We start from the raw sequence: 72089 nt of genomic DNA, 5'->3' as shown, positions 1-72089 counted from the left end.
CAGTACAACCAGCACTCACTACCATAATACCATATAGCCACAAAGTACAACCACACACGACCATAACCACACAGTACAACCACCACTCTACCATATCACTACAAAGTACAACCACACGCTACCATAACCACACAGTACAACCACCACTCACTTCCATATAACCACACGGTACAACCACCACTCACTACCATATGACCACACGGTACAACCACCACTCACTACCATATATCACACAGTACAACCACTACTCACTACCATTTAACCACACAGTACAACCACTACCCACTACAATTTAACCACACAGTACAACCACTACTCACTACCATATAACCACACAGTACAACCACACACTACCATAACCACACAGTACAACCACCACTCACTTCCATATAACTACACAGTACAACCACCACTCACTACCATATAGCCACACGGTACAACCACCACTCACTACAATATATCACACAGTACAACAACCACTCACTACCATATAACCACACAGTACAACCACAACTCATTTCCATATAACCACACAGTACAACCACTACTCTACCATATAACCACACAGTACAACCACCACTCATTTCCATATAACCACACAGTACAACCACCACTCACTACCATATAACCACACAGTACAACCACTACTCATGCCACAACCACACAGCAACGTATAACAACATAAAGCACAAACATCACAAGGTTGAACACGCCACGTACCAATGAGGTCTCGCAATGATTGTCCTTTAAACACTCACCAATGTCGAATACAAGGTTCGGATCCACATTTCCTTATAAATACAACTTTATCTAGTGTTTGATGAACCTTCCCCAAGTGTTTGATGGCTTTTTGTTTGGTGTTTGATGGATCTTTATCTAGTGCTCAATGGACCCTTGTCTGGTGATTGATGGCTCTTTATCTAGTGCTCAATGGACCTGCCAGGTGTTTGATGGCTCTTTATCTAGTGTTCAATGGACCCTTGTCTGGTGATTGATGGCTCTTTATCTTGTGTTCAATGGACCCTTGTCTGGTGATTGATGGCTCTTTATCTAGTGCTCAATGGACCTGTCAGGTGTTTGATGGCTTTTTGTTTGGTGTTTGATGGCTCTTTATCTTGTGTTCAATGGACCCTTGTCTGGTGATTGATGGCTCTTTATCTAGTGCTCAATGGACCTGTCAGGTGTTTGATGGCTCTTTATCTTGTGTTCAATGGACCCTTGTCTGGTGATTGATGGCTCTTTATCTTGTGTTCAATGGACCCTTGTCTGGTGATTGATGGCTCTTTATCTTGTGTTCAATGGACCCTTGTCTGGTGATTGATGGCTCTTTATCTAGTGCTCAATGGACCTGTCAGATGTTTGATGGATCTTTATCGTGTGTTCAATGGACCCTTGTCTGGTGATTGATGGCTCTTTATCTAGTGCTCAATGGACCTGTCAGATGTTTGATGGATCTTTATCTAGTGTTCAATGGACCCTTGTCTGGTGATTGATGGCTCTTTATCTCGTGCTCAATGGACCTGTCAGATGTTTGATGGATCTTTATCTAGTGTTCAATGGACCCTTGTCTCGTGATTGATGGCTCTTTATCTTGTGTTCAATGGACCCTTGTCAGGTGATTGATGGCTCTTTATCTAGTGCTCAATGGACCGATGTCAGGTGTTTGATGGATCTTTATCTTGTGTTCAATGGACCTTTGTCTGGTGATTGAAGGCTCTTTATCTAGTGCTCAATGGACCTATGTCAGGTGTTTGATGGATCTTTATCTTGTGTTCAATGGACCCTTGTCAGGTATTTGATGGATCTTTATCTTGTGTTCAATGGACCTGTCAGATGATTGATGGCTCTTTATCTAGTGCTCAATGGACCTATGTCAGGTGTTTGAAGGCTCTTTATCTTGTGTTCAATGGACCCTTGTCTGGTGATTGATGGCTCTTTATCTAGTGCTCAATGGACCTGTCAGGTGTTTGATGGCTCTTTATCTAGTGTTCAATGGACCTGTCAGATGATTGATGGCTCTTTATCTAGTGCTCAATGGACCTATGTCAGGTGTTTGATGGCTCTTTATCTAGTGCTCAACGGACCCTTGTCTGGTGATTGATGGCTCTTTATCTTGTGTTCAATGGACCCTTGTCTGGTGATTGATGGCTCTTTATCTCATGCTCAATGGACCCTTGTCTGCTGATTGATGGCTCTTTATCTAGTGCTCAATGGACCTGTCAGGTGTTTGATGGCTCTTTATCTAGTGTTCAATGGACCTGTCAGATGATTGATGGCTCTTTATCTAGTGCTCAATGGACCTATGTCTGGTGTTTGAAGGCTCTTTATCTTGTGTTCAATGGACCTATGTCTGGTGTTTGAAGGCTCTTTATCTCGTGTTCAATGGACCTATGTCTGGTGTTTGAAGGATCTTTATCTTGTGTTCAATGGACCTGTCAGATGATTGATGGCTCTTTATCTTGTGTTCAATGGACCCTTGTCTGGTGATTGATGGCTCTTTATCGAGTGCTCAATGGACCGATGTCAGGTGTTTGATGGATCTTTATCTTGTGTTCAATGGACCTTTGTCTGGTGATTGAAGGCTCTTTATCTAGTGCTCAATGGACCTATGTCAGGTGTTTGATGGATCTTTATCTTGTGTTCAATGGACCTATGTCAGGTGATTGATGGCTCTTTATCGAGTGCTCAATGGACCCTTGTCAGGTGTTTGATGGATCGCTATCTTGTGTTCAACGGACCCTTGTCTGGTGATTGATGGCTCTATATCTAGTGTTCAATGGACCTATGTCAGGTGTTTGATGGCTCTTTATCTAGTGTTCAATGGACCTATGTCTGGTGATTGATGGCTCTTTATCTAGTGCCAAATGGACCTATGTCAGGTGATTGAAGGCTCTTTATCTTGTGTTCAATGGACCCTTGTCTGGTGATTGATGGCTCTTTATCTAGTGTTCAATGGACCTATGTCAGGTGTTTGATGGCTCTTTATCTTGTGTTCAATGGACCGATGTCAGGTGTTTGAAGGATCTTTACGGAGTGTTCAATGGACCCTTGTCTGGTGATTGATGGATCTTTATCTTGTGTTCAATGGACCCTTGTCAGGTGTTTGATGGCTCTTTGTCTAGTGTTCAATGGACCTATGTCAGGTGTTTGATGGCTCTTTATCTTGTGTTCAACGGACCCTTGTCTGGTAATTGATGGATCTTTATCTTGTGCTCAATGGACCCTTGTCTGGTGATTGATGGATCTTTATCTTGTGTTCAATGGACCCTTGTCAGGTGTTTGATGGATCTTTATCTTGTGTTCAATGGACCTATGTCAGGTGTTTGATGGATCTTTATCTTGTGTTCAATGGACCTATGTCAGGTGTTTGATGGATCTTTATCTTGTGTTCAATGGACCTATGTCTAGTGTTTGATGGATCTTTATCTTGTGTTCAATGGACCTATGTCTGGTCTTTGAAGGATCTTTATCTTGTGTTCAATGGACCTATGTCTGGTGTTTGAAGGATCTTTATCTTGTGTTCAATGGACCTATGTCTGGTGTTTGATGGATCTTTATCTTGTGTTCAATGGACCCTTGTCAGGTGTTTGATGGCTCTTTATCTCGTGTTCAATGGACCTATGTCAGGTGTTTGATGGCTCTTTATCTCGTGTTCAACGGACCCTTGTCTGGTAATTGATGGCTCTTTATCTTGTGTTCAACGGACCCTTGTCTGGTAATTGATGGATCCTTATCTTGTGCTCAATGGACCCTTGTCTGGTGATTGATGGATCTTTATCTTGTGTTCAATGGACCCTTGTCAGGTGTTTGATGGATCTTTATCTTGTGTTCAATGGACCTATGTCTGGTGTTTGATGGATCTTTATCTTGTGTTCAATGGACCTATGTCTGGTGTTTGATGGATCTTTATCTTGTGTTCAATGGACCTATGTCTGGTGTTTGAAGGATCTTTATCTTGTGTTCAATGGACCTATGTCTGGTGTTTGATGGATCTTTATCTTGTGTTCAATGGACCTATGTCAGGTGTTTGATGGCTCTTTATCTTGTGTTCAATGGACCTATGTCAGGTGTTTGATGGCTCTTTATCTTGTGTTCAATGGACCTATGTCTGGTGTTTGAAGGATCTTTATCTTGTGTTCAATGGACCTATGTCTGGTGTTTGAAGGATCTTTATCTTGTGTTCAATGGACCCTTGTCTGGTGTTTGAAGGATCTTTATCTTGTGTTCAATGGACCTATGTCTGGTGTTTGAAGGATCTTTATCTTGTGTTCAATGGACCTATGTCTGGTGTTTGAAGGATCTTTATCTTGTGTTCAATGGACCCTTGTCTGGTGTTTGAGGGATCTTTATCTTGTGTTCAATGGACCTATGTCTGGTGTTTGAAGGATCTTTATCTTGTGTTCAATGGACCTATGTTAGGTGTTTGATGGATCTTTACCGAGTGTTCAATGGACCATTGTCTAGTGTTTTATGGATCTTTATCTCGTGTTTGATGGACCATTGTCTGGTGTTTGATGGGTTTTTATCTAATGTTTAATAGACCTATGTCAGTTGTTTGATGGATCTTTATATAATGTTTAATAGACCTATGTCAGGTGTTTGATGGATCTTTACCGAGTGTTCAATGGACCCTTGTCTGGTGTTTGATGGATCTTTATCTAATGTTTAATAGACCTATGTCAGGTGTTTGATGGATCTTTACCGAGTGTTCAATGGACCCTTGTCTGGTGTTTGATGGATCTTTACCGAGTGTTCAATGGACCCTTGTCTGGTGTTTGATGGATCTTTACCGAGTGTTCAATGGACCCTTGTCTGGTGTTTGATGGACCTTTATCTCGTGTTTGATGGACCTTCGTCTGGTGTTTGATGGGTTTTTATCTAATGTTTAATAGACCTATGTCAGGTGTTTGGATTTTTGTCTAATGTTTGATGGACCTTTGTCTAGTGTTTGATGGACCCTGTCTAGTATTTGATGGAACTTTGTCAGGTGTTTAATGGAGCTTTGTTAAGTGTTTCAAAGTTCTTGTGTTTAATGAACCTTTATCTGGTGTTTGATGGATCTTTTTCTTGTGTTCAATGGACCTATGTCTGGTGTTTGATGGATCTTTATCTTGTGTTCAATGGACCTATGTCTGGTCTTTGAAGGATCTTTATCTTGTGTTCAATGGACCTATGTCTGGTGTTTGAAGGATCTTTATCTTGTGTTCAATGGACCTATGTCTGGTGTTTGATGGATCTTTATCTTGTGTTCAATGGACCCTTGTCAGGTGTTTGATGGCTCTTTATCTCGTGTTCAATGGACCTATGTCAGGTGTTTGATGGCTCTTTATCTCGTGTTCAACGGACCCTTGTCTGGTAATTGATGGCTCTTTATCTTGTGTTCAACGGACCCTTGTCTGGTAATTGATGGATCCTTATCTTGTGCTCAATGGACCCTTGTCTGGTGATTGATGGATCTTTATCTTGTGTTCAATGGACCCTTGTCAGGTGTTTGATGGATCTTTATCTTGTGTTCAATGGACCTATGTCTGGTGTTTGATGGATCTTTATCTTGTGTTCAATGGACCTATGTCTGGTGTTTGATGGATCTTTATCTTGTGTTCAATGGACCTATGTCTGGTGTTTGAAGGATCTTTATCTTGTGTTCAATGGACCTATGTCTGGTGTTTGATGGATCTTTATCTTGTGTTCAATGGACCTATGTCAGGTGTTTGATGGCTCTTTATCTTGTGTTCAATGGACCTATGTCAGGTGTTTGATGGCTCTTTATCTTGTGTTCAATGGACCTATGTCTGGTGTTTGAAGGATCTTTATCTTGTGTTCAATGGACCTATGTCTGGTGTTTGAAGGATCTTTATCTTGTGTTCAATGGACCCTTGTCTGGTGTTTGAAGGATCTTTATCTTGTGTTCAATGGACCTATGTCTGGTGTTTGAAGGATCTTTATCTTGTGTTCAATGGACCTATGTCTGGTGTTTGAAGGATCTTTATCTTGTGTTCAATGGACCCTTGTCTGGTGTTTGAGGGATCTTTATCTTGTGTTCAATGGACCTATGTCTGGTGTTTGAAGGATCTTTATCTTGTGTTCAATGGACCTATGTTAGGTGTTTGATGGATCTTTACCGAGTGTTCAATGGACCATTGTCTAGTGTTTTATGGATCTTTATCTCGTGTTTGATGGACCATTGTCTGGTGTTTGATGGGTTTTTATCTAATGTTTAATAGACCTATGTCAGTTGTTTGATGGATCTTTATATAATGTTTAATAGACCTATGTCAGGTGTTTGATGGATCTTTACCGAGTGTTCAATGGACCCTTGTCTGGTGTTTGATGGATCTTTATCTAATGTTTAATAGACCTATGTCAGGTGTTTGATGGATCTTTACCGAGTGTTCAATGGACCCTTGTCTGGTGTTTGATGGATCTTTACCGAGTGTTCAATGGACCCTTGTCTGGTGTTTGATGGATCTTTACCGAGTGTTCAATGGACCCTTGTCTGGTGTTTGATGGACCTTTATCTCGTGTTTGATGGACCTTCGTCTGGTGTTTGATGGGTTTTTATCTAATGTTTAATAGACCTATGTCAGGTGTTTGGATTTTTGTCTAATGTTTGATGGACCTTTGTCTAGTGTTTGATGGACCCTGTCTAGTATTTGATGGAACTTTGTCAGGTGTTTAATGGAGCTTTGTTAAGTGTTTCAAAGTTCTTGTGTTTAATGAACCTTTATCTGGTGTTTCATGGATCTTTTTCTGTTGTTTAATGGACGCTTAATTGGCGTTTCATGCACCTTTATCTCACATTTGATCGGTCTTTACCTGGTTAGTACGGCGGATAAGCTCTCATATTATAACAATTGTGCATTTTATGAGAAAAGCATGAAATTTCTAACATCATTAGTGCATACCATAAGGTTTATTTTCAGATGTGGAGGGAAGTCAGATGTGGCCTCTGAGGACCGTGAGAGGTCAAATCCAAAATGGCTGCCAGTCCACCGGGTCTAATGTTCAAACGCGCTTAATTTTGGAACCAAACAGTGTAGAAAAACATGATAGGTGTCATTTCCAACTAAATTGGGGATGCCCATTCATTTGGTGATACTTTTGAGATCGCCAGAACTCAAGGACATGCATTTAGGTCAAGGTCAAGGTCAAATTACGTTAAATATCTATTTTTATGATGCTGCAGTTGGAACTGCTATTGGAAAAAGTTCATTTGAACTTTTAAAACTTTATTTTTTCAGGTACAGGGATAGGTACAGAACACCCAAAGACCAGAAATGATGAAAAAAAAAGTGTTTACACTGCAAGGAATGATGCAATAACCTCTGAAAAAATAACTGTAGTTAACCAAGTATGTCCACAAAAGCTTAAGTGCAATGATGAAAATTGGTAATGATCAAAATCTAACAGTCTCCAGAACAGAAGCACAGTGCAGTGCACTTGAGTGCGGCTTTGGCACACTTGCAGCGTCCAGTGCACCCTTTCTTGCAGCCACAGTGGATCAATTCATGGCACGATTTTGATGCTTCAGGGAGAGTGGTCCAAAGAGGCTGCCACCCAGTTGTCTCCTTTGTCCAGCCCCACTCAGATGGGTCTGGCATCTCTGGATCCATGACCAATGCCTGGTTCCAACAGTTGGCCTGGTAGCAAGTGCGCTTGATGTGCTGCTTGAGTGCTGCCTGGGTTGGAGGAATGTTCTCTAGAGTTCTACACTTCTGTGTGAAGAGCTGTTTCCTGGCATCATTCACTTCTGTGCTCTCACTGGATCGGTCGTACATCAGCACCACAAATCGCTCTCGCAGTAAGATTGAGCCTTCACTGACCTCACTTGGCATGCCTAGGAGTTCATTGAAAGCATCATTCACCTCTGGGAAAGACTTCCAAGTTTCCCAGGCATCCCCAATTTAGTTGGAAATGACACCTATCATGTTTTTCTACACTATTTGGTTCCAAAATTAAGCGCGTTTGAATATTAGACTCGGTGGACTGGCGGCCATTTTGGATTTGACCTCTCACGGTCCTCAGAGGTCAAATCTGACTTCCCTCCACATCTGAAAATAAACCTTATGGTATGCACTAACTATGTTAGAAATTTCATGCTTTTCTCATAAAATGCAGAATTGTTGTTGTTATCCACTGTACTAGGTTGGTGTTTGATGGATATTTGTCTGATGCTTGATGAACCTTACTCTGCTGTCAGGTTGACCTTTGTCAAATGTTTGAACTATCTTTATCGAGTGTTTTATGAACCTTTATTTGGTGGATTTCAACATAGGCCAAAGGTCAACCACTTTTTTTCCAATTTCTAAAATCCTCAATTTTCATCCGGTTGACTTGAAATTTGAATAGGATTTTCATATCAGTTAACTGAATTCAACCACCAACTATTTTTGAGATCAACATATGTCACAAGGTTAACATAGGCCAAAGGTCAACCACTTTTCTCGAATTTCTAAAATCCTCAATTTTCATCCGATTGACTTGAAATTTGAAGAGGATTTACATATCGGCTAACTGAATTCAACCACCAACTATTTTTGAGATTAGCTTCGCCCAAAGGTCAACAACAATTTCAAATTTCTAAAATCCTAAATTTTCATCCGATTCACTTTAAATTTGAATGGAATTTACATATCAGTTAACTGAATTCAACCAACAACTATTTTTGAGATCAGCATAGGCCAAAAGGTCAACATAGGCCAAAGGTCAACCACTGTTTTTCAAATTTCTAAAATCCTCAATTTTATCCGATTGACTTGAAATTTGAAGAGGATTTACATATCAGCAAAATGAATTCAACCACCATCTATTTTTGAGATCAGCGTAGGCTAAAAGATCAACATAGGCCAAAGGTCAACCACTTTTCTCGAATTTCTAAAATCCTCAATTTTCATCCGATTGACTTGAAATTTGAAGAGGATTTACATATCAGCAAAATGAATTCAACCACCATCTATTTTTGAGATCAGCGTAGGCTAAAAGATCAACATAGGCCAAAGGTCAACCACTTTTCTCGAATTTCTAAAATCCTCAATTTTCATCCGATTGACTTGAAATTTGAAGAGGATTTACATATCGGCTAACTGAATTCAACCACCAACTATTTTTGAGATTAGCTTCGCCCAAAGGTCAACAACAATTTCAAATTTCTAAAATCCTAAATTTTCATCCGATTCACTTTAAATTTGAATGGAATTTACATATCAGTTAACTGAATTCAACCAACAACTATTTTTGAGATCAGCATAGGCCAAAAGGTCAACATAGGCCAAAGGTCAACCACTGTTTTTCAAATTTCTAAAATCCTAAATTTTAATCCGATTGACTTGAAATTTGAAGAGGATTTACATATCAGCAAAATGAATTCAACCACCATCTATTTTTGAGATCAGCATAGGCTAAAAGGTCAACATAGGCCAAAGGTCAACCACTTTTTTCAAATTTCTAAAATCCTCAATTTTCATCCGATTGACTTGAAATTTGAAGAGGATTTACATATCAGCAAAATGAATTCAACCACCATCTATTTTTGAGATCAGCGTAGGCTAAAAGATCAACATAGGCCAAAGGTCAACCACTTTTTTCAAATTTCTAAAATCCTCAATTTTCATCCGATTGACTTGAAATTTGAATAGGATTTACATATCGGCTTACTTAATTCAACCACCAACTATTTTTGAGATCACCATCGGTCAAAGGTCAACAACAATTTCAAATTTCTAAAATCCTAAATTTTCATCCGATTCACTTGAACTTTGAATGGGATTTACATATCAGTTAACTGAATTCAACCAACAACTATTTTTGAGATCAGCATAGGCCAAAAGGTCAACATAGGCCAAAGGTCAACCACTTTTTTCAAATTTCTAAAATCCTCAATTTTAATCCGATTGACTTGAAATTTGAAGAGGATTTACATATCAGCAAAATGAATTCAACCACCATCTATTTTTGAGATCAGCGTAGGCTAAAAGGTCAACATAGGCCAAAGGTCAACCACTTTTTTCAAATTTCTAAAATCCTCAATTTTCATCTGATTGACTTGAAATTTGAAGAGGATTTACATATCAGCAAAATGAATTCAACCACCATCTATTTTTGAGATCAGCGTAGGCTAAAAGATCAACATAGGCCAAAGGTCAACCACTTTTTTCAAATTTCTAAAATCCTCAATTTTCATCCGATTGACTTGAAATTTGAATAGGATTTACATATCGGCTTACTTAATTCAACCACCAACTATTTTTGAGATCACCATCGGTCAAAGGTCAACAACAATTTAAAATTTCTAAAATCCTAAATTTTCATCCGATTCACTTGAAATTTGAATGGGATTTACATATCAGTTAACTGAATTCAACCAACAACTATTTTTGAGATCAGCATAGGCCAAAAGGTCAACATAGGCCAAAGGTCAACCACTTTTTTCAAATTTCTAAAATCCTCAATTTTCATCCGATTGACTTGAAATTTGAAGAGGATTTACATATCAGCAAAATGAATTCAACCACCATCTATTTTTGAGATCAGCGTAGGCTAAAAGATCAACATAGGCCAAAGGTCAACCACTTTTTTCAAATTTCTAAAATCCTCAATTTTCATCCGATTGACTTGAAATTTGAATAGGATTTACATATCGGCTTACTTAATTCAACCACCAACTATTTTTGAGATCACCATCGGTCAAAGGTCAACAACAATTTAAAATTTCTAAAATCCTAAATTTTCATCCGATTCACTTGAAATTTGAATGGGATTTACATATCAGTTAACTGAATTCAACCAACAACTATTTTTGAGATCAGCATAGGCCAAAAGGTCAACATAGGCCAAAGGTCAACCACTTTTTTCAAATTTCTAAAATCCTCAATTTTAATCCGATTGACTTGAAATTTGAAGAGGATTTACATATCAGCAAAATGAATTCAACCACCATCTATTTTTGAGATCAGCGTAGGCTAAAAGGTCAACATAGGCCAAAGGTCAACCACTTTTTTTGAATTTCTAAAAGCCTCAATATTCATCTGATTGAATTGAAATTTGAATTGTATTTTCATATCAGCTCACTGAATTGAACCACCAATTATTTGAGGTCAAAAGGATGCCCTACTGAGTGCCATTCTGCTTTGTTCTGTTTTGCTAAGTGTCGCTCTATGAGTGATTTTTCATTTGTCTGTTTGTTTGTTTGTCTGCACAGAATAAGTATGCTTTTCTCTGCAACCGTTGGTCTGAGTGACAGGAAATTTTCACCATCGTTGCACCTCCTATTGAAATTTTAAATGACAATTATGACGTCATATGTCACGTGGTATGGGCGCCATCTTGGAAAAACAGAAAAACTTTGCACCTCTATATCTCCGAAAGTCTGCATAGAAAAAATTGAGACATGGCTCGTTGTAAAGATCTCTCCATGTGGAATAACATATGTTAATGATGTCACAGATGCCTCCATTATGACGTCATAATTCGACATGTACAATACTTCATCCGATCAAGATTAACTTTATTGAGTGTCATCTAGGGATAAATTGGTGATAATTTTGAATGACGTCATTGGTCACATGGTTCGGCCGCCATATTTGTTTTAACACAAAAGCCTTAAAATCTCCCAAAAATCCTTTTTCTCCGAAACGGCAAACAGATCGAGCAAAACATTACATGCATGATCTCATATCCATGACGAACAAAAAGTTCCACGACCATGACGTCATAGGTCACATGGTTTGGCGGCTATGATTTTTTGAAGAATAAAACTTTAAAAAGCCACTCCTCCAGAACGGCTGAACAGATCGAACAGAAACTTCACACATGTTCCTCATGTTTTTCGTATACCATGCTATCCTTGAATAATTCATGTCACATGGTTTGGCGGCCATATTAGCTTGAAAGTCAATATAAAAAACCTTCTCTGAAACCGCTTCACCGATCGATGTGAAACCTGTAACGTCTGGTAAAATGTGGTACTTGAGAACAGCTGAAGGGATTTAAATCAAACTTGTTTATTGTTAGGACAGTGAACGAGGGCATCTACCCGTTGTCATGGGCAGGGACTACGCGGTATATTGGCGACGCAGTCGCATTGGTCTAGTTTTTATGATTATTCACAGGAAACGTTTTGTGAGAATTTAATGAAACCTCAAATTAAAAGTTTATCGATAAGAACACAATCAAGGGCTTCGTTTTAATGCTTGTTAATGACAATTACAACATGGAGGTGGTGATCGATGGTATCGGGGTGCTCAAGACTAGTTATGGAAGATTAAGACCGGGGCTAATCCTGGCCAAGTCACCACTCCATCACAGGACTGCGGGGATTCCCTGTTGAATTATCGTGGGATTCGAACATACGGAGCAATGAGAAAAAATGCAACAAGGCTTTTACCCACTCGATAAACGTTTTAATTTCTGCATCACATTTGAAACAATGAAACTTGCATCAGCCCTCTGATCCAGTGTAGCTTGAAATCCATGTGTGGAGACCAGAGGTCTTTAAATCTGTCTCTGGTTCATTTTGAAGGGAGTGAAGAAGGGAATGGGCATGCGTCCGAAGAAGGGGGGTGGTGGCGTGGAGGGAGGGGCTGCGGTGGCTGGGGGGAGGATGCGGTGGAGAGGAGAGGGTGCGGGGTGGAGAGGGGAGGGTACGGGGTGGAAAGGGGTGGGTACGGGGTGGAGAGGGGAGGGTACGGGGTGGAGAGGGGAGGGTACGGGGTGGAGAGGGGAGGGTACGGGGTGGAGAGGGGAGGGTACGGTGTGGAGAGGAGAGGGTACGGGGTGGAGAGGAGAGGGTACGGGGTGGAGAGAAGAGGGTACGGGTGGAGAGGGGAGGGTACGGGGTGGAAAAGGGAGGGTGCGGGGTGGAAAAGGGAGGGTGCGGGGTGGAGAGGGGAGGATGCGGTGGAGAGGGGAGGATGCGGTGGAGAGGAGAGGGTGCGGGGTGGAAAGGGGAGGGTACGGGGTGGAAAGGGGAGGGTACGGGGCGGAGAGGGGAGGGTACGGGGCAGAGAGGGGAGGGTACGGGGCGGAGAGGGGAGGGTACGGGGTGGAGAGGGGAGGGTACGGGGTGGAGAGGGGAGGGTACGGGGTGGAGAGGGGAGAGTACGGGGTGGAGAGGAGAGGGTATGGGGTGGAGAGGAGAGGTTACGGGTGGAGAGGGGAGGGTACGGGGTGGAAAAGGGAGGGTGCGGGGTGGAAAGGGGAGGGTGCGGGGTGGAAAGGGGAGGGTACGGGGTGGAAAGGGGAGGGTACGGGGTGGAGAGGAGAGGGTACGGGGTGGAGAGGGGAGGGTTCGGGGTGGAAAAGGGAGGGTGCGGGGTGGAGAGGGGAGGGTACGGGGTGGCGAGGGGAGGGTACGGGGTGGAGAGGGGAGGGTACGGGGTGGAGAGGGGAGGGTACGGGGCGGAAAGGGGAGGGTGCGGGGCGGAGAGGGGAGGGTACGGGGTGGAGAGGGGAGGGTACGGGGTGGAGAGGGGAGGGTGCGTGGTGGAAAGGGGAGGGTACGGGGTGGAGAGGGGAGGGTACGGGGTGGAGAGGGGAGGGTACGGGGTGGAGAGGGGAGGGTAGGGGTGGAGAGGGGAGGGTGCGGGGTGGAAAGGGGAGGGTGCGGGGTGGAAAGGGGAGGGTACAGGGTGGAGAGGGGAGGGTACGGGGTGGAGAGGGGAGGGTAGGGGGTGAAGAGGGGAGGGTACGGGGTGGAGAGGGGAGGGTACGGGGTGGAGAGGGGAGGGTACGGGGTGGAGAGGGGAGGGTACGGGGTGGAAAGGGGAGGGTGCGGGGCGGAGAGGGGAGGGTACGGGGTGGAGAGGGGAGGGTACGGGGTGGAGAGGGGAGGGTGCGTGGTGGAAAGGGGAGTGTACGGGGTGGAGAGGGGAGGGTACGGGGTGGAGAGGGGAGGGTACGGGGTGGAGAGGGGAGGGTACGGGGTGGAAAGGGGAGGGTGCGTGGTGGAAAGGGGAGGGTGCGGGGTGGAAAGGGGAGGGTGCGGGGTGGAAAGGGGAGGGTGCGGGGTGGAAAGGGGAGGGTACGGGGTGGAAAGGGGAGGGTACGGGGTGGAAAGGGGAGGTAACGGGGTGGAGAGGGTACGGTGCGTTTGAGGGAGGGGCTGCGGTGGCTGGGAAAGGGTGCGGTGGAGGGAGAGGCTGCGGTGGAGAGGAGAGGATACAGGCTGGAGAGGGTAGGGTGGAGGAGGAGGAGGAGGAGGAGGAGGAGGAGGAGGAGGAGTGTGGAACAAGGGAAGACGATACAGTAAACGGGATCAGGACGCGCCATGTGTAGGGTGTGGGTTCATTTCTATTTTAAAACCAATGTAAACCCGGTTCATATTTCCTGATTTGAAACAATACGTGAAAAGCAAACCACGGTTTCCTCCACACCTCACACACCCCACTGATAGCTGAACCATGAACGAGTCATCATATTCAGCCAATAGTACAAACGAGCAATGAGCCAGGAGCTTACAGTTTGATTTGAACCAATAACTTGCTGTGTCTATCACAAACCTTTAAACAACAACAATATCACCTGTCCGGTTTACGTTCAGAGGATATAAACACAACAAATGAAAAAGGAACCAAAGAGTGGTTTTCACCAAAACCGCCCTCCACCATCGCCACAAGGGCCTTCCACTTGTGAGGAATACCGTGAGCTGGGGGCGAAGATGTAGCTCGGGGATGGTCTCATGAAGATGGTGTGCGCAACTCGTGAAGATGGTAGATGTGATGTCCAGGGCTTGTGAAGATGGCGTGTGTCATATGTGATGTCCAGGGCTCGTGAAGATGGCGTGTGTCATATGTGATGTTCAGGGCTCGTGAAGATGGCGTGTGTCATATGTGATGTCCAGGGCTCGTGAAGATGGCGTGTGTCATATGTGATGTTCAGGGCTCGTGAAGATGGCGTGTGTCATATGTGATGTCCAGGGCTCGTGAAGATGGCGTGTGTCATATGTAATGTTCAGGGCTCGTGAAGATGGCGTGTGTCATATGTGATGTTCAGGGCTCGTGAAGATGGCGTGTGTCATGTGTGATGTCGACGACTCGTGAAGATGGCATGCGTGATGTTCAGGGCTCGTGAAGATGCTGTGTGTCATGCGTGATGTCCAGGGCTCGTGAAGATGGCGTGTGTCATGTGTGATGTCCAGAGCTCGTGAAGATGGCGTGTGTCATGTGTGATGTCGACGACTCGTGAAGATGGCATGCGTGATGTTCAGGGCTCGTGAAGATGCTGTGTGTCATGCGTGATGTCCAGGGCTCGTGAAGATGGCGTGTGTCATGTGTGATGTCCAGGGCTCGTGAAGATGGCATGCGTGATGTTCAGGGCTCGTGAAGATGCTGTGTGTCATGCGTGATGTCCAGGGCTCGTGAAGATGGCGTGTGTCATGTGTGATGTCGACGACCCGTGAAGATGGCATGCGTGATGTTCAGGGCTCGTGAAGATGCTGTGTGTCATGCGTGATGTCCAGGGCTCGTGAAGATGGCGTGTGTCATGTGTGATGTCGACGACTCGTGAAGATGGCATGCGTGATGTTCAGGGCTCGTGAAGATGTTGTGTGTCATGCGTGATGTCCAGGGCTCGTGAAGATGGCGTGTGTCATGTGTGATGTCCAGGGCTCGTGAAGATTGCGTGTGTCATGTGTGATGTCGACGACTCGTGAAGATGGCATGCGTGATGTTCAGGGCTCGTGAAGATGCTGTGTGTCATGCGTGATGTCCAGGGCTCGTGAAGATGGCGTGTGTCATGTGTGATGTCCAGGGCTCGTGAAGATGGCATGCGTGATGTTCAGGGCTCGTGAAGATGCTGTGTGTCATGCGTGATGTCCAGGGCTCGTGAAGATGGCGTGTGTCATGTGTGATGTCGACGACTCGTGAAGATGGCATGCGTGATGTTCAGGGCTCGTGAAGATGCTGTGTGTCATGCGTGATGTCCAGGGCTCGTGAAGATGGCGTGTGTCATGTGTGATGTCGACGACTCGTGAAGATGGCATGCGTGATGTTCAGGGCTCGTGAAGATGTTGTGTGTCATGCGTGATGTCCAGGGCTCGTGAAGATGGCGTGTGTCATGTGTGATGTCGACGACTCGTGAAGATGGCATGCGTGATGTTCAGGGCTCGTGAAGATGTTGTCTGTCATGCGTGATGTTCAGGGCTCGTGAAGATGGCGTGTGTCATGTGTGATGTCGACGACTCGTGAAGATGGCATGCGTGATGTTCAGAAGCAGCAAAAATACACCTTGGGGAGACTGCGGCGAGAGAGGCTGAAAAGAGATCGGAGAAACAGAGTGTTACTGCTGTGGCTTGTGCGTGGAACGGAAGGAGCTCAATGTGAATCTCCACATGAGTGATCTGCCTTCTCCTTTTTAACTGTTTTCACGCTGTTGGCCACGATCGTGGCCCACATCATTGTTCAACAGTCTGTATTGTTTATTCCTATTTAAGTGTTTGTTCCTATGGTTGCCTTTTATGCTCGACTTACAAACAATGGACGTTTTATTCAGTTTGCCTGAAAAGAAATACCATATTTTCGTCTTGCATACTGGAAAAATGAAACACTCAAAGAGTTAAAAACGTGAACAACCTGAGCCCCTTGTTCATAGAAAATGAGTGTTATCGATGAGAAGAGGGAGAGAGACTTTGACTCCTTTTATAATAGAAATACAAAATTGTAACAATCAAAAACATAAATAGAAAAACATAAATAGATATTTCAAGTCGACGAAAGTAATTGAAGAAGTTGGTGTTGTCGTCAAAAACATTAAAAACAAAATAGCAAATAGAGAGAAGTGTGGGGAGGGAGAAAGGAAAGAGGGTTGTGATGAGATAAGAGCGAAGGAGGGAAGGTCATGCAGAAAGCCTTCATGGAGGGATGGGAGGGAGCAGGGTTGGGATCCACCACGTGTGCACAATACACTATAAAACACAAGCTTCAAGTCCAGGTAGATTTCAACCATCTCAGCCAAGCCTGGTGGGGGTGCCGCATCTCGGAGCACGCTGTCCTCACAAGCCCTCGTCATTCACCCAAATAATCAAATGGGACTTTTTGTGGTTTCATTATTTCCCGTATATATGAACAATTTCTCAAGATGTCAAATTGAAACTTGCACAGGTTATTTGTGCGTGCGAGTCAAATCTGCTCAAATTTAGTCAGAGGTCAAGGCCATCCGAACCATACGACACACCGATTAGGCCGTAATTAGACTTGTCGGCCAACTTTGTTTTGCACAACAATCGATCATTTAAAACACTTGATCAGTCAAACTTTTCGACATTTCCAAATTGCTGTTTCCATGGCAACTATTGATTATTTGCATTTTGAAAGTATCTAGTGCTTTGTATAACAAGATCCTCAGTTGGTTACCAGAGTTCACCAACATACCTGGTGTAAAGACCCCTTGGAGTCTGCACTATGCTCGTTACACCGTTACTCCCTCCCCTCTCCTCCCCCTCCCCATCACTTCCACAACCAACATTCCGGTCATAAACAGGAGTTATGGATTATCGGGATCATCAGTTTTATTCTTAAAATGATAAAAATCGATAGAATGCATTAAGAGTGTAAACAGTTCTGTTTTTTTTTGTTTGTTTGTTTTTTTTAAATACAAGATCGAGGCTCATGTAAGAGCTAACATTAATGACAAAAAAAAACAAACCGACACATAAAACGTATAAAAAAGGGAGCGGGAGACAAGATGGGGACAGAGGGGGAAGCACACATGTACAACAGTAGAGAGCAGGCACATCGGGAGATCTGTGGGAGGGAGAGGCTTTAGGGGAGGAGGCATGGGAAAGGAGAGGGGGGCGAAGGGGGGAGGGGCGGGAAGGGTGGGGAGAGGTAAGAAAACAAATGGACACTACTAGGACTTCCAGGAAAGAAGTCGGTATTTCAAAACAGTGGATCTGGGGTGAATTAACGGGGGTAGAAAAGATCAAGGTTTTGGATGGGGGAAGATAAGAGATGGTGGTGAACACCTGTTTTGAAGACCTGGAGGGAGTATAGTGCTTGGAATTCAGGCAATTTAGGGCATGTGTTTAGCACCATGAGGGCAAACGTACCATCATTCGGCCGCCAGACAGGAAGTGTCCACGAGCAGCGGGTCCTGCGTTCCGCAACGCAACAGCTCCCGCCCCACCTGTGCAAGCCGATTCCCCATGGCAGTGTGATCGGCCCAGCTCAGGAGGCCCAATTTCAGCCAACGGGCCTGCAATCCCACCGCCTGGACCGGGGGCGACCGTGGGATAACGATGGTGATGATGTCAAGGAGGATGCATCATCGGTCTAATCGAAAGCAACCCGAGGTTTCCGGACACCCTGTACCGGATAAGGCACTCACCAAGTCAACCAGTGAGTAATCAAGGCCGTCCGTGGCTCTGCCTGCCAAGACCAGGCTCTTCTTGTCGTCTGCACAACAAAAGAATGACAACAACGTAAAAACATTGCTTGAAGGCTGAAGAAATACAAGATGGGAGCCAAGGTTGTTGAAAAACATGAAACTTTCACTCCCGTCTTGCCAACAGTTGACCATATGTGGCCTAGTCCCAGCATGAGGCATCATTACCATCAACAGACCCGGGCCTGCTCGTAGATACAAAGGAGGTGTTGTACAACATGGTGCTATTTACACCAAAGAGCCTGGGCCTGCTCACACACCTGAAGGAGGCATTGTACAACATGGTGCTATGTACACCAAAGAGCCTGGGCCTGCTCACACACCTAAATGAGGCGTTGTACAACATGGTGCTATTTACACCAAAGAGCCTGGGCCTGCTCACACACCTAAAGGAGGCGTTGTACAACATGGTGCTATTTACACCAAAGAGCCTGGGCCTGCTCACACACCTAAAGGAGGCGTTGTACAACATGGTGCTATTTACACCAAAGAGCCTGGGCCTGCTCACACACCTAAAGGAGGCATTGTACAACATGGTGTTATTTACACCAAAGAGCCTGGGCCTGCTCACACACCTAAAGGAGGCGTTGTACAACATGGTGCTATTTACACCAAAGAGCCTGGGCCTGCTCACACACCTAAAGGAGGCGTTGTACAACATGGTGCTATGTACACCAAAGAGCCTGGGCCTGCTCACACACCTGAAGGAGGCGTTGTATAACATGGTGCTATTTACACCAAAGAGCCTGGGCCTGCTCACACACCTGAAGGAGGCGTTGTACAACATGGTGCTATTTACACCAAAGAGCCTGGGCCTGCTCACACACCTAAAGGAGGCATTGTACAACATGGTGCTATTTACACCAAAGAGCCTGGGCCTGCTCACACACCTAAAGGAGGCGTTGTACAACATGGTGCTATTTACACCAAAGAGCCTGGGCCTGCTCACACACCTAAAGGAGGCGTTGTACAACATGGTGCTATTTACACCAAAGAGCCTGGGCCTGCTCACACACCTAAAGGAGGCATTGTATAACATGGTGCTATGTACACCAAAGAGCCTGGGCCTGCTCACACACCTAAAGGAGGCATTGTATAACATGGTGCTATGTACACCAAAGAGCCTGGGCCTGCTCACACACCTAAAGGAGGCATTGTACAACATGGTGCTATGTACACCAAAGAGCCTGGGCCTGCTCACACACCTAAAGGAGGCGTTGTACAACATGGTGCTATTTACACCAAAGAGCCTGGGCCTGCTCACACACCTAAAGGAGGCGTTGTATAACATGGTGCTATTTACACCAAAGAGCCTGGGCCTGCTCACACACCTAAAGGAGGCATTGTACAACATGGTGCTATGTACACCAAAGAGCCTGGGCCTGCTCACACACCTAAAGGAGGCGTTGTACAACATGGTGCTATTTACACCAAAGAGCCTGGGCCTGCTCACACACCTAAAGGAGGCATTGTATAACATGGTGCTATGTACACCAAAGAGCCTGGGCCTGCTCACACACCTAAAGGAGGCATTGTACAACATGGTGCTATTTACACCAAAGAGCCTGGGCCTGCTCACACACCTAAAGGAGGCGTTGTACAACATGGTGCTATTTACACCAAAGAGCCTGGGCCTGCTCACACACCTAAAGGAGGCATTGTATAACATGGTGCTATGTACACCAAAGAGCCTGGGCCTGCTCACACACCTAAAGGAGGCGTTGTATAACATGGTGCTATTTACACCAAAGAGCCTGGGCCTGCTCACACACCTAAAGGAGGCGTTGTACAACATGGTGCTATTTAGTATTTACACCAAAGAGCCTGGGCCTGCTCACACACCTGAAGGAGGCATTGTACAACATGGTGCTATTTACACCAAAGAGCCTGGGCCTGCTCACACACCTAAAGGAGGCGTTGTACAACATGGTGCTATTTACACCAAAGAGCCTGGGCCTGCTCACACACCTATAGGAGGCGTTGTACAACATGGTGCTATTTACACCAAAGAGCCTGGGCCTGCTCACACACCTAAAGGAGGCGTTGTACAACATGGTGCTATTTACACCAAAGAGCCTGGGCCTGCTCACACACCTAAAGGAGGCGTTGTACAACATGGTGCTATTTACACCAAAGAGCCTGGGCCTGCTCACACACCTAAAGGAGGCGTTGTATAACATGGTGCTATGTACACCAAAGAGCCTGGGCCTGCTCACACACCTAAAGGAGGCGTTGTACAACATGGTGCTATTTACACCAAAGAGCCTGGGCCTGCTCACACACCTATAGGAGGCGTTGTACAACATGGTGCTATTTACACCAAAGAGCCTGGGCCTGCTCACACACCTAAAGGAGGCGTTGTACAACATGGTGCTATTTACACCAAAGAGCCTGGGCCTGCTCACACACCTAAAGGAGGCGTTGTACAACATGGTGCTATTTACACCAAAGAGCCTGGGCCTGCTCACACACCTAAAGGAGGCGTTGTACAACATGGTGCTATTTACACCAAAGAGCCTGGGCCTGCTCACACACCTAAAGGAGGCATTGTATAACATGGTGCTATGTACACCAAAGAGCCTGGGCCTGCTCACACACCTAAAGGAGGCGTTGTACAACATGGTGCTATTTACACCAAAGAGCCTGGGCCTGCTCACACACCTAAAGGAGGCATTGTACAACATGGTGCTATTTACACCAAAGAGCCTGGGCCTGCTCACACACCTAAAGGAGGCATTGTACAACATGGTGCTATTTACACCAAAGATCCTGGGCCTGCTCACACACCTAAAGGAGGCGTTGTACAACATGGTGCTATTTACACCAAAGAGCCTGGGCCTGCTCACACACCTGAAGGAGGCATTGTATAACATGGTGCTATGTACACCAAAGAGCCTGGGCCTGCTCACACACCTAAAGGAGGCATTGTACAACATGGTGCTATTTACACCAAAGAGCCTGGGCCTGCTCACACACCTAAAGGAGGCATTGTATAACATGGTGCTATGTACACCAAAGAGCCTGGGCCTGCTCACACACCTGAAGGAGGCGTTGTACAACATGGTGCTATTTACACCAAAGAGCCTGGGCCTGCTCACACACCTAAAGGAGGCATTGTACAACATGGTGCTATTTACACCAAAGAGCCTGGGCCTGCTCACACACCTAAAGGAGGCGTTGTACAACATGTTGCTATTTACACCAAAGAGCCTGGGCCTGCTCACACACCTAAAGGAGGCATTGTATAACATGGTGCTATGTACACCAAAGAGCCTGGGCCTGCTCACACACCTAAAGGAGGCGTTGTACAACATGGTGCTATTTACACCAAAGAGCCTGGGCCTGCTCACACACCTAAAGGAGGCATTGTACAACATGGTGCTATTTACACCAAAGAGCCTGGGCCTGCTCACACACCTAAAGGAGGCGTTGTACAACATGGTGCTATTTACACCAAAGAGCCTGGGCCTGCTCACACACCTAAAGGAGGCGTTGTACAACATGGTGCTATTTACACCAAAGAGCCTGGGCCTGCTCACACACCTAAAGGAGGCATTGTATAACATGGTGCTATGTACACCAAAGAGCCTGGGCCTGCTCACACACCTAAATGACCTGTTGTTGCATGGTAACAATGACCTTCCTGATGTTTATACACATCTTCCATCCGCTCGTATGAAAATGAACGCCATTGCTCGGGAGGGCCCAATTTTTGGCAATCACTGTTATTTGCATGATGACGTCACATATGTGACGTGTGTCATCGTTAAATACGGGTGGGTATGAAGACATCGGGTCGAACCTCACCTCGCAGGGCCTGTGAGACCTCCAACAGCGAACTCAGGGTGTCATGGTCTTCAAGAGGCAACACCACTCCATTGCCTGGAAGCTCTTTTCCAGGAACTAGATCATCGCCAGCAACTTTCACCAGCAACGGGCACGATGGGGCTTGTTCGGCGAGACGGGTCCAGGACTCGGTGTCCTGGTCCCAGGTAGATGCACCACATATGAGGGTTATGGGATTATGATAAATAACATGCAAAAAGGGTTGTTGTCCTCACGCTTCTTGAGAAACAAACAAACAAGGGGGATATTGTAATCAGCTCCGCCTATCCGTCCGTCTGTCACGCGATCTCCTCCTAAAGTCCTAAACAGTTGTGAAGAAATTCACCAAACTTAGTCGTTATGATCCCGACATGTCAAGAAGGTGCAAGAGCGGTATCATTTTGGCCCCACCCACACTTTGGCACCACCTACATTTTGGCCTCACCCACATTTTGGCCCCGCCCACATTTTGGCCCCACCCCCATGGGCGGGGCAAAAGGTCAGATGCCAATGAATGCAATTATTATCAAATCAAACTTTGCATATGCGATCAACATTGGGGATGCATGAAATGTGTACCGGGTTTTTGGATTTGCCACCCGGTTCATGCCCCAGTCGGTGGGTACTTTAGAGTCACAGGGGTCAAAACAGGGAAAACATTTACCCAAAATTTGATATTGGGCTATTTCCTGGTGGAACCTTTTGCCATCTTTCAACTTTGTTTACTTTTTCTAAACAACTTTACGTATGTTTAATACGCGATAAAGGAGTGGGGAAGGGGGGGAGTAACTGATCTTATGTGATCTGGCATTGGAGACTTACTATTGGAGCCTCATGTACCTGCCAATGGCAGTTGTAGACCAAAAAGGATATCAACACGTAGATCATTTTTAACATCATGTGAAAGACTGTGCTCCATGTGAAAGACTGTGGAGCACAGTCTTTCACATGGAGCACAGTCTTTCACATGGAGCACAGTCTTTCACATGGAGCACAGTCTTTCACATGGAGCACAGTCTTTCACATGGAGCACAGTCTTTCACATGGAGCACAGTCTTTCACATGGAGCACAGTCTTTCACGTGGAGCACAGTCTTTCACATGGAGCACAGTCTTTCACATGGAGCACAGTCTTTCACATGGAGCACAGTCTTTCACGTGGAGCACAGTCTTTCACGTGGAGCACAGTCTTTCACATGGAGCACAGTCTTTCACATGGAGCACAGTCTTTCACATGGAGCACAGTCTTTCACATGGAGCACATTCTTTCACATGGAGCACAGTCTTTCACATGGAGCACAGTCTTTCACATGGAGCACAGTCTTTCACATGGAGCACAGTCTTTCACGTGGAGCACATTCTTTCACATGGAGCACAGTCTTTCACATGGAGCACAGTCTTTCACGTGGAGCACAGTCTTTCACGTGGAGCACAGTCTTTCACATGGAGCACAGTCTTTCACATGGAGCACAGTCTTTCACATGGAGCACAGTCTTTCACATGGAGCACAGTCTTTCACATGGAGCACAGTCTTTCACGTGGAGCACAGTCTTTCACGTGGAGCACAGTCTTTCACGTGGAGCACAGTCTTTCACATGGAGCACAGTCTTTCACATGGAGCACAGTCTTTCACATGGAGCACAGTCTTTCACATGGAGCACAGTCTTTCACATGGAGCACAGTCTTTCACGTGGAGCACAGTCTTTCACGTGGAGCACAGTCTTTCACATGGAGCACAGTCTTTCACATGGAGCACAGTCTTTCACATGGAGCACAGTCTTTCACATGGAGCACAGTCTTTCACGTGGAGCACAGTCTTTCACATGGAGCACAGTCTTTCACATGGAGCACAGTCTTTCACGTGGAGCACAGTCTTTCACGTGGAGCACAGTCTCTCACATGGAGCACAGTCTTTCACATGGGGCACAGTCTTTCACATGGAGCACAGTCTTTCACGTGGAGCACAGTCTTTCACGTGGAGCACAGTCTTTCACATGGAGCACAGTCTTTCACATGGAGCACAGTCTTTCACATGGAGCACAGTCTTTCACATGGAGCACAGTCTTTCACATGGAGCACAGTCTTTCACATGGAGCACAGTCTTTCACATGGAGCACAGTCTTTCACATGGGGCACAGTCTTTCACATGGAGCACAGTCTTTCACATGGAGCACAGTCTTTCACATGGAGCACAGTCTTTCACATGGAGCACAGTCTTTCACGTGGAGCACAGTCTTTCACATGGAGCACAGTCTTTCACATGGAGCACAGTCTTTCACGTGGAGCACAGTCTTTCACGTGGAGCACAGTCTTTCACATGGAGCACAGTCTTTCACATGGAGCACAGTCTTTCACGTGGAGCACAGTCTTTCACGTGGAGCACAGTCTTTCACATGGAGCACAGTCTTTCACATGGGGCACAGTCTTTCACATGGAGCACAGTCTTTCACATGGAGCACAGTCTTTCACATGGAGCACAGTCTTTCACATGGAGCACAGTCTTTCACGTGGAGCACAGTCTTTCACATGGAGCACAGTCTTTCACATGGAGCACAGTCTTTCACGTGGAGCACAGTCTTTCACGTGGAGCACAGTCTTTCACATGGAGCACAGTCTTTCACATGGAGCACAGTCTTTCACGTGGAGCACAGTCTTTCACGTGGAGCACAGTCTTTCACATGGAGCACAGTCTTTCACATGGAGCACAGTCTTTCACATGGAGCACAGTCTTTCACATGGAGCACAGTCTTTCACATGGAGCACAGTCTTTCACATGGAGCACAGTCTTTCACATGGAGCACAGTCTTTCACATGGAGCACAGTCTTTCACGTGGAGCACAGACTTTCACATGGAGCACAGTCTTTCACGTGGAGAACAGTCTTTCACATGGAGCACAGTCTTTCACATGGAGCACAGTATTTCACATGGAGCACAGTCTTTCACATGGAGCACAGTCTTTCACGTGGAGCACAGTCTTTCACGTGGAGCACAGTCTTTCACATGGAGCACAGTCTTTCACATGGAGCACAGTCTTTCACATGGAGCACAGTCTTTCACGTGGAGCACAGTCTTTCACATGGAGCACAGTCTTTCACATGGAGCACATCCAGGTTTGCCATGAATACCACTCGGGCAGGGGTTCTGATTCTGATGTACCACACCCTGTTACAGAGTGTAAGTGCTGCCAAAGCAGTTTATTGACAAGGGTTACACTGGCTGGTTTGCCATTGCCTTACCAGCTGTAGTTTGGGTAGGAATTTGTAATTTGTTCAGGGTGCCTGTGATAACTCGCCCACTGTTTGCAAAACACGTCGTGGGATCTTTAACATCCAGAAACGAATGCTAGCACATGGGACACCCAGCTTAATGTCCATCCGGCGGAAGGCATACTTTGCGGTGCAACGCCACGTCTAAGGAGCACCAATCCGAGAGTTTATAATCGGATCGGGAATCAAACTCAGACTAGACAAATCAAAAGCAAGCGCACCACATCCTGCACCAACCTGTCGGATATCTATCACTACACCTTCAGGGACAGCACCCTTGGATTGAGTCAGGCTCCAACTGACATCTCCAATGGAGTTCCACTCTCCTCCATACCATGATATCCGATGGGGATGTGCTACAGTGCCAGATGTGATGCTGCATCATGGAGTATGCTTCTGGCGTTTTGAATATCATTACAGCTGTCTATGTCAACTGCATACAGGACACTTGAACTAAGACTCCTTAGGTCTGTCACTCTGTCCACATTCACAATCCCTTCAATGAGACAGCTTGTGTTGGTGAGAATGCCTCTTGAAAGGCTCAGGTTTCATTCAGACTTGACCAATAGGCTTTGAATCGTGTATTTGTAAAGGGATATTACTCCTTTACTAAAATTTACTAAAATGACAGGGAGACAAACAGACACACGGATTTGCGGACGTACAGCACTCTGACCTGACTGCAGAGCGGATCAATGAGAGCAGACAGTGCAGGGTACTGCCCCAAAAGGTCCAGGTACATCCCGAGCATTTGGTCTGCGGTTCGTGGTGCACCAACCAGCACCTCGTAGTGTCCCAGCTGCTGCGCACAACAATGTAGTACATGCAGTATATCATACACCGCACTCACGAGACACATAGAAATCCATATTTAATTAATTATTGATTTGCGTGAATCATGCGTGGAATACAAAGTGTAAAAAGCAACTTCAAGCAGTGTCTCTGCCACCCATGATGTTTTGGGTAGAGTGGTGGTCTATGGTTCAGCCGGTGGGCAAGGAGGACAGCCCAAAGGTATGAACACTCCCCTCTGAGCTGTCCAGCCTGGGTTTGAATCCAGAACCAGCTAAAACTGTCACCCTGGTGTTTCACAGGGGCATAAATGTGTGTGTCATCCCTCATCAATGTGTGTGTCATCCCTCATCAATGTGTGTGCCGTCCCTCATCAATGTGTGTGCCATCCCTCATCAATGTGTGTGCCATCCCTCATCAATGTGTGTGCCGTCCCTCATCAATGTGTGTGCCATCCCTCATCAATGTGTGTGCCATCCCTCATCAATGTGTGTGCCGTCTCTCATCAATGTGTGTGCCGTCCCTCATCAATGTGTGTGCCATCCCTCATCAATGTGTGTGCCGTCCCTCATCAATGTGTATGCCATCCCTCATCAATGTGTGTGTCATCCCTCATCAATGTGTGTGCCATCCCTCATCAATGTGTGTGCCATCCCTCATCAATGTGTGTGCCGTCTCTCATCAATGTGTGTGCCATCCCTCATCAATGTGTGTGCCATCCCTCATCAATGTGTGTGCCATCCCTCATCAATGTGTGTGCCATCCCTCATCAATGTGTGTGCCGTCCCTCACCAATGTGTGTGCCATCCCTCATCAATGTGTGTGCCGTCTCTCATCAATGTGTGTGCAGTCCCTCATCAATGTGTGTGCCATCCCTCATCAATGTGTGTGCCGTCCCTCATCAATGTGTGTGCCATCCCTCATCAATGTGTGTGTCATCCCTCATCAATGTGTGTGCCATCCCTCATAAATGTGTGTGCCATCCCTCATCAATGTGTGTGCCATCCCTCATCAATGTGTGTGCCATCCCTCATCAATGTGTGTGCCGTCCCTCATCAATGTGTGTGCCGTCCCTCATCAATGTGTGTGCCGTCCCTCATCAATGTGTGTGCCGTCTCTCACCAATGTGTGTGCCATCCCTCATCAATGTGTGTGCCATCCCTCATCAATGTATGTGCCGTCCCTCATCAATGTGTGTGCCATCCCTCATCAATGTGTGTGTCATCCCTCATCAATGTGTGTGCCATCCCTCATCAATGTGTGTGCCGTCTCTCATCAATGTGTGTGCCGTCCCTCATCAATGTGTGTGCCGTCCCTCATCAATGTGTGTGCCATCCCCCATCAATGTGTGTGCCGTCCCTCATCAATGTGCGTGCCGTCGCTCATCAATGTGTGTGCCGTCCCTCATTAAGGTGTGTGCCGTTCCTCATCAATGTGTGTGTCATCTCTCATCAATGTGTGGGTCATCCCTCATCAATGGGTGTGACATCCCTCATCAATGTGTGTGTCATCCCTCATCAATGTGTGTGCGCCATACCTCATCAATGTGTGTGCCGTCCCTCATCAATGTGTGTGCCGTCTCTCATCAATGTGTGTGCCGTCCCTCATCAATGTGTGTGCCGTCTCTCATCAATGTGTGTGCCGTCCCTCATCAATGTGTGTGCCGTCCCTCATCAATGTGTGTGCCGTCCCTCATCAATGTGTGTGCCGTCCCTCATCAATGTGTGTGCCGTCTCTCATCAATGTGTGTGTCGTCCCTCATCAATGTGTGTGCCGTCTCTCATCAATGTGTGTACCGTCCCTCATCAATGCGTGTGCCGTACCTCATCAATGTGTGTGCCGTCCCTCATCAATGTGTGTGCCGTCCCTCATCAATGTGTGTGCCGTCCCTCATCAATGTGTGTGCAGTCCCTCATCAATGTGTGTGCCGTCCCTCATCAATGTGTGTGCCGTCCCTCACCAATGTGTGTGCCGTCCCACATCTATGTGTGTGCCGTCCCTCATCAATGTGTGTGCCGTCCCTCATCAATGTGTGTCCCGTCCCTCATCAATGTGTGTGCCGTCCCTCATCTATGTGTGTGCCGACCCTCATCAATGTGTGTGCCGTCCCTCATCAATGTGTGTGCCGTCCCTCATCAATGTGTGTCCCGTCCCTCATCAATGTGTGTGCCGTCCCTCATCAATGTGTGTGCCGTCCCTCATCAATGTGTGTGCCGTCCCTCATCAATGTGTGTGCCGTCCCTCATCAATGTGTGTGCCGTCCCTCATCAATGTGTGTGCCGTTCCTCATCAATGTGTGTGCCGTTCCTCATCAATGTGTGTGTCGTCCCTCATCAATGTGTGTGCCGTACCTCATCTATGTGTGTGCCGTCCCTCATCAATGTGTGTGCCGTCCCTCATCAATGTGTGTGCCATCCCTCATCAATGTGTGTGCCGTCCCTCATCAATGTGTGTGCCATCCCTCATCTACGTGTGTGCCGTCCCTCATCAATGTGTGTGCCGTCCCTCATCAATGTGTGTGCCACCACTCATCAATGTGTGTGCCGTCCCCCATCAATGTGTGTGCCGTTCCTCATCAATGTGTGTGCCGTTCCTCATCAATGTGTGTGCCGTTCCTCATCAATGTGTGTGTCGTCCCTCATCAATGTGTGTGTCATCCCTCATCAATGTGTGTGCCGTCCCTCATCAATGTGTGTGTCATCCCTCATCAATGTGTGTGCCGTCCCTCATCAATGTGTGTGTCATCCCTCATCAATGCGTGTGCCGTCCCTCATCAATGTGTGTGTCATCCCTCATCAATGTGTGTGCCGTCCCTCATCAATGTGTGTGTCATCCCTCAGAAGGACGTTAAGTCAGGACAGGTCATTGGTGGAAGTTAAAGATCCCAAGGTGTTCCTCGCAAAGAATACCCTGAACAAATTCCGAATTGCTGCCCGAAGTGCGGGTAGCAAGTGCTCTGGTCTTCTTGGAAGTTCCTTCCTCCTCACCCAGTGACACAAGTGTGGGTGTAGCAGCTTCCGCACCAAAAACAAATTTTACCAGCTAGTCGATACGGTTCATCTGAACAAGCATCTTCGACTACGAAGGGCAACCGATGCCAATGGGTGAGGACACCGGACTCGAATCTTCAGGAAGTCTAGCTAGCCTCGGTAGAATTTCCACGGAACCATTGGATCGTCGGCCACTCATTGTGGATGACTCCTCTTTTGTCTTCACTCATTACAGGAGGTCGTTCTGAATGACTATTGACTACGGGTCCAACCCTTCTCTTATACTTTCCACCTAAATAAAAATAGCAGTTGTACAGGCCAATGATAGAGCTTGTATAATTTAGCCTATAAATGTATTGTTATGTCGGTTCAACTATTCGTTTGGCAATCTGTTGTCCGACAAATGAGATCGATGTAGCGGACATCGTCCATAACAAATGTTTGCCAAGCAGCTTCAAAAGAGGAAGAGCACTTCCAACTCTAAAATCTTGATTTTCTTCCATTAAATGCATGGTAATGTTATGTCGGTTGGGTAGAGCATATTTAGATCCAGGTAGATCTGCATAGGTAGGTGCTTCGTCTGTCGTGATAGGGAATCCTCACCTGCAATAAGTTTGTTTAGGCGGGTTGTCGGATTAAGTGTATATCTGTGATCATACAAGGATGATCGTGTGGTAGGTAGAGTAGGGATTATGCTAGTTCCCCTGTGTGTTGGACCCGGTTATCATTCCATTTGTCCCGTATGGCAATGCACTCATGGACATTAGTTAGCCCCAATAGCGCACCACATTAATTAATTCCCCTCTCACAATGACTGACGAAAGAACAAACAGGAGGCAACCATACACTATGGCGCCATAGCAGGCAAACATCGATCAGGCAGGCTGAGAACTACGCCCAGGAGAACTCGTGATTGACAGGGGGGAGGGGCGAGCAAAGAGCAGGCCACCGATTGGCCGAGTAGGGAAGAACGTGTGATTGGTCAGCGGAGGGACAGAAAGCTTCCCCGTGATTGGGGGTAAGGAAGGTGAAGGACGTGCCACACTGATTGGCCACCGAGCGATGACACCACGGCCAATCAGTGCGGAAGGCGCAAAACCACTACCGAGAAGCAGGCCGCTGATTGGAGGAGAAGCGCCGGTGACGTGAGAAGGCGCGAAAGGGCACAAGGAAACGACGCACTGGTTGGCAGAGGGAGGGAGCTGATGTCAGCCAACGAGCAATAAAACACAGGCTAGCCGACATTTCCTTCTTCTCACTTTAGCTTCTTTCCTGCCCGGACCTCCCTTCTGCCCTTGCCTTTCTCTTTCTCTCTCCTTGCCTGGACCCTTTTTCCTTTGCCATCCACAAATTGCCTGCGTTAGGACGGACGTTGGGGAAACGTTGGAGCGCTGTCGATTCTCCTCCCTGGCGTTCACGTGCGAGCGAGGCTTGCCGCTGAGCGGGCGAGACCGGCGTGAGCGAGGCGCTCAGTGAGGCCTGACAGAGCGTGAACACCGTTGCCTGGACAATTCCTGACGGACCACATCCAGACAAATACACACACCACACAACGTTTGCTTTTATTAAATATTCCATTGTCTTGTATTTGAAGTGAAGTGTGGGAGCGCTCCATTAGAGGGGTTTAGTTATTACCGGCACGTTTCATTGTTCTCGGGTTCCGTAATAAATATTCTTTTTTGCACATTTTACATCCGTCTTGGGTTGAGTTAATTTCCACAGGGAGAAGACATTGTCGGGGCTGTGAAGGTAAGCGGCATTCTCCCCCAAACCCCCCTGCTCGCGTATCGTCCACCATTCATTGGAAATGCCTCATTAAGCTCGATTGCCATTCGCGATTTCCCCGGTCTTAACCGAGGGGGAGTCACATGACAGTATGTAGGGCAAGGTGTCCATGAATTGAAAGACATGTAGAACAACCTTTAGACGCCATTTTTCCCCGCAGTGGGGGTTGGACGTTTTTGTGCACCATGGTCTCCTTTTTGAAGCAATGCTTTGCGGCAGGATGCCCTTTCTGCCACCAACCCTGTTAGTCGCCTCTTGCAACATGCAGGGAATTACCAGTGAACTGGTACTCAATTTGCCGACCTCGGAAGGATGACACGGTGAGTCAACCCCACTGGCGTTAATTCAACGATCGACCAGGATTCGAACCCAGAATCTAGGATCCCAACCCAGCATCTAGGATCCCAACCCAGCATCTAGGATCCCAACCCAGCATCTAGGATCCCAACCCAGCATCTAGGATCCCAACCCAGCATCTAGGATCCCAACCCAGCATCTAGGATCCCAACCCAGCATCTAGGACCCCAACCCAGCATCTAGGACCCCAACCCAGCATCTAGGACCCCAACCCTGCATTTAGGACCCCAACCCAGCATCTTGGATCCCAACCCAGCATCTTGGATCCCAACCCAGCATCTAGGATCCCAACCCAGAATCTAGGATCCCAACCCAGCATCTAGGATCCCAACCCAGCATCTAGGATCCCAACCCAGCATCTAGGATCCCAACCCAGCATCTAGGATCCCAACCCAGCATCTAGGATCCCAGCCCAGCATTTAGGACCCCAACCCAGCATCTAGGACCCCAACCCTGCATCTAGGACCCCAACCCTGCATCTAGGACCCCAACCCAGCATCTAGGATCCCAACCCAGCATCTAGGATCCCAACCCAGCATCTAGGATCCCAACCCAGCATCTAGGATCCCAACCCAGCATCTAGGATCCCAACCCAGCATCTAGGATCCCAACCCAGAATCTAGGATCCCAAGCCAGCATCTAGGATCCCAACCCAGCATCTAGGATCCCAACCCAGCATCTAGGATCCCAACCCAGCATCTAGGATCCCAACCCAGCATCTAGGATCCCAAACCAGCATCTAGGATCCCAACCCAGCATCTAGGATACCAACCCAGAATCTCGGATCCTAACCCAGCATCTAGGATCCCAACCCAGCATCTAGGACCACAACCCAGCATCTAGGATCCCAACCCAGAATCTAGGATCCCAATCCAGCATCTAGGATCCCAACCCAGAATCTAGGATCCCAACCCAGCATCTAGGATCCGAACCCAGCATCTAGGATCCCAACCCAGCATCTAGGATCCCAACCCAGCATCTAGGATCCCAACCCAGCATCTAGGATACCAACCCAGCATCTCGGATCCTAACCCAGCATCTAGGATCCCAACCCAGCATCTAGGATCCCAACCCAGCATCTAGGATCCCAACCCAGCATCTAGGATCACAACCCACCATCTAGGATCCCAACCCAGCATCTAGGATCCCAACCCAGCATCTAGGATCCCAACCCAGCATCTAGGATCCCAACCCAGCATCTAGGATCCCAACCCAGCATCTAGGATACCAACCCAGCATCTAGGATCCCAACCCAGCATCTAGGATGACAACCCAGCATCTAGGATCCCAACCCAGCATCTAGGATACCAACCCAGCATCTAGGATACCAACCCAGCATCTAGGATACCAACCCAGCATCTAGGATCCTAACCCAGCATCTAGGATCCCAACCCAGCATCTAGGATCCCAACCCAGCATCTAGGATCCCAACCCAGCATCTAGGATCCCAACCCAGCATCTAGGATCCCAACGCAGCATCTGGGATACCAACCCAGCATCTAGGATCCCAACCCAGCATCTAGGATCCCAACCCAGCATCTAGGATCCCAACCCAGCATCTAGGATCCCAACCCAGAATCTAGGATTACAACCCAGCATCTAGGATCCCAACCAAGCATCTCGGATCCTAACCCAGCATCTGGGATCCCAACCCAGCATCTAGGATCCCAACCCAGCATCTAGGATCCCAACCCAGCATCTAGGATCCCAACCCAGCATCTAGGATCCTAACCCAGCATCTAGGATCCCAACCCAGCATCTAGGATCCCAACCCAGCATCTAGGATCCTAACCCAGCATCTAGGATCCCAACCCAGCATCTCGGACCCCAACCCAGCATCTAGGATCCCAACCCAGCATCTAGGATCCCAACCCAGCATCTAGGATCCCAACCCAGCATCTAGGACCCCAACCCAGCATCCAGGATCCCAACCCAGCATCTAGGATCCCAACCCAGCATCTAGGATCCCAACCCAGCATCGAGGATCCCAACCCAGCATCTAGGATCCCAACCCAGCATCTAGGATCCCAACCCAGCATCTAGGATCCCAACCCAGAATCTATGATACCAACCCAGCATCTAGGATCCCAACCCAGCATCTAGGATCCCAACCCAGCATCTAGGATCCCAACCCAGCATCTAGGATCGCAACCCAGCATCTAGGACCCCAACCCAGCATCTAGGACCCCAACCCAGCATCTAGGATCCCAACCCAGCATCTAGGATCCCAACCCAGCATCTAGGATCCCAACCCAGCATCTAGGATCCCAACCCAGCATCTAGGATCCCAACCCAGAACCCGAACCGCTAACTTCCCTGACCAGGCTTAATCGAAAGACATGTAGAGAATGGACTTTTCACCCCAAGATCCCAATCATCATAGATCATGTGCTAACATGGCAATGCCAGCCAGGCCACCCTATGTTCCACTTGGCGGTGGCAGATTTAGTGAAGTAACCACACTAAGGCAGTGGGGTGCAACCACATAACGTACAATGTCGTAGATTTCATGAGCGGCACAGTCAATGCCTATGTGGAAGTCGGTTCCAGGTACGAATCCCGTTGCCTTGCTGGCTTCCAGAAGCAGGTCCATCGCTTGCTCAAGGCGATCGACCGGGATCATGGAAGGGGACAACTCCACCGCACCTCCTTGGAACTGTCCAGGGGAGAATGGCGGGAGAGAGTGATCAAAGTGACGTCACATTGAAAAAGTGATGCAATGATGCATTACCTAACGCCATTGTTGTCAAAGCAAACATTTCATAACTGATTATCACTGTGTAATTTGGGTTTCTAAACTGTGATTCGGTCTCTGGGTAAGGAGGTCTCTGGGTAAGGAGGTCTCTGGGTAAGGGGGTCTCTGGGTAAGGATCGAGCTGCATCTTCGACTGGTCGTGGTTTCCAAGTGTTATCGACTTAACCATTATGAAAAGATTGATTGGCTCAGCAACTCCGGTTCATTCGTTATGATGGGAATGCCTTGCTATTTTATGGGACTGCACCGCATATGCATGACTTGCACTGCATGTGCATGACTTGCACCGCATATGCATGACTTGCACCGCATATGCATGACTTGCACCGCATATGCATGACTTGCACCGCATATGCATGACTTGCACCGCATATGCATGACTTGCACCGCATATGCATGACTTGCACCGCATATGCATGACTTGCACCGCATATGCATGACTTGCACCGCATATGCATGACTTGCACCGCATATGCATGACTTGTACCGCATATGCATGACGTGCACCGCATATGCATGACTTGCACCACATATGCATGACTTGCACCACATATGCATGACTTGCACCACATATGCATGACTTGCACCACATATGCATGACTTGCACCACATATGCATGACTTGCACCACATATGCATGACTTGCACCACATATGCATGACTTGCACCACATATGCATGACTTGCACCACATATGCATGACTTGCACCACATATGCATGACTTGCACCACATATGCATGACTTGCACCACATATGCATGACTTGCACCACATATGCATGACTTGCACCGCATATGCATGACTTGCACCGCATATGCATGACTTGCACCGCATATGCATGACTTGCACCACATATGCATGACTTGTACCGCATATGCATGACTTGCACCACATATGCATGACTTGCACCACATATGCATGACTTGCACCACATATGCATGACTTGCACCACATATGCATGACGTGTACCGCATATGCATGACTTGCACCGCATATGCATGACTTGCACCGCATGTGCATGACTTGCACCGCATGTGCATGACTTGCACCGCATATGCATGACTTGCACCGCATATGCATGACTTGCACCGCATATGCATGACTTGCACCGCATATGCATGACTTGCACCGCATATGCATGACTTGCACCGCATATGCATGACTTGCACCACATATGCATGACTTGCACCGCATATGCATGACTTGCACCGCATATGCATGACTTGCACCGCATATGCATGACTTGCACCGCATATGCATGACTTGCACCGCATATGCATGACTTGCACCGCATATGCATGACTTGCACCGCATATGCATGACTTGCACCACATATGCATGACTTGCACCACATATGCATGACTTGCACCACATATGCATGACTTGCACCACATATGCATGACTTGCACCACATATGCATGACTTGCACCACATATGCATGACTTGCACCGCATATGCATGACTTGCACCGCATATGCATGACTTGCACCGCATATGCATGACTTGCACCGCATATGCATGACTTGCACCGCATATGCATGACTTGCACCGCATATGCATGACTTGCACCGCATATGCATGACTTGCACCACATATGCATGACTTGTACCGCATATGCATGAATTGCACCGCATATGCATGACTTGTACCGCATATGCATGAATTGCACCGCATATGCATGACTTGCACCGCATATGCATGACTTGCACCGCATATGCATGACGTGCACCGCATATGCATGACGTGCACCGCATATGCATGACTTGCACCGCATATGCATGACTTGCACCGCATATGCATGACTTGCACCGCATATGCATGACTTGCACCGCATATGCATGACTTGCACCGCATATGCATGACTTGCACCGCATATGCATGACTTGCACCGCATATGCATGACTTGCACCGCATATGCATGACTTGCACCGCATATGCATGACTTGCACCGCATATGCATGACTTGCACCGCATATGCATGACTTGCACCGCATATGCATGACTTGCACCGCATATGCATGACTTGCACCGCATATGCATGACTTGTACCGCATATGCATGATTTATACCGCATATGCATGACTTGCACCGCATATGCATGACTTGCACCACATATGTATGACTTGCACCACATATGCATGACTTGCACCACATATGCATGACTTGCACCACATATGCATGACTTGCACCACATATGCATGACTTGCACCACATATGCATGACGTGCACCGCATATGCATGACTTGCACCACATATGCATGACTTGTACCGCATATGCATGACTTGTACCGCATATGCATGAATTGCACCGCATATGCATGACTTGCACCACATATGCATGACTTGCACCACATATGCATGACTTGCACCACATATGCATGACTTGCACCACATATGCATGACTTGCACCACATATGCATGACTTGCACCACATATGCATGACTTGCACCACATATGCATGACTTGCACCGCATATGCATGATTTGTACTGCATATGCATGACTTGTACCGCATATGCATGACTTGCACCACATATGCATGACTTGCACCACATATGCATGACTTGCACCACATATGCATGACTTGCACCACATATGCATGACTTGCACCGCATATGCATGACTTGCACCACATATGCATGACTTGTACCGCATATGCATGACTTGTACCGCATATGCATGACTTGTACCGCATATGCATGACTTGCACCACATATGCATGACTTGCACCACATATGCATGACTTGCACCACATATGCATGACTTGCACCGCATATGCATGACTTGCACCACATATGCATGACTTGTACCGCATATGCATGACTTGTACCGCATATGCATGACTTGCACCGCATATGCATGACTTGCACCGCATATGCATGACTTGCACCGCATATGCATGACTTGCACCGCATATGCATGACTTGCACCGCATATGCATGACTTGCACCGCATATGCATGACTTGCACCGCATATGCATGACTTGCACCGCATATGCATGACTTGCACCGCATATGCATGACTTGCACCGCATATGCATGACTTGCACCGCATATGCATGACTTGTACCGCATATGCATGACTTGCACCGCATATGCATGACTTGTACCGCATATGCATTACTTGCACCGCATATGCATGACTTGCACCGCATATGCATGACTTGCACCGCATATGCATGACTTGCACCGCATATGCATGACGTCAGTGATCTTGAGTTTGATTCAAAATAGGCTCCTCGGGCTCAGATCATCCAGACTGCACAGCCACGGGCCATTGGGAAGGCAACGGACCATTCTGGTTATCTTCAAGCTGTTTTTGATGTGAGGGAAGTGGGAGTATGCAGGGGTACAACCACAATTTTTCTAAAGAGGAGTGGAGGGAAATTAGAGGGGAGCACTGTAAAAGGAGTGCGGGGCAGGTCATTATGCTCTCCGTACTCCATCCAAGGATAGGGGAGGCCCGAGCACCTTGGATCCTTCTTCCCTGACCTCTTTACTCCCCTGAAGGTGTGTGGTTATCAGGTAGTTTGACAACGCCTTTACCATCAAGGGAATGTACATCAGAGGGTTACACATGGGTGCAGTAAACGAGGAAATGTTTTCTTCATCATCGAGAGGAAGTGTAGGAGGTTACGCTGTGTACAACTGGAGATTTATAACCTAAAATCAAAACCATGAGGTGAGCTGCTGATCACTCACCCCACCCTTGGTCGTGCTGTTTAAAATCCTCACCATCTGCTTCTGGACCTCCCAGATCATCTGCAAGCCCTGAAAACACACCCCAAACCACCAAACACACATGACATCTTACATGCTTCATCACAAACATGGTGCTCACATATCATGAGGGTTTCTCAACAAGGTCAGGAGAAGGGAAAACGAAATCCTGAAAATATTAATTGTAACATTGAGCAGTTTGACCAAATATGTTAATCGAACGCGTTTCCAACATTGCGAAGGCGATTCCAAGCTTTGACGTGTCTTGTGGAACAGTGGGTAGAGTGGGTAGAGCCCATGTTCACCTTTTAAACAATACCAACAACAAGGCCATAAGGATAGGTCTGCCGGGTGCGTAAGCCCTTCCTTCCGGTACATTGCCTCTGCCCTTGCCAAGACGTTCAGACTACCTCCTCGTGGTGCATCATGGTAACGGTGCTCTTGAGGGTACTGGGTAAAAGACTACCTCCTCGTGGTGCACCATGGTAACGGTGCTCTTGAGGGCATTGGGCAAATGTCTGGAGGATCTCGGGGTAGGTTGGTACCCTAGAGGTGTAGTGTGCATCGCCCTCCATTATGAGGACCTTCTGTGACACTCACCAATCCAATCAGGGTAGGTGGACCTCTTCAGCCTTGGTAGGCATCGACCTAGGAGAAGGAAACTCTGACTGCAAATCCCCCTGCTGCCTTGGACGTGGACGGTCTCTTTAGTTTAGACAAAGGCTAGGCCCACGGCTGATAATGTGGTGGCATCAAGAAGGGCATCCGGCCATAAAAACATGCCTCAAATTTGGCTTTTGGGGAAGCGGCCGCTAGGTGAATCACGGCTTGCACATGCAACCATGGATACAGTTATAAAACAACAATGATGGAAGTTACCAAGGACAACAACCCACGAGAAGGGGCAACTTTACCTTCGTGGCAGCCATGCCTGGGACGGTCAGCATGAGGACTTCCTTCAGGGGGAGAAGCTTCCCAGGCTTGCTTGGTCTACAGCACATCACAGTCACTGCCAGGCAGGGCAGCCTTGAAGTTGCGGTGAGGACCTGCATGGAGTGAGAAGTGAGCCAAGGATGGACGGATGCTTTAATATAACGTGAGGAGACATATAGTTACTCACAGAACACCTCATCTGCAACGAGGACCAATATAACATCATTGCTAGAATCTGCATCACCTGCTCTGATGAACTCCCCACACTCTGCAGCTACTTTCCTATCCATAAAAGTGAAAAAAAATAGATCCTTGGCCTATACTTGAGTGTCAGTTGGGCCTAAAGCATGTTGGGGTTTTTGGTCCTCGTTTTCCAAGCTCACAAATTGGCCCACATCTCTGGCTCCCCCTCTCTCTCTCTGCAATTCATTCTTCTTGATCCTATATTAGTGAAACACACCAACTCGTTATGCGCCGCCATATATTCAACCCACGACAAGCATGGTGAGTAAGTAGATACCCCCCAAAGTGAGTTAAGGGAGGCCTTCGATCTGCACTGGACCGAGAACAGGTTGCTGATGATGATGATGTTCATGTTCACTCTTTTGTCCCCTATTTTCCCACCTGTTGAACCATATTCCAACTTCTGTTCAGTTCTGCTCCTCCAACTCACCATCATCTCACGTCTAACATCATTGTCCAACTATGATTCGTCAAGCCATATTTTGTATGGTTGGCCCCCATATCTGCTTCTTCTTCTTCTTCCCAGTGTCAGGATGTACATCCGCCAGTCCTACATTAATCAGTTGTTCCATGAGCCAAACCACCCATGAAATATTTATAGCAGTTACCACGAACCAGTTGTTGAGAGCTTATTGTACTGCAGGAGAAGCACCATCAATAACAGGGCATGGCATGGACCAGTGAACAATCACCTGACCAGGTAAATGACTCAATTACAAATCTGCAGTGATCTCGACTCATGCAACAATCCAAAATACTTCCTGATATCAGTGCGAATGTGAAGTGCATGGTGATGTCGGTGCCTCGCCATGCCTTGCCATCCCTAAGTGCTGCCACATGCTGGAATAGTGGCCGGCCAAGTAGGTGGGCGGCCGCACGGGCCACCGCCAGGGAGGCAGCCTGCACCATCGGGCGGCCGGGTGGCTGGACGCGCTCTGGCTGAGGGATCAAGACTGGCGGCAACTTGCTTTCTGGAAAACCACACCCAGGGATAGAGGGGTGGAATGGAAGGGTTAAGGTCATATGATGGATGGCACAAGGGCACATCTTGCCCTGCCATCTTTCATCCCCTCTCATCAACACTCACAATCTCTCTGTCTATTTGTTGAAATACGCACAAGCAATGAAACATCTGATCGCTCCGCTTCTGTATATGTAAATGACACAATGTACATGTTACCAAACATTAACAAACATAAGGTCATGATACTGATTTGAGGCAAGTTCGAGTTGAAAACAATATTGTGTGCTTGTAAAACCCTGGGGAGAAAAACTTTAAACACAACGTCATCGTGTTCCCTTGATGTGTAGCAGAAGCCCATCACATCACTTTTAGCTTATCACGAAAAGATAACTTGCTGCATTGTCCACATTCATTTTGCCTTGACATACACACTGTCATGGACCAACATTACACCCAAAACAAACACTGTCATGGACCAACATTACACCCAAAACAAACACTGTCAAGCACCAACATTACACCCAAAACAAACACTGTCATGGACCAACATTACACCCAAAACAAACACTGTCATGGACCAACATTACACCCAAAACAAACACTGTCAAGCACCAACATTACACCCAAAACAAACACTGTCATGGACCAACATTACACCCAAAACAAACACTGTCATGGACCAACATTACACCCAAAACAAACACTGTCATGGACCAACATTACACCCAAAACAAACACTGTCATGGACCAACATTACACCCAAAACAAACACTGTCAAGCACCAACATTACACCCAAAACAAACACTGTCAAGGACCAACATTACACCCAAAACAAACACTGTCATGGACCAACATTACACCCAAAACAAACACTGTCAAGCACCAACATTACACCCAAAACAAACACTGTCATGGACCAACATTACACCCAAAACAAACACTGTCATGGACCAACATTACACCCAAAACAAACACTGTCATGGACCAACATTACACCCAAAACAAACACTGTCATGGACCAACATTACACCCAAAACAAACACTGTCATGGACCAACATTACACCCAAAACAAACACTGTCAAGCACCAACATTACACCCAAAACAAACACTGTCAAGGACCAACATTACACCCAAAACAAACACTGTCATGGACCAACATTACACCCAAAACAAACACTGTCAAGCACCAACATTACACCCAAAACAAACACTGTCATGGACCAACATTACACCCAAAACAAACTGTCGTGGACCAACATTACACCCAAAACAAACTGTCGTGGACCAACATTACACCCAAAACAAACTGTCGTGGACCAACATTACACCCAAAACAAACTGTCATGGACCAACATTACACCCAAAACAAACTGTCGTGGACCAACATTACACCCAAAACAAACTGTCGTGGACCAACATTACACCCAAAACAAACTGTCATGGACCAACATTACACCCAAAACAAACTGTCGTGGACCAACATTACACCCAAAACAAACACTGTCGTGGACCAACATTACACCCAAAACAAACTGTCGTGGACCAACATTACACCCAAAACAAACTGTCATGGACCAACATTACACCCAAAACAAACACTGTCATGGACCAACATTACACCCAAAACAAACACTGTCATGGACCAACATTACACCCAAAACAAACACTGTCAAGCACCAACATTACACCCAAAACAAACCGTCGTGGACCAACATTACACCCAAAACAAACACTGTCAAGGACCAACATTACACCCAAAACAAACACTGTCATGGACCAACATTACACCCAAAACAAACACTGTCAAGCACCAACATTACACCCAAAACAAACACTGTCAAGGACCAACATTACACCCAAAACAAACACTGTCATGTACCAACATTACACCCAAAACAAACACTGTCAGGCGCCAACATTACACCCAAAACAAACACTGTCAGGCACCAACATTACACCCAAAAACAAACTGTCATGGACCAACATTACACCCAAAACAAACACTCTCAGGCACCAACATTACACCCAAAACAAACACTGTCATGGACCAACATTATACCCAAAACAAACACTGTCATATACCAACATTACACCCAAAACAAACACTGTCATATACCAACATTACACCCAAAACAAACTGTCATATACCAACATTACACCCAAAACAAACACTGTCATTTACCAACATTACACCCAAAACAAACACTGTCATGGACCAACACTACACCCAAAACATACACACTGCATGTCATGGACCAACATTACACCCAAAACATACACACTGCATGTCATGGACCAACATTAAACCCACAACATACACACCACATGTCATGGACCAACATTACACCCATAACGTACAAACAGTTATGTTGTCATATTTTGGGTGTAATGTTGTTCCATGACAGTGCATCTATAATACCAAAAGGCAGTGTGTGTGTGTGTGTGTGTGTGTGTGTGTGTGTGTGTGTGTGTGTGTGTGTGTGCATCTCCTCCATAACTCCAAAACCATGAAACGTAGCAGCCCCAAACTTTGCATGCATACTTACTGAACTCCAACGGAGTGCATGAATAGAAACTGGGTGTTTGGGTGTGTTTAAACACCCCTTTTGAAGACCCTTTAGGCCAAGGGGGTGCTAATCACAAAAAATATATAAATAAATCAGGCTTACCAAAATGGCAGTGCACCATTTTGGTCAGCCATCTGTCACATCACTGGGTTATTAAAGCAGCTATTTTGTTTTGGCCTATTCAAATGTGCCTTGCTTTGGAACCACCATGACCTCTCATGGACTAATTAAAGTATATAATCGAAATCTGGATTCAGATTTGAGGATCGGATCCCATACACTAAATAAGTATCGAAATCTGTAATGAAATCTGAAAAATTTAACATTAGCGATTCTTATAACTAAGCTTAAAGCAGGGCTGTCCCTTCTTCTCCATATTACCAAAGCATTAAACTTCACTTTTTCTTCTGTTCCAACAATTATATTGAGTGAATAAAAGATTAAGGCATGTGCCCCAAAGTGTAACTTTATTTAGTGCAAAGAAAATAATTAACCAGCGGATTGACATGAAGACTTCCACAGTTGTGCCTGGATACTCCGCGAGGTGAAATCTCCAGAGTTATGAAGGCAAAACAAATCATCGTTATGAAACAAAGATCATTATTAAAAGAATATGGCCCTGCTCTCTCATCCTGCTATAGGTTGCTGAATTTATATCCTGCCTTCAAAAAGTAGAAAGTACATCGATCGCCAAATAAAGTCCTGTTTCAAGGAAAACCTTTGGGGTTGTTGTTTTGATGTACTTTATGCATGTGTATGTGTGTGTGTATTGTTACGTGCTCCTCCCCAAACCCCGGCCACGGTGTACCTCCGAGCCCCGAAAGGAGTCATGGCAGAAAGATGTGCTATTATGTGTGCCAATAACCAATGGTGAAACCACACCAATCAATTGTTACAAAAACCAAGTATTGTATTAAAACCACACAATAATAACAAGTAACGCATGTACAAGAAAACCTCACTTGCACAGAAAACACCGTATAATTTTTATGATGGTACCACCAATTTCCTGAATCAATAACTCACGGTATTCGCATGCGAGCAATCGGTAACATCCCCCAAAGTCACTGTGTCACGATACCAGGCCAAAGTCGATCCCCTTGGCTCTCGCGATCACAAAAAAAGGTCGTACTGAGACCTGAACCCAGAACGGCTAACAGTCGATGCTGCAGAAGAGCCGCTTGGTGAGGTGTCGGGCCGACGTCTGTCCGGTAAAAGTTCACCCAAAAGGCGACTGGGAATTCACACCTTCGGTTCACCAGACAATGACACTGACATGAACGATCAGCGGCTCCCAAGCGGAGAACCGCGAAGAACCGCGAGTTCCCAAGCGAAATCCACGACATACATGAGAACCAGGCGAATGGCTGGTGCGAGGTGAAATGGCGGACGGGCCCGTAATGGAGGCGTACCTGCTCTTCAGCGATGATTCACTTTCGGAACCAAAAGCAAAACCCGTCACGCAGGTTTATTTGCCACAGCAATAACGACACTGTCACAGGAATCCCTTTCCCGGGGAAACCAATATTCGCTTGTGACCAATGTCCACCAGCTTCCGCTCGACACCTCGAAGCAGATAGGCCTTCCTTTCCCGATCTCACTTGATCCGCTTGCCCGCCGCTTCTTCTTCTTCCGTTTTCGCCCTCACCCATCTCGTTTTCCTTCTGAGACATTATTTTTACCTTTGAAGACATTTATCCCCATTTCACACTCAAACTGTAACAATAATAGTACATGAAACTAAAAATGCTTCAAGTGGATGGCAACCACAAAGACGGACGTGACTAATCCGTAACACTCCCCACCCTCAAGAAAGAAAGTTTGAACATAGTGAAAACTTTCTTTTCATGCAAAAACCCTCTTTAACAAACAAAAGTAAAACTCACACCCAAACACAACCAATCAACCTATGGCTGATCAACTCACGTGAGCAACAATAATTAATATTCCCCAGAAGAAAGCAACAAAACTTCCAAACAACCTACAGGAATTTTTTAAGTTAGTTCACTCTGGATAAAGCATCGGCAATGACGTTCACTCTGGATAAAGCATCGGCAATGACATTGGCCCTGCCCTTTACATGCTCAATTTCCAAGTTGAACTCCTGCAAAGACAAACTCCATCTCATCAACCTCTGATTTTTATTTTTCAATTTTTAAATGAAAGTTAAGGGGTTGTGATCAGTGAAGACTTTTATTGAAAAGGTAGTAGTTCCCAGATACACCTCATAATGCTGAAGCGCTAGCAGGAGAGCAAGGGTCTCTTTTTCCACAGTGGCATAATTTGCCTGATGTTTGTTAAACTTTTTCGAAAAGTAGCACACAGGGTGATCCACGCCATCGTCATCTTCCTGTAATAGAACTGCCCCAGCCCCCACATCACTTGCATCAATGGCCAACTTGAAAGGTTCTTGAAAATCCGGCGCTGCTAGGACAGGAGAGCTCATTAATATTGCTTTGACGTGGGCAAAGGCAGCCTGGCATTTGTCATCCCAAACAAACTTGGTCCCTTCCCTCAGCAAATTCGTTAAAGGGACTACCACATCAGAAAAATTCCTGCAGAACCGCCGGTACCAACCAGCCATACCCAAGAATCTCATAAGCTCCTTCTTCCCTTTTGGAACTCGGAAGCGATCAATGGCTTCTATTTTGGCTGTCACCGGTTGCACCTGACCCTGACCTACTACATGGCCGAGGAACACCACCCGTGCTTTTACAAACTCACTCTTAGATAAGTTGATAAGTCAACCCTGCCTCGGTCAGTTTCTTGAAAAATGCATGAATTTGTTTAATATGATCTTCCATGGTCATAGTGTGGATGATGACATCATCCAGATAAGCCTCCACCCCCTCAAGGCCTGCAATAAGCTTATTAATCAGCCGTTGAAATGTAGCAGGCCCGTTTTTCAATCCAAAGGGAAGAACCTTGTACTGATACAACCCATTTGGTGTGACTAAAGCCGAGATTTCCTTGGCTCTATCAGTAAGAGGATTCTGCCAATACCCTTTCAGCAAGTCAAACTTAGTTACAAATTTAGCTGGGTCTATTCTATCAATACAGTCATCAATCCTCGGGATGGGATATGAGTCGGTCTTGGTCACTGCATTAACCCGTTTTAAATCCGTACAACAGCGAAAACTGCCATCGGGTTTTGGAACCAACACACATGATGAGCTCCATTCACTGCTGCTTGATTGGATGATGTCATTCTCCAACATATACTGAACCTCCTTCCGAAGACAATCCATCTTCACAGGGTTCATCCGATAGGGGTGTTGCTTCACAGGAGTGGCTTCCCCCACCTCAATATCATGATATACCAAGTCAGTACGACCAGGTACATCTGTGAACAAATGTGTAAATTCAAAAATTAGGCTGGATAGTTGTCCTTGTTGTTCCCTCGTCATGATGACCTAATTTCTCGTCTGAATTACTCAACACCTCCGCGTTCGTCAATCTGGGACAAGCCTGGTCACTAATGTTACCAAACTTCACACCGGCCTCAACCTCTGGATTCTCTTGCACCCTGACTACAGGCACGACAGGTGAGACAGGAACCATTTTTCCCACAGGCTTCCTCTCATAATATTTCTTCAGTCGGTTGACATGACACAGCTGCCGCTTTTTCCGTCGGTCGGGAGTTGTCACCACGTAATCTGTTTCATTCACCCTCCTTTCGATTGCATAGGGACCAAAATATCTAGCCTGTAGTGGCTGACCTGGAACAGGAAGCAACACTAACACTCAGTCCTCAGGACTGAAATTTCTTATCTGAGATTTCTTGTCATGTCTCACTTTCATTTTATCCTGTGTCACTTTCAAGTTTCCTCTCGCAACTTCACAAGCCTTTGCCAATCTGTGCCTAACCGTTGACACATACTCTACCACTGTTGACTGCGACTCCTCCTGTAGCCACTGTTCTTTCACCAATTTCAATGGTCCTCGAACTGCGTGTCCAAACACAAGTTCAAAAGGACTGAATCCCAATGACTCCTGAACAGATTCCCTCGTAGCAAACAACAATAAGGGTATTCCCTCATCCCAATCCTTGTCACATTCCAAACAGTACGTTCTGATCATATTCTTCAATGTCTGGTGAAACCTTTCCAAGGCCCCTTGGCTCTCGGGATGGTAAGTACTTGATCTTACTTGCTCCAATCACAACAGGTGTACCACTTGCTGAAAAAGCGTTGACATGAAATTGGAACCCTGATCAGACTGGATGACCTTAGGTAGGCCAACCAAAGTGAAAAATTTAATCAAGGCCTTCGCAATAACTGCCGCAATAATTTTCCTAAGAGGCACTGCTTCTGGGAATCTCGTGGAAGCACACATGATGGTCAGCAAATACTGATGTCCAGCCTTAGTTTTAGGTAAAGGGCCCACACAGTCAATAATGACACGGCTGAATGGCTCTTCAAAAGCTGGAATAGGTTTTAAAGGTGCAGAAGGGACTTTCTGATTAGGTTTTCCCACCAGCTGGCAAGAATGGCAAGATTTACAGAACTCCGCCACATCACGTCACAATCCTGGCCAGAAAAAATGTACCAAAATTCTGTCACATGTCTTGTTCACTCCAAGGTGCCCGGCCAAAGGTGTCTCATGTGCCAAACTCAATATCTCCTTCCGGTACGGCTGTGGCACCACAATTTGGTGATAAACTTTCCACTCGTCATTTGCTGGCACCTTAGGTGGTCTCAATTTAATTATGAGTATTTCCCCTTTCATGAAGTAACCAACAGGTACCTTCATAGCCTCTTCCTCTGTAATGGCTTTACCAATCAAACTCTGGAGCTCCGAATCTTTGTGTTGTTCTTCAACAAGTCTCTTTCGGACAAGCACCGTTTGTTCAGCCTCGTTCCCAGATGTCTCCGACGGACACTCCATTTTCTCTTTTGGTCCAGATGCCACCTTTTCCTTAGGTTCCTTGATGTCACTCCCTTTCCTATTATCTCTTCCAGACTTTTCCTCCAATATCTCTAAGGAACCCAAATCCACATCACCTTCCTTCTCCTTCTCTTCAGAGCACTTCCTACCCATAGCACGAGTCACTGCACAGGATGAAAAGATACCCGGAATCTCCTGCTCTAACTGTGCTGTGTTGTTTTCCATACTGGGCTTTTCAACCAACATCGGATTACCAGAAACTCGACCACCGGCCAAACATTCCCGATAATAAAAGAAATTCCCTCTACAGGAAGAGTGGCTTGTAACCCCACAGTGACCGGTCCTGACACCAACTCAGACTTCAAATGGATTACATGAAGAGGAGCTTTAACATAGCCACCAACCCCCTGTAAGAGAACACTAACCCCCGTTGCCGTCTTCTCCGACAATGGCAAAATGCCCTCCAGCATCAAATATTGATGTGCTCCTGTGTCCCTCAATACCCGAACAGGTCTCTGTTTAGTTAAGTCCCCATCCAGTGACACAAACCCCTCGGAAATAAAGGGTTTGTAACCCTCTTGGACAAGTTCGTTCTGTGATGCCGTAACTTTGGCACGGGAACCTTCACAAGGCACTGTCCTCCAAGGACGATTTCTCGCAATGGCCAACGCATTCGGACTTGCACTAGCCTGACTCCGATCCTGATTTTTCGTTTTCAGGGCGTAACATTGGGACATCACATGCCCAGGTTTTTTGCAAAAAGCGCAAGTAGGCCCGGAGGAAAAACCCGTGGTCTGCCTCGGGCCCCCCGGAAGATAGGTATGCCTTGGAACTGCAGTCTTCTGATCCCTAAAAGTCGCGGTATCAGATTTGTCCCTATAGTCCTCTCTGGGCCGCCTCAATGAAAATTTGTTCTCCGAACCCGATTTACCATAACTCCCCTGGCTAACTCGAGGCGGGAAGTTAGGTTTGTGGAACCCCATCCGGTGTGTCAAGGCATAGTCATCTGCCGCTGTTGCTGCCTCATACAACTCCGGTACCTTTTTTTCATCCAGATACACTTTAATATCCACGTGGACACACTGTTTGAATTCCTCCACCAAGATCAATTGTCGTAAAAGGTTGAAGTCTTTCTCAATCTCCTTCGACTCACACCACCTATCAAACATAGTTTCCTTCATTCTGGCAAACTCCACATGGGTCTCACTCTCCCTCTTCCTGGCATTCCTAAATTTTTGTCGGTAAGCTTCAGGGACCAATTCATAGGCTTTGAGAATGGTTTTCTTCACTATCTCATAATCTGCACATTGGTCAATCAGAAAAGCCGAATAGATATCTTGAGCTTTACCCACCAGAACACTTTGTACTAACATAGTCCATGACCCCACAGGCCATTTTAACATTTGAGCCACCTTCTCAAAGTGTAGAAAGAACTTGGCTACCTCCTTTTCATTAAAGGGTGGAACCAGCCTCACATGCCTACCAACATCCCAAGAGTTTTTTTTGTTATTTTTTGTTTTTTTTGTATACAGAGTCGAGGCTCGTGAAAGAGCTAACATTTATCAAACAAACAAATCAAACAAACAAGCAAACAAAGTATATAAAAAGGGGAGTGGTCGACAAGATGGGGAGAGAAGGGGAGGAAGCACACAAACACAAGATTTGAGAGCAGGGACATCGGGAGATGTGTGGGAGGGAGAGGGCCTGGGGGGAGGCAGGATAGGTATAAAACGCAAGGACACCAAGGACTTCCAGGAAAGAAGACAAAGGTCACCTCAAAAAAGTGGATTTGGGGTGAAATTAGCGGGGGTAGAAAAGATCAAGGTTTTGGATTGGGGAAGATAAGAGATGGTGGTGAACAGCCGTTTTAAAGACCTGGAGGGAGGAGTGGGATTGAAGAGAGTGAGGGAGTTTGTTCCAGAGGCGGGAGAAAAGAGGAATGAAGGAGTGAAGGTGAGCAGAGAGTCTTGATTTTGGCAGTTTAACCATAAGAGGGTTGCAGGCAGATCTTGTGCGACCTGCAGGAATATTTGGAGGACAGAGCCCAGAGAGAGCTGGGGGAGCAAGGCCGGAGAGGAGTCGGTGGAAGACGGAAAGACCACCAACCTGCCTGCGGTGAGTAAGTGAAAGGCCCTCGGAGATAGCGTCATCGCGGGAGATTCCAATGATTCTGAACGCTTTGGTTTCAACAGCGTGAAGACGAGCTAGGTGTGAGGCAGGAGCACCAGCCCAGAGGGGAGAGCAGTATTCCATTGAGCTGCGGATGAAATCCTTGTATGTGGTGAGGAGCTCAGGTGTGCCAAGGAAGGACTTCGCACGACGGAGGATGCCCAGTCAGCGACTGGCTTTGGAGGCCAGCTTGGAAATGTGGTTTTCCCAGGAAAGATCATGGCAGATAGTGAGACCCAAAAGCTTGAGTGACAGAAGTTCTTGGAGAGGATTATTCAGAAAGTAGATGGGAGGGTTGTCCAGTCGGTCTTTTCGGAGAGACATCGTAAGAGTGTGAGATTTGTCAGGATTGAAAGACATGTTCCACTTGTTTGCCCAGTCTGTGATTTTGTCCAGGTCTGCAGAGAGTGAGGAGGCTGCAGACTGCCGCTCTGAGGGATGAGGAATGGAGCGGCAGAGAGTGGAGTCATCAGCAAAGAGATAGAGAGGATTTTCAAGAGAGTCAGAGAGATCATTGATGAAGACCAGAAAAAGCACAGGGCCCAGAACACTGCCTTGCGGAACTCCAGCCTGAACAGGAAGAGGAGATGAGAGAAACCCATTCAGGGCCACACGTTGACTATGACGAGAGAGGAAGTCCGTCAGCCATGCGTGGAGATTTCCATGGATACCAAAGGAGGAGAGTTTGGTGAGCAGATTGGGGTGCCAGACCGTATTGAAGGCACGTGATATGTCGAGGGAGACAGCTCTAATTTCCTGTTTGGCATTGAGGACCTCCATCCATTGTTGAGACAGCAGAAGCAGCATGTCCAGAGTAGAGTGACCTGGTCTGAAACCAAATTGATGATCAGAGATCAAGCCATTGGAGAAGAGGAAAGATTTCATATCCGAAGCAATGATGGATTCCATGACTTTGCTGATAACTGGGAGAAGGCTGATTGGTCTGTAGTTGCTAGGATCTGTTTTTGCACCTTTTTTGTGCAAAGCGGTGATGTTGGCTGATTTCCAAGCAGATGGCAGTTGACCTTGAGCAAAAGAGAGGGTGATGAGAACAGAGAGAGGGAGTGAAAGAGCGGAAGAACAGGATTTTAGGACCCGTGGGCTGATGCCGTCAGGTCCAGTTGCAGAATCAGAGTCGAGGGTTGACAGAAACTTTTCCACCTTGTCAGGAGGAAAGGCCACGGAGTGCAGGAGCAGCTGGGTACGACTGGGTACAGAGAGGGATGGGTTTGGGACACAAGATTTAGAGGCAAACACAGAGTTGAGGCATTCAGCTTTTTCACGTGCGGAGTCAGCTGTGTAGCCGTTTGAGGTAAGGGAGGGGATGGAGGGGGAACAAACACCAGAAACAGATTTGACCAGATGCCACCAGGATTTGGAAGAGGGAGACAGATAAGAGAGTTCGGGCTTGAGAACGCAGAGATATTGTTTCCTGGCTCTCCTGAGGGTGGACCCACACTTGTTTCGGGCTTTGTGAAAGGAAATGAGATTTCCTTCCATTGGATTTGCTTTCCAGGAGACGAAGGCAAGTTGTTTCTGGGCAACAGCCTCACCATAAGAGTTCTGACTGGTTGTCGAACTAGCCGGCATGGATGCTACTTCTCTCCGTTCCCCCCAGTAATTCAAGCTCCTTGAGTTTAAGTTCCCTCTGATACTCCATGTCCCGTTCCTTTAACTCCCTTTCGGCTCTCCTTTCCTCTGCTCTTCTCTCCTCGAGTTCTCGTTCCTGTTCTGCTCTTTCCTTTTCTGCTTTCCATTCCAACTCTTTTAACCTTTTCTGGCTCTGCAGTTACATCTCCATTTTCCAGAGCTCCATATTTCCTTTTTCCTCTGGTAACCAATCCAAGGCTACCTCTTTCCATGTTCCTTGTCCCACTAGAAATTCTACCACCAATGTCTGAATCTCTGCTTTCTTCATACTAACTCGGACCTCCAAGTTATAATATTTGGCCAATATCATAAGTTCCGATCTTTTTAACGCCTGGAATTGTGCCTCATTAGGGGACGTCGCAAACTTTTCTACTTCAAACACCATTGTGACTATTAGTTAGCACCTGTTAACCTTCACACAAAAATTTCAAATTTTTAGAAATACAAATTTGGGAATGTTAGGGAATTCTATCCCGGACGAGCCCCCAATTTCTGTTACGTGCTCCTCCCCAAACACCGGCCACGGTGTACCTCCGAGCCCCGAAAGGAGTCACGGCAGAAAAATGTGCTATTATGTGTGCCAATGACTAATGGTGAAACCACACCAATCAATTATTACAAAAACCAAGTATTGTATTAAAACCACACAATAATAACAAGTAACGCACGTACAAGAAAACCTCACTTGCACAGCAAACACTATATAATTTCTATGATGCTACCACCAATTTCCTGAATCAATAACTCACGGTATTCCCACGTGAGCAATCGGTAACATCCCCCAAAGTCACTGTGTCACGATACCAGGCCAAAGTCGATCCCCTTGGCTCTCGCGATCACAAAAAAAGGTCGTACTGAGACCTGAACCCAGAACGGCTAACAGTCGACGCTGCAGAAGAGCCGCTTGGTGAGGTGTTGGGCCGACGTCTGTCCGGCAAAAGTTCACCCAAAAGGCGACTGGGAATTCACACCTTCGGTTCACCAGACAATGACGCTGACATGAACGATCAGCGGCTCCCAAGCGGAGAACCGCGAAGAACCGCGAGTTCCCAAGCGAAATCCACGACACACACAAGAACCAGGCGAATGGCTGGTGCGAGGTGAAATGGCGGACGGGCCCGTAATGGAGGCGTACCTCCTCTCCAGCGATGATTCACTTTCGGAACCAAAAGCAAAACCCGTCACGCAGGTTTATTTGCCACAGCAATAACGACACTGTCACAGGAATCCCTTTCCCGGGGAAACCAGTATTCGCTCGTGACCAATGTTCACCAGCGTCCGCTCGACACCTCGAAGCAGATCAGCCTTCCTTTCCCGATCTCACTTGATCCGCTTGCCCGCCGCTTCTTCTTCTTCCGTTTTCGCCCTCACCCATCTCGTTTTCCTTCTGAGACATTATTTTTTACCTTTGAAGACAGTTATCTCCATTTCACACTCAAACTGTAACAATAATAGTACACAAAACTAAAAATGCTTCAAGTGGATGACAACCACAAAGACGGAAGTGACGAATCCGTAACAGTATGTATAGATTACCACAATGGAACTTCAAACAGGCCGCGGTGCCTTGGGTCGCAATGGCCCACTCACAAGTGCTCATATGCGAGATTTTTGTGTGTGTCGTTGGTTGTTATCTCCATTTGCGGGTTTCATTAGGTGGAACGGAATCCTCCCAGGACCCAAAGTATCCACCTCCTATTCAGTAAGGGATCATGGTTCATGGACCAAACTGTTCAACTTTTTCAGAGTTTTGTTCCAAGGGCTCTTTTCAGGATCGTCAACGAACCCCGGATTATCTCCAGTTGTAGTTCATATGTGGTAATATTCCCGGGGATAGTAATCTCACTTGGAGTGTAGTTCCAGGGAGCTTATGTGATGGTGGTCGTCCGTCCGTCAGTCCGTAAGCATTTGCAACTTCTTCTCCGAAACCGCTGATGGGATTGTGACCAACCTTGGCACAAATATTATTTGGTATGTTACAACTCTAGTTTGTTTATGGCATTAAAAACATCTGGGTCTAAGGGGGTTGCCGGGGGTCAAAGTGGATCCAAGTTTGAACCCCAAAATAGGTATTTGCCTTCTTCTCAGAAACTACACATACAATTCCAATGAAATTTGACCACAACGTACCATTCATCAGTTCATCACCCGTGATGTACCAACGTTTGTTCCTGGCATCAAAAAAAATAAATCAGGCCCTGAGGAGGTGTATGGGGGGAGGGGGGTTGCCCCCAAAAATAGGTATTTGCTTTCTTCTTAGAAACTACACACACACTTTCGATGAAACTTGACCACAACCTTCAACACCCATGATGTACCAAAGCTTGTTCACGAAATAAAAAAATCTGGCCCTGAGGGGCTGTATGGGGAGGGTGGGGGTGTGAGGGGACCCTCCTGTGGTGAAAATTTCATATCAATCGGACCAATGGTGGCCGAGAAAATGAATTTTTAAAATGCAGACACAGCACACGGCACACTTACGGCACATGGCATACGTACGGTACACGGCACACGTACGGCACATGGCACACGGCACACATATGGCACATGGCACATGTACGGCACACGACACACGGCACACGTATGGCCCACGACACACGGCACACGACACATGTACGGCACACATATGGCACACGACACATGACACATGGCACACGACACATGACACACGGCACACATAGGGCACACGGCACATGTATGGCACACGACACACATACGGCACACGACACACATACGGCACACGACACATGTACGGCACACATATGGCACACGGCACAAGTACGGCACACAACACACGTATGGCACACGACACATGTACGGCACACGGCACACATACGCAACTGAATGCTTAACCCCGCTTTTCGCTTCGTGAGCGCAGGGTAATAAGGACGTCCGTAGATCTGTGGAAGAGGGAGGGCTGGGGAGGAGGAAGGGGTACACGGTACAAAGCAAATGAACACTACTAGGAATTTCATCACTAGGAATTTGAGGAAAGAAGTTTGGGGATTGAAAGAGGTGTATCTGGGGTGTTTTAACGGGGGTAGAAAAGACCACCGTTTTGGATGGGGAAAGATAAGAGATGGTGGTAAACAGCTGTTTTAAATACCTGGAGGGAGGAGAGGGATTGAAGAGAGTGAGAGAGTTTGTTCGAGAGGTGGGAGTAAAGAGGAATGAAGGAGTGAAGGTGAATAGAGGGTCTTGATTTTGGCAAATTGATAAATTCATTTCAATCAGAAATTGAAATCAGAAATCAAAAATTACAATTCAAATCTTGGGGGTATCAGATCAGAAATTATAAATGCTATCCTTGTGGTAAAAATAAAGCTGAAGTCAACACTAGGTTGACAACCTAGTGTTAACAACACAACACTAGTCACCCACCAAAAAAATGCATAATCCAGTGAGAACCAGATATGTAATTTAATAAACAACTCGTTTGATTGATTGATTTATTAGCAGAGCTGTTGGTCGAACGCAAGACCAGACTGTGAGCATATCACCATGACCATGGCGCCCTCTGGTGTTCACCTTTTTTGGAGCTTTGCTTGCGGCGACTACGAGGTGGTGGGGGAACAGGTGTGGGGGGAGCCGCGAGTGGAAGAGATGCAAAGGAGGGACTGGCGGTGGCTTGTAAGATCTGCTCCTCAATCTCCACTCGTTTTCCCTTAATGGCGCCTCTACAGGTAGGATTTGGTACAAGGGAGGGATTAGGAATGAACTACTGCCATGGAAACAACATGTCAACTTCTAATTTTTTGATCGTATAAGCCTCATGTAATTAACCCTTGGATGCAGTGATTGGGCCTCAGAGGCCCACACGGTTTTTTTTGTTGCAAAAACGATGCTGTACAATTTTTTTTTGGAATGAGCCTCATTTTCACCGACTTTCATGTTGTTTCACAAAATTCAGTGACATTAAAAAAAAAATCATTTAGGCTCGTGGGAAAATGTTCATTCTTCACTTATAACCCGAAAATCCGACACGAATGCAGGCCCAGGGTCTTCGAGGCCCCGCATAAATGTTGTTGTACTGCTATGTTATATCATTATTTTCTTGATATGAGCCTCATTATATGCTCCGATAACTTGGTTACAAACAATGCAGTGACAAAAATATGAAAATTTCATTCAGGATAGTGGGAACATTCGTGGGGCCTCCGAGGCCCAATGGCTGCATTGGTGTAGGATTTTGGACAGTTGTGGACATATACATTCTAAATAAAAGGATCAATGAATCGTATTTTTTGAGCAAATACTCCTCCATGAGCCTCAACCTTTTAGAGAAAAAAAAGTTGAAAAACCAGGAACAAAATTTTGTTTTGCAAAACAAAACGATTCATTACTTGTATGGGATTCTTCCAACTAATAGGATCAATGATTCACATTTTCTGAGCAAATACACATCCATGAGCATCGACTTGGATTGAAAAAGGATATGAAAGAAAAAGAATCTATAAAAATAAAAAATAAAAACTTTACACGAATACATTAGTGGGGCCTCCGAGGCCCAATGGCTACGTTTATGTAGGATTTTTGACACCTGCATCTAAGGGTTAAACACTGTGTTTTATCATCATTATGAAAAACAATAAGTTGCATCCTGACCAAGTGCTGCACACAGAGTAGATCGTATATCGACTTCACGCAGCACAACAAAAAGGTACCTCAAGAGATCATCAACCACTGACTGGTTCATTGGCTGGAGACCCTTCAGCTGGTCGCTCAGGACATGATTCACCCAGTGCAGAAAATCCGGCAAGGTGGGGTTATTCAAAGATTGTGAGCCTTGTCCCACCCAAGTCCGGAGTACCAGTCCCAACCACTGCATTTGAGAAGAATGGCAGAGGACATACAAATGGTGAATAGGAGCATAGAGGACATGACCATAAAATGTTTACTCACATGCTTTTTTTGTGTACATAGTGGAGGCTCTTGGAAGAGTTAGTACACAGAATGGGTCAGGATGTAGTAGGACGCAAAAGGAAGAGTAAAGAGAGGGGGAAACACCAACAGTAGAGTTGAAGGCCAAAATAGAGGGATACTTGGACAAACAATGGGTGTGGGGAGGAATGGGAGAAGGAGAGGACGCATGAAGTGGACAAGAAGGATACAGAAGGAAATGCTGAAGAGGTAAAATTGGAAATTTAGAGGGAGGAATGAGATTCGAAAGAATGTGTAAGTTCGTTCCTCAGGTGGGGGGGGGGGGGGGGGGGGGAAAGGGAAAAATGAGTGGAGGTGAGCAGTGATCGAGGGTTTAGGTAGTTTCACCAGAAAGGGGTTGATAGTGGACCATGTGTGCCCTGCAGAAACCTGGGGGTGGGGACAAGAGCAGAATGTGCAAGAGCAGACAGGAAGTGGTAGAAGACCGAAGTGATAGGCCCATAGACTTAGCTAGGAGCAAAGGAAGCACTTTAGACGACGGTGGATGTCAGCAGCTGGTTTTGGAGGCCAACTTTGAAATATGGTTTGCCCAAGAAAAATCATGGTTGATAGTTTGATCATGGAAGAAAAATCATGGTTGATAGTTTGACCCAGAAGTTTGAATGACTGAACCTCCTCAAGAAGATTGTTAAGAAGGTAGATGGAGGGACGTGAGGGGTTGTCAGACAGTCCTTTCAGAGACGGATAGTGAGAGCGTGAGATTTGGCAGGATTAAAAGACAAATTCCAAGTGGTGAGAGAAAGTGTTTGACCAGCTTGTGATTTTATTCAAGGTCTCAAAAGAGGGAAGAGGCTGCAGCTTACCTGTCTGAAGGATGAGGGATGTCATGGCAGTGAGTGGAGTCATCAGCAAATAGATAAATGGGATTTTCCAGGGAGTCAGAGAGATCATTGATGAAGATCAGGAAGAGGACTGGACCCCAGAATACTGCCTGGGGGAACTCCAGCCTTAAAGGGAGAGTAGATGAAAGGATTTCGTTGAGAGCCACTTGTCGCTACAAGAGTGGAGGAAGTCAGTAATCCATGTGTGGAGTTGGCCCTGGATGCCATCGGCAGAGGATTTGGAGAGCAAGGAGGGAAGCCAGACTGTATGAAAAGCACGAAATCCAGAGAGACGGCTCAGATCTCATGTCTGACAATGAGGGCCTCCACCCATTGTTGGGTTTGTGGTAGCAGCATGCCCAAGGTGGAGTGACCTGGTCTGAAACCAAATTGATGATCTGAGATGAGGTTGTTGGAGAAAAGGAAGGATTTCATATCAAATGTGATGATGGATTCCATGACCTTGCTTATGATTGGAAGCAAGCTGATAGGTCTGTAGTTGAGGGGATCCATCTCTGTACCTTTTTATGTAATGCAGATAGCAAATGATAGGGTGAAAATGGCAGAGAGAGGAAGTGCAAGAGCAGCGGAGCAGGTTTTTAAGGATATGTGAGCTGATGCTGTCCATTTCAGCTGGAGAGTCCGAGTCGAGGATTCAAAAAAACTATCGAGGCTGAAAAGACAAAGTCCAGGAGCAGTTGGGTATGACAGGGAAGGATGGGTACTGTGAGTGACAGGTTGGGGACACAAGATTTTGAAGCAAACACAGAATTGAGGTATTCCGCCTTCTCATGAGCGGAGTCAGCTGTGGTGTATTTGAAGTAAGGGAAGGAATGGAAGGGGAACATCCACCTGAGACAGACTTGACAAGGCGCCACCAGGTTTTAGAGGGAGATGAGTTTGAAAGTTCAATCTTGAGGTTGAACAGATGTTGTTTTCTGGCTCTCTTGAGGGTAGACACACACTTGTTGCGACCTTTTTGGAATGAACTGACGTTTCCTTTGGTCCGATTTGCCTTCCAGGAAGAGAAGGCAAGTTGTTTCAGAGCAACTGCCTCACCACAGAATTTAGTGAAGATGAGGTGGGATGAATCCATGCATGAGAGCAGGTTTCTGTGGAAGAATTCCCAGGCTGATTTAATATCAGGAGCAGTAGATGTACGAGATCAGTCCTGAAGAGAGATGGCTGCTTGCAGACCCTGCCAATCTGCTCGAGTGAACGGTCAGACTCGTCGATGTTGAAGCAGCTCTGAGAATAACCAGTGAAATGTTGAGTTTCGCAAGCACATGATCAGATTAACTAATTGGAGCAGAGGTAGAGCAGGAGACATTTGTGGGAAAGTTTGTCATCACCAAGTGCAGAAGGGAGGATTTGCCATTTGGAGAAATCCAGGTTGTTAAATTCACAGATCGAGTCAGTCACAAGGAGTCACAGAAGTCCTTTGCTGAAGTGCCATGGCTGGTGAGAGAGGTAACAGTATCCAGCCAGGTTGTGTGGTGACAAATGAAATCACCACATACAAGGAAGAGAAAGTTGGGAGGAGCAGTTAAAAGTTAGACCATGTTGTCTGAGAGCGATGTACATGGAGTCATCACTGTTAGGAGGACAATTGGGTTATTGATGTAAAGTGCAATTCTGCCTCCGCCGCGTGGTTAAGGCCTATCAAATCGAAGGAGACAATAACCAGGTAGAGACACTCGAGTCAGGGACATCCTGTGCGGGGAAGGATCATTTTGGAGAATATAATGAATGATTCATCAGGTTTGAGGGATGTTGCTTGTTTAGTTCGGAGAGAATACGAAGAGGAAGAGGAGGAGGTAGGTTTGGAGAGGGGGGTAATGTAATGAGAGGACAAACTCACCTGTTCACCATTTCCGACCTTGCACAACACCTGGACAGCTACCGCCGGTCCCCCGTCGGTGTCAAGCGCAGACACCGCCTCGAGTCTGATGATGAGTGGTGGTTTGGACAGCTTGGAAAGGCAGTTAGCCTAGAAAATGGTGGTTAAACTGTGGTTAAGTTGTACCATAACTTTTTGAAAAAGACAATAGGTTACTAATTGGGGTCCTGACAATTATTTAACTTCACAACAATGACTGGTACCGACAATCAGGTAATTGCGTTGGGTAGGAAACACTCTTCCTCTTCTTCATTGTCTCATTCACTCTCTCATAATCCACTGATATTCCTTTATCATTCCCCTTATCTCGATGTGGGATTCCCTTACATTCCCACTCCGTTGCTTAATCGTTCCCTTCCATCCCCATGTCATTCTTGCCCCTCACCTCAGTGCCAGGTGCTGCACTGATGGTTGTGATGTTTCCGACACGAATCATTATCATCATACAACAATGTTCATTGTTCATTGTCTGTCTGCTTTTCCCCATATTTGATGGACAAGAGTATCTTCCACTCTGTTTGTTGTACACTGCAAGTACAATATGAGAAATGGATACAATGTGGTGTATATAATGTGGTGTATATAATGTGGGGTATATAATGTGGTGTATATAATGTGGGGTATATAATGTGGTGTATATAATGTGGGGTATATAATGTGGGGTATATAATGTGGTGTATATAATGTGGTGTATATAATGTGGTGGATATAATGTGGTGGATATAATGTGGTGTATATAATGTGGTGTATATAATGTGGTGTATATAATGTGGTGTATATAATGTGGGGTATATAATGTGGTGTATATAATGTGGTGTATATAATGTGGTGTATATAATGTGGTGTATATAATGTGGTGTATATAATGTGGTGTATATAATGTGATGTATATAATATGATGTATATAATGTGATTTATATAATGTGATGCATATAATGTGGTGGATATAATGTGGTGTATATAATGTGGTGTAGGCAATGTGGTGTATATAATGTGGTGTATATAATGTGGTGTATATAATGTAGTGTATATAATGTGGTGGATATAATGTAGTGTACACAATGTGGTGTATATAATGTGGTGTATATAATGTGATGTATATAATGTGATGTATATAATGTGGTGTATGCAATGTGGTGTATATAATGTGGTGTATATAATGTGGTGTATATAATGTGGTGTATATAATGTGATGTATATAATGTGATGTATATAATGTGGTGTATATAATGTGGTGTGTATAATGTGGTGTATATAATGTGATGTATAGTCACGTGAAAAAGTAAGTACACCCCATGTAAAGTTTTGACTTTTTCAACATATTTCAAAATACAGCTATTTGATCTTCATTTCAACAATATTGAGAGACTAGTCGGGTCACCCGTGGGAATCCCACGGGCATGGACGTGTTTGACATTTGGACATCTTGATTTAGATGCTGCACATTAGATTTTACAAAATGGTTACTGGCAATTCATCAGATCCAGAAATGGTGTATGAACACAATTTATTTATTTCACATAATATGTGCCCCCTCACTCCTCTCCACCTGACACTCTCCTCTCTTCACCCTCACGCCTCTCCAATCCCACTCCTCCTCACACTCCCCTCCAATACCTCCTCACACTCCCCTCCAATACCTCCTCACACTCCCCTCCAATACCTCCTCACACTCCCCTCCAATACCTCCTCACACTCCCCTCCAATACCTCCTCAAATTCCCCTCCAATACCTCCTCACACTCCCCTCCAACACCTCCTCACACTCCACTCCAATACCTCCTCACACTCCCCTCCCATACTTCCTCACACTCCTCTCCAATACTTCCTCACACTCCTCTCCAATCCCTCACACTCCCCTCCAATACCTCCTCACACTCCCCTCCAATACCTCCTCACACTCCCCTCCAATACCTCCTCACACTCCCCTCCAATACCTCCTCACATTGCCCTCCAATACCTCCTCACACTCCCCTCCAACACCTCCTCACACTCCACTCCAATACCTCCTCACACTCCCCTCCCATACTTCCTCACACTCCTCTCCAATACTTCCTCACTCTCCTCTCCAATCACTCCTCACTCTCCTCTCCAATCGCTCCTCACTCTCCTCTCCAATCGCTCCTCACTCTGCTCTCCAATCGCTCCTCACTCTGCTCTCCAATCGCTCCTCACTCTCCGCTCCAATCGGCCCTCACTCTCCGCTCCAAATTCACTCTCCAACTTCTCCACTCTCCAACTCCTCGCTCCTCACTCTCCAACTCCTCGCTCTCCAACCATCGCTCTCCAACCCCTCACTCCTCACTCTCCAACCCCTCACTCCTCTCCAATTTCTCGCGCCTCTCCAACCCCTAGCCCCTCACTCCCCAACCCCTAGCTCCTCACTCTCCAACTCCTCGCTCTCCAACCCTTCACTCCTCACTCTCCAACCCTTCACTCCTCACTCTCCAACCCTTCACTCCTCACTCTCCAACCCCTCACTCCTCTCCAATTTCTCACTCCTCTCCAACCCCTAGCCCCTCACTCTCCAACCCCTAGCTCCTCACTCTCCAACCCCTAGCTCCTCACTCCCCAACCCCTAGCTCCTCACTCCCCAACCCCGAGCTCCTCACTCTCAAACCCTTAGCTCCTCACTCTCCAACTCCTAGCTCCTCACTCTCCAACCCCTAATTCCTCTCCAATCCATCGCTCCTCAGTCCTCTCCAACCCCTAACTCCTCTCCAACCCCTCGCTCCTCAGTCCTCTCCAACCCTCCTCATCGTTATTGCAGCAGCATCCTGTGTGGTTCTCCCGTCTCGTTCTTTTTCTCGCTGCATGATGTTCAAGTTTGCATTGACGTTCGTCGACGGACTCGTTCGCCCGTCTCATTCGTTTTCTTGCTGCATCCTGTTCAAGTCTGCGTTCTTCATTGACCATCTCATTCATTTTGGAAATGGAAGTTTCCACGCAACGCATGAATTGTCACGACCCTCAAGAGGAAGTGTCTCGTAATGATCAAATGACAAATGGAAAGTAAATTACATTGTGAAAATTAAAGATTTCAAATAAACCTATTTAAAGTGTATGCGCACATAACTAATAAAAAAAAACGAATAAATATCTCTCGGTAATTTCCTGAAACATATTTTACTTCCGGATAATAATGTTGAATGAAATAAGAACGAATAAATATATGTCGCTTTTGTGACGACTGTCATCAAAAGTTAAAGTAATATATCTTAACGGAAAAGAAAAAGCGAATTTTTAATATATGTCGACATTTTCCCCGACTGTTATTTTAGGCGGTGTATTTTCGTGTATCATCGTAGCGCGATTTTTAAAAATATATCTCTGCATTTTCCCATGTGTGCGTGAATGTTCTCAATTATTTCTGACACCGAGTCTAAAACCATCGATAAAAATTAAATCAGATGGTGAATTTGATATAAAATCGTGAGGGTGACTCAATGAATGGGCTTTATTTTACAGGCCTTTGAGAAATCATTTCGTTCTATAAACGGAAACTTCCGTGGGATTCTCTTCCCGTTTTTATTCAACCGAGTCTAAAACTATGTCAGCGACTGTTAAAAATGAAATGATATATCGAATTAGAGTTGAAATAAACCTGTGTGAGAGAGAAAGACAGCACGGGCCTAACTAAACAGGCCTCAAAGCTATTCGAGGTAATAAAATGGTGGATATTTGTTTACATGAAGCCTCTCCAAGAATGGGTGGAGCTACTCTGTAAACAGAGTAAGCCACACCTCCAGACAGACAGACAGACAGACAGAATCACCGTAGCCTATTATAATATAGATAAAGGTGATATAACATAACAAATATCATGAAACATTTACATTTTGAAGTCCATTGTATAAGTTACATAAACATAAATGCAAATTTCGCATGTGGAAAAAGTAAGTACACCCTTGGCTCTAATAGGTGGTATTGCCCCCTTTGGCAGAAACAACCTCAAGTAGGCATTTCTTATAACTGTCTACCAGTCTCTGACATCGACTGGGAGAAATTTTTTCCCACTCCTCCATGCAGAATTCTTTCAGCTGTGCGATGTTTGAGGGGTGTCTTGCATGCACAGCTCGTTTCAAATCCCCCCACAACATCTCGATGGGATTTAGATCTGGGCTTTGACTTGGCCATTCCAGAACCCTCCATTTCTTTCTTTTCAGCCATTCCTTGGTGGATTTACTGGTATGTTTAGGGTCATTGTCATGTTGCAAGGTCCACCTTCGGTTGAGCTTCAACTTTCCGACAGATGGCCTCACATTATCCTCAAGCACCCTCTGGTACAATGAAGAATTCATCGTGGATTCTATGATGGTGAGCTGCCCAGGCCCTGATGCAGCAAAGCTGCCCCAAACCATAATATTTCCACCACCATGCTTTACAGTTGGTATCAGGTTCCTGTGGTCAAATGCTGTCTTTGGTTTTCGCCAAACATGTCTTCTGGTACTGTGGCCAAATAGCTCCACCTTTGACTCATCTGTCCAGGGCACATTGTTCCAGAAGTGCTGGTCTTTGCGTTGGTGTTCATTGGCAAACTTTAGTCTTGCCCTGATGTTCTTTCTGGACAGCAAAGGTTTCTTCCTGGCACACCTCCCATGCAGATCAAATTTGTGCAACCTCTTTCTAATGGTAGACTCATGTACTTTGACATCAACAGTGGCAAGAGCTACCTGTAGGTCCCGTTATGACATTCTGGGGTTCTTCGAGACTTCTTTCAGCATCTTGCGGTCTGCCCTCCGGTTGAACTTGCTGGGGCGGCCTGGCCTGAACAAGTTGGCAGTTGTTTGGAATCTTCTCCACTTGTAGATGATCTTCCGTACAGTCGAATGATTGATTTCAAATTGTTTGGAGATCTTTTTAAATCCCTTCCCAGACTCGTAGGCATCTATAACCTTCTTTCTGAAGGCCTCAGAGAGCTCTTTTGATCTAGGCATGGTGACGCCGCATACTTCAACAACAAAGAGCAAACCAAACTAAATGTCTGAGGTTTAAATAAGACAGGTTCCTCCAAGATCCTCTCTAACGATGTTCTAATCATTTGCACCTGAGCTGGTGCACCTGATTCTAATTTTAGATATTTGAAGTAGTGATAAATGTAGGGGTGTACTTACTTTTCCACATGTGAAATTTGCATTTGTTTTTTAAAATTATACAATGGACTACAAAATGTAAATGCTTCATGATATTTGTTATATTACATCACCTTTATCTATCAATATTGTTGAAATGAAGATCAAATAGCTGTATGTTGAAATATGTTGAAAAAGTCAAAACTTTACATGGGGTGTACTTACTTCTTACACGTGACTGTATATAATGTGATGTATATAATGTGGTGTATATAATGTGGTGTATATAATGTGGTGTATATAATGTGGTGTATATAATGTGGTGTATACAATGTGCTGTTTAGAATGTGGTGTATATAATGTGGTGTATGAAGGTTCTTGGGGTGTAATCTGTGAGTTTATACTTTAGTGGGTCCGGGATGGAAATGGGGTCGAGATATAGGGGAGGAAGTGCTCACAGGTGTCGGGTCAGGTTCGAGTGAAGATTGCACAGGTGTGGGGTTCAGGAAAGGGGTGCACACCCTGGGATAGATGAGTTATGGGAGGGTGATGCACACACAGGAATTATGAGGAGGAGGTTGCACAACGTGATGAGAAGGTCGAACAAGTTTCAATATAAAATGTGTGTGTGTGTATATGTGCATATGTGTGTATATATGTGTGCATAAGTGTATACGTGAATATGTGTGTCTGTGTGTATATATGTGTGTATAAGTGTATATGTGTGTATAAGTGTATATGTGTGTCTGTGTGTATATATGTGTGTATAAGTGTATAAGTGAATATGTGTGTCTGTGTGTATATATGTGTGTATAAGTGTATATGTGTGTATAAGTGTATATGTGTGTATAAGTGTATATGTGTGTCTGTGTGTATATATATATATATGTGTGTATAAGTGTATATGTGTGTCTGTGTGTATATATATATGTGTGTATAAGTGTATATGTGTGTCTGTGTGTATAAGTGTATGTGTGTGTCTGTGTGTATAAGTGTATGTGTGTGTGTGTGTATATATATATATGTACAAGTGTATGTGTGTGTATATGTATGTATAAGTGTACGTGTGTATAAGTGTATGTGTGTGTGTCTGTGTGTATATATGTATGTATGTATAAGTGTATGTGTGTGTGTGTGTGTGTGTGTGTGTGTGTGTGTGTGTGTGTGTGTGTGTGTGTATGTGTGTGTGTGTGTGTGTGTGTGTGTCTGTGTATATATATGTGTGTATAAGTGTATGTGTTTGTGTGTGTATATATATATATATATATGTATATATATATATATATATATATATGTGTGTGTGTGTGTGTGTATGTGTGTGTGTGTGTGTATATGTGTGTATAAGTGTATGTGTGTGTGTGTGTGTGTCTGTGTGTATATTAGGCCGTTCAGAAATTATATGGTGTGAATTTTTTTTTTTTTTTCAAAAACGCATACCCTCTAATTTTGTGAGGTTGGACATTATGAACAAATGTGACAACTTTCAGGTGGATCAGTATACATTGACAGCTCAAGTCATATGTAGAAATGAAAAAAGAACCAATTTTTCAGAAAACTAGTAGTGGGGCGGCTTAGCCCAAATATTCAAAAGAATTGTGCATTTTGTGATACAAGCACCAAATTTGGCACAAATGTACATTAATATGTTGCGAACATTTTCAGATATTGGGCCACTTGAAATTCCGTAATTTTTTTTTTCAAATTTTTTCAAATTTCGTAATTTCAAATTTTTCGGGTGACACCGTCACAATTTCGGTCTTCGAGGCCGGCCGATAGGCAAAGTGTGACCGGAAGGGACGAGGTTCTCCTGACCACGTGGCCCTCGATCTGGGAAGCGAGAGGCGTTCCATTAGTGGACGCGCCCCTCACGCCCGACTTTTGGGCGGCCCCGGCAGGCCGTTTGTTTTGACGTTCCGTGACAGGCCCCGCACCCCCACCTCCGGGCCGACCGGAAGCTTGTGCTGAGTACATCATACCTGAACAACTCAGTGAGGCAGAACACAGCAGTGCACACCAGGGTGACCCCTTCAGTGCATAAACCAATTAACCTGTCCACTGCAGGGCATATAGAAATGAAGTTATTTTCTGCATATAATAATAATATAAGTTCAGTTCTATATAACAATTTCTGTTATCACCACTACCACTACAACTACCACTACTACAAGCTTTGTCTGGAATTTTGTGGACTAACAGACAAACAGACATACAGACAAGCTGGGATCAAAACATTACCTCCTTCCACCATTGAGTGTAGAGGTAAACATCATGGAAATTATATCATGCCCTAGATTTAATTCATGCTTACCCGTGTATTTGCTTCACTGGTTCACAAGGTCTTTTGCATACATGTAATTCAGACTCTCGTCTTCATTGCTGACCACACAATGTTCGCAACATATTAATGTACATTTGTGCCAAATTTGGTGCTTGTATCACAAAATGCACAATTCTTTTGAATATTTGGGCTAAGCCGCCCCACTATATCGGCCGGCCTCGAAGACCGAAATTGTGACGGTGTCACCCGAAAAATTTGAAATTACGAAATTTGAAAAAATTTGAAAAAAAAAATTACGGAATTTCAAGTGGCCCAATATCTGAAAATGTTCGCAACATATTAATGTACATTTGTGCCAAATTTGGTGCTTGTATCACAAAATGCACAACAGGTTTGCTATGCTGCTACACTTTCGTGATTTAATATAGCTTTCAATGCTTTACTTTTTAAATCATTTAATTAATTAATTAATTAATCAATCCCGCCTCTGGAACAAACTCCCTCACTCTCTTTAATCCCACTCCACCCTCCAGGTCTTTAAAACAGCTGTTCACCACCATCTCTTATCTTCCCCCATCCAAAACCTTGATCTTTTCTACCCCCGCTAATTTCACCCCAATTCCACTTTTTTGAAATACCAACTTGTGTCCTGGAACTGGAAGTCCTTGTGTTTTATACTTCTACCACCCACCCCCCCTTTCCACGCCTCCTCCCCCTCGCCCCCACTTCCCACGCCTCCTGCCCCCAAGCCCTCTCCCTCCCACACATCTCCCTACTCTCAAATGTTATGTTTGTATGCTTCCACTTCTCTCCTCATCTTGTCTTCCGCTCCCTCTTTTTATATATTTTGTTTGTCTGGTTGATTTGTTTGTGAAGTAAATGTTAGCTCTTTCACGAGCCTCGATTCAGTATACAAAAAAAAAATAATAATAAATAATAATTACTCAAAAACATATTTTTCAATTAAGAAAATTACAAGTCATATGTCAAATGTTTTCACATGATAGAAACCACTGTCTTTATCATATTAAGTAGATATCATTAGGTTGTGTTGTCCTCAAAGAAATGTTTCTTCAGTGGCTTTCTGATCAATTTCCTGTGTTGTTCTACCACTTGGAAGATGAGCTGACGCTGTTCTTCATCATGAGTGAGGGCAAGGTTGAAATCTGTAGCCACCTTTACGGCACGTTCAGCACAATCATTGACCACACGTAGTGCAGAAACTTTTTCTTGGGCAAGAATATAGTCTTGATTGGAGCTCCATGTTTCAGGATCGCTTTTAAGGAACTCCTTTGACAACTTCAGAGCACAGAAGAGATTGAGAGACCTTCTTGTCACAAACTCAGCTAGCTGCCTCCCTTTGAATGCGTGACTGGCAGGAACATGAACTCTCCTCACATCTTCTTTCATCTCAGGCTTTTCTAAGGAGATTACCACATCCTTTTTCACCTCCACTGTAATTTTGTCAGAGAAGAGAACTAAGCCAACCAAATCTTCACTCAAATACCATAGATGACTCCTCAATTTTGACAGAGCCGTCTTGGCAACTTTTTGATCGACTTCAGAGTAGTCTTCCATAGCCTGAAGAAGGTGTAAGTCATTGGAAGGTGCATTGCAAGTATCATTTGCAGTGAACCATGCTTTTACATACAAGGTGACCGTGAAGAGACAAATACGTCTTAGTGACTGGAATTCATGTGCAGATAGCTGAAACTGGTCGCGAAAACAGGATATCTTGAGGCAGTATATGCCTTTAGCCATCCAGCGTGCACGATGGTATGCTCCAGGTGGGCTGAACTTTACATGTCCTTCCACATGATCTCCAAGTGTGATGAGAGCCAGTCTAATGAATTCCAAATAGTCATCTCTTGGCTGTTTGTCCATTAGTTGACTGCGAAGAAAAGTTATTGCAGAGTCGCGATTGTTTTCAAACCAAACCTTCTCACTGCCATCAAGGCTTGTGGCAAGTGATGCAAACTTGCTTGTGTCAATGGAAGTCCAATGCTTCTTAAAGCGACGGAAAATGCCAATTTGTGGTCCAGATGCAACAAAGAATGTGTCAAATACAGCGGAAGCAATGATTTCAAATATGTGATGCCGACAAGCCAAAAACAGTAGGCGTTTGTTTAAGGCATTTTGAATGATTGTGATTGCACCCATATGGAGTCCTGTATGTGTGCTCGTTGTGTCAAAACATAATCCAGCAAGCCATTCAGACACACCATCCCATTCATTGATGAACTTAATGACTGCTTCTCCCATCAGGATTCCAGTACCAGATTGAAGTTTTGGAATGCCAAGAAGCTTTTCTACGTCTTTTCCAGATACAACAACAGGCAAACGATCAGCCATTGTACCATCATTGTCTGGCATCAGCTTGCCATCAAAATGTACAACAAGAGGCGTATCAGGCGAAAAGTTTTCCTGAATAGTTTCTCCAATTGACTTGCGGACTGTCCTTCGAGCTTCATAAAGTGAAGTTGTTGACAGTGTCAGTCTGCTTACAGGGACCCCAGCAGCTTTCAGTGCAGGACCAATGATGTGCATTGCTTCACGTGGTGTAGTTCCAGTTCTATCCAAACTTGCTGCAACTAAAGGGTCTTCTACGATGCAACGTTTGTCCAACTTCATAGTCATTCGAGTTGTTGCTCCTGATGTTTCAGGCATATCGATTTGTTTTGAGAAATATTTGTTAATCTCCACAGGCTCATCATCATTTGCAGATTCTTCACCTGTTGATTGTGATGAATCATCCAGCACTTCATTAGGGTTCATCACCATCTGTTTTTTTTGCTTCCTGTTCTTTTTCAATGCGCATCATCTCTTCACCTTTAGTCCATGGGCCAGAGCAGATATCGGTACCACCTGGGGGACCAAACCAAAGTAGTACTAAAATGTTTATAGGGTTGATATGAGTGTAATAAGATATGATAGCCTTTTGAGATAGGTAGCTTTGTCAATAATTTTTAAAACTCATTTTTTTTGTCATTAGCGCCATTGTGTAATTTGCAAAAAATGAAAGATACGCCAGTGTCAAATTTCTATCTCCACCAATGTGGATTAAAACAATGCAAATAAGGTTATTTCCTTTTGATTAAAAAGCAAAATGCAAAATAAATGTGATTCACACTATTTTTTACATTGTATTGTGTTTACTGCCTGCAATAATTGTATTTATCTTCAGCTGGAAACTTAACATTTTGAATTACAGGTAGATTTAAGCGTTTTTTTTTCACCAATTATACTTATATTATCTTTTCTTTCAAAACTAATATCTTAACCAATATTATATTTTTGTATGTTGCAGATAGTGTTGTACAGTGATCAGTGATGTCGATGGATCAAGGTACCACCCTGCCGAAGAAGCGGCCGTGCACAAACTGTCTTATTCATTGCTCAGACGATGACTCTGATTCTGATTCCCTGGTGACATTGAGGGACCTGGATTCATGGAAGGCTTTGCTCCGAGCTGCAGAGATCAGACAGCATGCCCCAGTCCTTGACTTGGCAAAAGGACTAAAAGAAGGGGAAGTACCTCAGGTACAGTACCATCGCAAATGCCGCAGCATGTTTACCATGAAGAAGTCTTTGGACTCGATCCTCTCCAAAGGTGCCAGTGTTGAACCCACAGAAGCTGCTTCCAGAAGATCATCATCCAGGACCAGGGATGCACCAAGTAGGCCTACTTCAAGACTGTATGACAAGATCTGCATCAACTGCCAGAAGCCGAAATACATCAAAGGACAAAAATCAAGGGGACCTCTTATGCAGTGTCTTGAGTTACGAGCAGACGACACCATCCGCAAGGCGGCAATAAAGAAATGTGATCTAAGAGTGCTTGCATTGCTGAGCAGAGACCTAGTTGCCGCAGAGGGGAATTACCACAAGACGTGCTACAAAGAGTACACAAGAAGAGTGTCTTCTACCAGCTCTTCAGAAGTACAACAGGAAGAGAGTGAGGCAGCAGATTATGAGGAGACAGAGAGACAAGCCTATGAGGAACTGTTCATGCATGTGAGGACTGAATTCCTCCCAAACCCTGAAATATTGCCTTTAACAGACCTCACAGCCAGGCACAGAGAGACAAGCCTATGAGGAACTGTTCATGCATGTGATGACTGAATTCCTCCCAAACCCTGAAATATTGCCTTTAACAGACCTCACAGCCAGGCACAGAGAGATCCATGAACTCCCATGGCATCACTAAGATCAAACCCTCGACAAAGAAGCATGTTCGTCGCAAGCTTGAAAGTGAGCTGGAAGGGTCACTTCACTTTGTCTCAAATGAGAAAGGAAGGGTGCTTCTCTATCCAGACAGCCTGTCAATGGATGACCTTGTCAAGGAAGCCCACAACATGAAGCAAGATCTACGTGAAGCACAGTCTATCAAATCCATGGATGTCCTCACCAAAGCAGCCATACAGCTGAGGAATCAGATCAAGAAACAAGATGTCCAACAGTCATGGCCACCTGATACACAGAAAAGTGTCATCCCTGAAGCTGTCACAAAGTTCCTGTATACCCTGCTGACTGGGGATACTGAGTGTGCAAATCCCTCTGAAAGAGTCCAGCGTCTTGCTGCTTCTTTTGGCAGTGATCTAGTCTTTGCTGTCACCTGTGGCAAGACTAAGCCACCCAAGCACATACTCCTCCCATTTGCTGTGAAGTCACTGACAGGAAACACAGAACTGATACGAAGTCTGAATCGTCTTGGCCATGCTATTTCCTACTCCCAAGTAGAGGAGATTGACACAGCTCTTTGTGTCCAGAAGCTGGAACGCTCAGCAGAGGACATACCACTGCCAGAAGACATGCATCCTGGTGTGTTTACCACCCTGGCCTGGGATAACATTGACCGTCTTGAAAAGACACTGAGTGGAGAAGGCACCTCTCACAGGGTCAATGGCATTGCTGTCCAACCCAAAGTTGCAGGGCCCATGCCACAGAAGGTCCTGCCTGCAATCAGCAAATCCAAGAAGAGGAGCATCAGTCCTGCCCCATTGATGCTACCAACCTACAATGTTGGACAGCGAACTGGGCCACCTAAGACTGAGACCCTTGATTCCGACACAAACAAAGAAGTTCAAGATGCAAAGAAGAAGAACCATGCATGGCTCCTGACTCGAATGTCAGATCCTGAGAACCAGACCATAAGCAGCTGGACAGGGTTCAACATCCAGATCCGCAATGATGTGACAATGATCCAGGACACTGTGAGCTACCTTCCCACAATCATTGCTCCTGCAACTGAGATGTCAACTGTGAATGACGTACTGGAGCAAACACTTGGCATCATGCAGTCCTTCAGCTCAACAAGATCGTCTGTGTGTTTGACCAAGCACTCTTTGCCAAGGCTGCTGAGATAGTGTGGAAACATGACAAATTCAAGAACATCATCATCAGTATGGGCGTCTTCCACACAATCTGCAACCTCCTGTCCATCCTAGGGAAGAGATTTGAAGATGCAGGACTCAGAGATGTGTTTCTTGAATCAGGTGTCATTGCAGAAGGGTCTGTGGCTGGGCTGATGGAAGGTCGCAGGTACAACCGGGCAGTTAGAGCACACAAGACTGCATATGAAGAACTGATGAGGCTTGCCTGGAAAGGCTTCCTTCTGTGGATAGAGAACACTCATCCTGAAGACAGCCAACACCTAGAAGAAGCCCTGAAGAGCATTGGAGAGTTCCACAACAATGTTTGCCAAGCATCCTTCCAGGACCTGCTTCAGGATGAATCATGCACACGTATCTTGGAGCTGTTCGAAACCTACCTGAACTCCCTCAGAGATGAGAACAGCCTT

General features: G+C 45.7%; 1 protein-coding gene across 1 annotated transcript; it reads right to left on the bottom strand.

Moving 5' to 3' along the window:
- Positions 1–13860: 13860 nt before the first annotated feature.
- On the bottom strand, positions 13861–59376 carry ENO4 (enolase 4). The gene is made up of 13 exons (XM_068109305.2): positions 59326–59376; positions 58902–59030; positions 58238–58288; positions 55943–56100; positions 38990–39077; positions 38777–38908; positions 37845–37913; positions 33885–34046; positions 26143–26268; positions 22183–22357; positions 18319–18386; positions 18041–18201; positions 13861–16245 (listed from the first exon to the last, which is right to left on the bottom strand). The coding sequence occupies exons 1-12, from the start codon at positions 59374–59376 to the stop codon at positions 18043–18045; spliced, it is 1368 nt and encodes a 455-aa protein (XP_067965406.2). The 3' UTR covers positions 13861–16245; positions 18041–18042.
- Between the last annotated feature and the right edge of the window lie 12713 nt (positions 59377–72089).

This window comes from Myxine glutinosa, chromosome 2, assembly GCF_964187855.1.
Source record: "Myxine glutinosa chromosome 2, kmMyxGlut1.1, whole genome shotgun sequence".
NCBI classification, from domain to species: domain Eukaryota; kingdom Metazoa; phylum Chordata; class Myxini; order Myxiniformes; family Myxinidae; genus Myxine; species Myxine glutinosa.
This window is presented reverse-complemented; position numbering and strand designations above follow the sequence as displayed.

Excerpts from the sequence above, each read along its gene's own strand:
- ENO4 (XM_068109305.2), bottom strand. The coding sequence starts at position 59,376 with ATGATTCGTGTCGGAAACATCACAACCATCAGTGCAGCACCTGGCACT. Across the intron at positions 37,914-38,776 it reads CAGGCATGGCTGCCACGAAG|GGCTTGCAGATGATCTGGGA; the intron begins GTAAAGTTGCCC and ends GTGTGTTTTCAG. Across the intron at positions 22,358-26,142 it reads TTGATCCGCTCTGCAGTCAG|GACACCGAGTCCTGGACCCG; the intron begins GTCAGAGTGCTG and ends ACCTGGGACCAG.